The 72,089-nt window shown below is 42.4% G+C and overlaps 2 protein-coding genes across 5 annotated transcripts; both read right to left on the bottom strand.

Moving 5' to 3' along the window:
* Positions 1-19,965: 19,965 nt before the first annotated feature.
* Positions 19,966-24,297, bottom strand: LOC140719599 (interferon alpha-inducible protein 27-like protein 2A). Its single transcript, XM_073034303.1, has 4 exons — positions 24,008-24,297; positions 22,169-22,209; positions 20,243-20,404; positions 19,966-20,156 (listed from the first exon to the last, which is right to left on the bottom strand). Exons 2-4 carry the CDS (start codon positions 22,206-22,208, stop codon positions 20,077-20,079), a joined length of 282 nt encoding a protein of 93 aa, XP_072890404.1. The 5' UTR covers position 22,209; positions 24,008-24,297; the 3' UTR covers positions 19,966-20,076.
* A 6,494-nt stretch (positions 24,298-30,791) lies between these two features.
* LOC140719556 (interferon alpha-inducible protein 27-like protein 2A) lies at positions 30,792-57,394 on the bottom strand. Of its 4 annotated transcripts, none has more exons than XM_073034254.1 (4): positions 57,243-57,361; positions 34,380-34,420; positions 32,452-32,613; positions 30,792-30,984 (listed from the first exon to the last, which is right to left on the bottom strand). In XM_073034254.1, the coding sequence occupies exons 2-4, from the start codon at positions 34,417-34,419 to the stop codon at positions 30,905-30,907; spliced, it is 282 nt and encodes a 93-aa protein (XP_072890355.1). In that variant the 5' UTR covers position 34,420; positions 57,243-57,361; the 3' UTR covers positions 30,792-30,904. The 4 variants fall into 4 exon arrangements, with proteins under 4 accessions (XP_072890355.1, XP_072890354.1, XP_072890353.1 ...); XM_073034253.1 differs by lacking the exon at positions 57,243-57,361 and adding an exon at positions 53,651-53,743; XM_073034252.1 differs by lacking the exon at positions 57,243-57,361 and adding an exon at positions 36,186-36,438.
* Positions 57,395-72,089: the final 14,695 nt, after the last annotated feature.

The following is a 72,089-nucleotide window of genomic DNA, read 5'->3' as shown; positions in this document are numbered from 1 at the left end:
GGACACCAGCCCAGATGAAGGCAGAATATCAATGGCTGAAGTTTCTGGGGGCAATTTGGAAGGCGTAGGATAGATACAGACCAAAGATAAATAAGTATTCTAAAGGGAGGATGAGGCAACCATGACTGACAAGGGAAGTCAAAGAGGGTGTAAAAGCAAAAGCAAGGACATATAATATAGCAAAAGTTGTAACTTAGAGGATTGGAAAGATTTCAAAAACTAACAGAAGCCAACTAAATAACCATAAAGAGAGAAAAGATGAAATCTAGTGATTCTTGAAGGATCATTACTAATGCCTCCACAATCTCTTCAGCTATCTCGCTCCAAACCCTCAGGTGTACAGCATCTGATTCAGGTGACTATCTACCTTCAGATCTTTCAGTTTCCCAAAAACCTTCTCCCTAGTGATGGTAACTTCACACACTTCATGATCCCTGATACCTAGAACCTCCACCATACTGCTAGTGTCTTCCACAGTGAAGGCTGATGCAAAATACTGAGTCAGATCGTCCTCCATTTCCTTGTTCCCATTACCTCCTCTCCAGCATTGTTTTCCAGCAGTCATACATTTGCCTCTTTTTTACATTTCGATATTTGCATTAACAAATATCTAAATAATATTTGCAAATTCGATACTTGCATTAACACAAGCAGGGATGACAGCAGAGCAGCAACGGCTGGGGATTCTGGCAGCAATTCAGAAGGCGCAGGATAGATACATCCCAAAGGAAAAGAAGTATTCTAAAGGCACGATGACAAAACTGTGGCTGACAAGGGATGTCAAAGCCGACACAAAAGCACAAGAAAGGGCATATATAATAAAGCAAAAATTAGTGTGAGGTTAGGGAACTGGGAAACTTAAAAACCAGCAGAAGGCAGCTAAAAAGCCGTGGGGAGCGGGGTGTGAAGATGAAGTATGAAGGTAAGCTAGCCTATAATACCGAAGAGGATACAAGAAGTTTTTTTTTCATATACATGAAGTGTAAGAAGGTAGTGAGAGGATATTGGATGGCTGAAAAATAATGCTGGAGAGGTAGTAATGGGGGACAAAGACATGGCAGACAAACTTAACAAATATATTGTGTCACTGTGGATGACACCAGCAGTATGCCAGTTATTCGAGAGTGTTAGAGGGCAGGAGCGAGTGAAGTTGCTATTACTCTGGAGAAGGTGCTTGGGGAGCTGCAAGGTCTGAAGGTCACCTGGTCCAGCTGGACTTCACCCCAGGATTCTAGAGGAAGTCACTGAAGAGATTAGGGAGGTAAAAGCAGCGATCTTTCAAAAGCTACTAGGTTCTGTAATGGTTCCCGTGGACTGGAAAATTGCAAGTATCACTCTACTCTTCAAGAAGGGAGAGAGGCAGAAGAAATTATTGACAAGTTATCCAGACTTCAGTAGTTAGAAAGACGTTAGTGTCCATTATTAAGGTTGAGGTTTCATGGTATTTGGAGGCTCACATTGAAGCAGGGCGAATTCAACATGGTTTCCTTAAGGGAAAATCTTTCCTGACAATTCTGTGGGAATTGCTTGAGGAAATAGTGGGCTGGATAGACAAAGGAGAGTCAGCGAATGTTGTTTACTTGGATTTTCAGAAAGTCTTTGACAAAGTGCCACACTTGAGGCTGCTTAACAAGAACCCATGGTATTACAGGAAAGTTACTAGTATGGACAGAAGATTGGCTGACTGGCAGGAGGCAAAGAGTGGAAGAAAATGGGGGATTTTTTGGTCGGTTGCCAGGGGCTAGTAGTGTTCTGAAGAGGTCAGTGTTAGGACTGCTTCTTTTCACATGAAATGTCAATGATTTGGAAGATGGAATTGATGGCTGTGGAAGCCAAGCCATTGAGTATATTTAAAGCACAGGTTGATAGGTTCTTGATTAGTAAGGGTGGCAAAAGTAACAGGGCAGAAGAATGGGGTGGAGAAGGATAATAATTAGCCATGATAGAAAGTCAGAGCAGACTCGAAGGGCCAAATGGCTTCATTCTGTCCCTATGACTTATGGACTTATGTTACCACTGTTCATTTCTTTATCCATGGGTTATTCATTTACAGCAGAACCTTTACTCACCATACTCCCCAGGCAAAGTTTGCAGCAGAATATCCTACCGACAGTCAGGTTGAGCCCAACACCAACGATAAAATATCAGAATAAAATGACACATGAACTTTGTACTTTATTAATGTAATGGTGTATATGCACTCAATTTTAAATAAAACTGGAACATTATTTCTATCGTTCCAATGATACCTGCTGAAGGAGTATTCTGCATAGAATAACTGCATCAACATTTTCTTCAATAATTGCTTCTCTTTCTGCTGGGAAACTGTACCCCCGACACGAAAGAGCGTAACACTCACCAAAACCCGAAGGACGCTGCCGATGTCCAACGTTCAGCGCAATTCCGAGCACACAGAGCGGGCTCTGCTGTCGGAGCCTCTGAAGAACCGGCAAAGGCTCCAGAAAACAACAATTGATACGACGTCATTAGTTGAGTAATTTCGTTTCCCGGCGAACTGCGGCTGTGCTGGCAGATTGCTTAACCCGGAGTCTGCGAAAGAAACTAAAAAAAAAACAACCCGCAGGAGGAACAAACCCGCTCAGGGGTTCAAAGCATCCGCCCTAAAAGGTCGGTCGTTTCTCTCCCGATACAGGCACAAGATAGGTGGAGTCGCTCCAGCGGATCTTTCTGTTTGCTCCGTTTTCGCTGAGAATAGTTTGGGATTACTTTCACACTAGAATTAAACCCACGTCCTGCCTGCTGAACTGCGAGACAAATTAATGGAGCTGGTTTAGATGTTGGAAGTGTAGTGTAACTGAAGCAGAGCGAAAGCTTTGACCGGAGGGGACACAGAGGTAGATACAGTGAAGGTTTGAGGGGAATTGGATGGAGAGACCAAGACTGGAAGGATACTGTACAAGTAAGGATCTGAGATGACCTTATGGTGACTCAGCCCGTGGGAATAGTGAAGCCACATGAGAGGGTAAACTTATGGTGGAGATTATCAATTCAGAGGGAGGTGATGGGCAGGTAAGGAGATAAGGTGAGAGAGGGGAATGGGGAATGGTGAAGGGTGGCATTAGCGGAAGCTCGATAAATCGATGTTCATGCCATCAGGTTGGAGGCTACCCAGACGGAATTTAAGGTGTCAGTGGAGCAATTTCCTTCTCTCACCTTATCTTCTCACCTGTCTATCACCTCCTTTTCTGGACATAATGGGAAGAATTGGCTGCAACAGCAGCAGACCTGAGGAAAATCTGCAGTTAATCCCCGTAAGGCTGCTATCGCAGACAACATCCCAGGCCCTGTACTTGAGAAGCATGCACCCCAGCTCACTGACATCTCTGCCGATATGTTTGACATTTCACTCATTGGGGCTACTGTCCCTACATGCTTCAAATTAGCCGCTGTTATCGCTGAACCAAAGAACTCTGCAGTCTCAGAACTGAATGATTATCACCCGGCAGCACTGATGCCAGTCATCCTGAAATGCTTTGAACGTCTGATAATGGCACACATTAAAAACTCGGTTCCTGTCTCATTGGACTCTTACCAATATATTTACCGACAGAACCACTCTACAACAGATGTCGTGGTGTCTGAACTGCCCCGGCCCTGATCAAGCCAGAAAACAAGGACGTTTGTCATAATGCTGTTTCTGGAATTTATTTCGGCATTCAACAAGATTGTGCCACAGACCCTTTTGAACGAATTCCTACTCCTCGGTCTAATTACACCACCGTGCAACTTGGTGTTGGACTTCCTAACGTACAGACCTCCATCAGGATGCACAACTGCTCCTCCTTCCCCACCGTCTTAAATGCAGGTGCCCTCCGGCACTGTGTGCTGAGCCCACTGCTGTGCGCTCTGTTCGCCCGTGACTGTACACCAAAACACTCGAGCAATCGCATTGTCAAATTCGCCGATGACATAACCCCGAGAGGGTTCATCACCAACAATGGCGAGGCAGCCTGCAGAGGGATGGTAGAAGAGCTCAGGGCCTGGTGCTAGGCAGATAACCTCTTTCTTAATGTCGACAAGATGCAGAAGATAGTTATGGACTTTAGGAGAACTCGTACCACTCATAACCTTCTTTACGTCAACGGCGCATCGGTGGAAACAGTGACAGCTTCAAAATCCTGGGAGAGCACATCTTGCACAACCTCTCATGGTCCCAAAACACATCCCCCACAGTCAATAAGGTTGACTATAGCTCAGTGTTTAACGCCATCAATCCCACAGTCCTGATCAGTAAGCTACAAAACCTGGGCCTGTGTACCTCCCTCTGCAACTGGATTCTCGACTTCCTAACCGGAAGGACATAATCTGTGCGGATTGGTAATAATACCTCCTTCTCGCTGACAATCAAACTGACACACAACAGAGGTGTGTCTTTGTGCACTGTTCTATTCCCTCTATGCCCGTGATTGTGTGGCTAGGTATAACTCAAATGCCATCTGTAAATTTGCTGATGACACAACCATTGTTAGTAGAACCTCAGATAGAGATAAGAATGCATATGGGAGCGAGATATACCAGTTAATTGAATGGTACAGCAACAACCTTGTATTCAACGTCAGTAAGACGGAAGAGCTGATTGTGGACTTCTGAGAGGGTAAGGCGAGGGAACATGAAGCAATCCTCCACAAGAAGTGGAGAGAGTGAGCAATTTCAAGTTCCTGGGTGTCAAGATCTCCGAGGATGTAACAATATATCGATGCAACTATAAAGAAGGCAATAACGCAGCTGTATTTGATTAGGAGTTTGAAGAGATTTGATTTGTCACATAGAGCACTCGAAAACTTCTATACATAGATGTACTGTGGAGAGCATTCTGACAGGCTGCATCACTGTCTGGTGTGGGTGGGGGGGGGGGGTGCTACTGCACAGGACCGAAAGAAGCTACAGAAATTTGTAAAATTAGTCAGCTCCATCTTAAGTACTCGCCTCTGTAGTATTCAAGACATCTTCGAGGAGCCTTGTCTCAGGAAGGCAGTGTCCATTATTAAGGACCCTTACCACCCAGACATGCCCTCTTCTCATTATTACCATCAGGAAGGAGGTACAGAAGCCTGAAGGCACACACTCAGCGATTCAGGAACAGCTTCTTCCCCTCTGCCATCCGATTCCTAAATGGACATTGAACCCATGAACACTACCTCACTTTTTTTCAATATTATTTGTTTTGCTCTACTTTTAATCAAACTATTTAATATACATATATATAGTATACTTATTGGATTTTATTTATTTCTTCTGTATCATCATGTATTATATGGCTGCTGCTAAATTAACAAATTTCATGACACATCCCGGTGATATTGAACCTGATTCTCATTTTGATATGATCCATACATTGGACAAAAAGATTTTGCTTCCTGAATACCTTTGTGTGTATTTTATGGACTATGGGCTCCTGATCATGAAAATCACCATGAAATTTCCCTATCGTGCATCTTTTTAAAAAAAATTTCCCAAGTCTGTTATTTCAGTTCCAAATTCTAGTCAGAATAACTGACGCCAAGATTAATAAAGGCATTCTTATTGGTCAACAAATCAATCAGGTTGTCAATGACAGGCAATTTGAAGAACTTCTAGTGGGACCGGAGGAAATCACAAGGGAAGCATTCAAGGACGTTGTTGAAAATTTTCTTGGTAACTACAGAGCACCAGACTACTTGCCGCTGGTTAGCAACATGCTTCAAGCATACGAAACCATGAAGCGCAACATGCCAATAAAGGTTCATTTTCTGCATTCCCATTTAGACTTCTTCCCTGCAGGTCTCGGCGTTGTCCGTGAACAGCATGGTGAAAGATTTCACCAGGACATAGTGGTCATGGAGAAACAGTACCAGCACAACTGTAATGGAGCAATTCTGGCTGATTATTGTTGGACATTTAAACAAGAAACCGAGTGCAAATGGAAGTCATCAATAAATCGTTCTTGGCCAAGTTGAGCTAATACAAAGTGACACCACCGTTAAGCAATTAAATACGTTATATTCAATAAAAGTTAGTTTCTTGTTTCTCCAAGTTTCTACATGATACAAGTAGTGTGGATTTATATTTGTGACTAACTTCAAGATGGCATTCAGCCTATCAATGTGGGAGGTGCCACAGTCATTGAGCCACAGGGTGGATTTTACAAGACTGGTGACACCAGCTAATATCAATGCTCTTTGGAGATTGTCTGCCTGGCGTGAAGTTGTCAAGTAACTGGGACTTGTGGTATGCACCAGCTGCTGACACGACCATCCATCGCCTGATCCCATGGCTTCATGTCACCCTGATGAGGGAGCTCAGCAGGTTCTACTCCTTGCCCGTGGGTGACCTGCAGGATGGCATGGGGAAGGAGCGCCTTACGCCTTGTTTGGTAGTGACAAATCTCCACCTCACCACCCACATTCTTCATTACACAGGTGTAAAGAAAACAAAATGATTGTTACTTCAAATCCAATCTGTTATGGTTTCTATACCTTACCACAGGTGCCATATGTCCTTGGTGTCACAAAGGTGTCTGTGGGTTTTCTCTTGCTTTGCCTTCCTGAATGCACAGGAGACCACAGCTCTTGCTGACATTAGAGCCATCCTATACCCCGATTTGAAAGCAGCAAGATCTTTAAAGTGCAGGAATCTCTGCAGTCAGTCATGGTTTCTGGTTTACCCTGGCAGTGGAGAATTTAATCACGGTGACATCCTCAATATATTTCCCAAAGTAGCCAGACTTTGATCCATCACATTTATCACTGTTGAAGTATTGATCGTAGGTAGCCATCTCTCTGAATATGCTCCAGTGCATGCTTTCAAAGCAGTGCTGAGGTACCACCTTTTGGCCAGGTCCTGACCTCCTTGTAAATGGGTTTGACATGAGTCAGGGACGCAGATATAAGCAAAGTGGATACCGCACTTCTGTGTCCTTGCACACCACTTCCCTGAGTGGCTGTAGTAGACTGCGGTGCAGAGCGAAGGCTGGCTCCACACATTAGGCTGTGACTGCGCAGGGTCTTCATTATCCGGCTCGCTAGCAAGATAGACTTGCTGATTTTAGTATTTGTTATGGTCAGCAGTGTTTTTCAGTCATAAAAAAGAAGAACAGGGCAAGGAAGCTTGCTGTTGATTGGAGCTGGAGTGACCCTGCGACATTGTGCACCATCTTATGGCCACCGTCAATTAATGTACAGTTTCTTGTACATTGTTTTTGATGAGTGGTTTTATACTTTTATTTATTGTATTTTTAATGCTTACTCTTTTATGCTGCATTGGATTTGAAGTAACAATCATTTTGTTTTCTTTACACCTGTGTAATGAAGAATGTGGGTGGTGAGGTGGAGATTTGTCACTACCAAACAAGGCGTAAGGCGCTCCTTCCCTCTGCCAGCCTGCAGGTCACCTTTGGACAAGGTGTAGCACCTGCTTGGCCCCCAGATCAGGGTGATATGAAGCCATGGGATCAGGCAATGAATGGTCGTGTCAGCAGCTGGTGCATACCACAAGTCCCAGTTATGTGACGACTTGTCGCCAGGCAGGCAATCTCCAAAGAGCATTGATAATGACTGGGGTCACCAGTCTTGTAAAGGCACTGCCCAGAAGAAAGCAACGGCAAAGCACTTCTGTTGAAAAATTTGCCAAGAACAACCATGGTCATGGAAAGACTGTGGTCGCCTGCATCATACAACACGGCACTTAACGAACGATTGAAGAATGACAATAAACTTCTAGAATCTTAACACTGACATAGAGGCATAGAGCACTACACCACAGTAACAGGCCCTTTGGCCCATCGAGTCTGGGTAAAACTGTTATTCTGTCTAATCACTTTGACCTGCACATGGACCACAGCCCTCCATATCTCTCCCATTTATGTACTTATCCAAATTTCTACATCCACCCTTCTACTAGCAAATTGATTCTCACCACTCTCTGAGTGAAGAAGTTTCCCCTCAGATTCCACATAAATATTTCAGGTTCTTGAATGTCCTGCTGGTAAAGTTGATGTTGGAACCCCTGGAATGGTTTCCCAAGCCGACTGTCAAAATACATTTGGCAGAATTGCCGGAACTCACCAAAAAAGGCCAAGACTCGTTCATCTTGCAGTAAGCACCTTCCCACCCATCAAATCGTCCATGCACAATTGGAACTTCAATCCCATCGGATGTTACCCTTGGTGTGGCTGACATGGCTGGGGACCATTTGCTAAGAAAGTGAGGATATAGTTACAGCTGTCTTTGTCCAGGTACATCTCACACAGCTGTGCAGTGCAGGACTCGACTGCATACTGCATACGGGACATACTGAAACTCCGTGCAGCCTGTGACTCTGGGGAAAGACCACACAACCTTGACTCCACCTTTTTCCAATAACCCTAAAATCTTCCACATGTTGGCGTGTGGCCAAGTGGTTAAGGCGGCGGCCTAGTGATCTGAACGTCACGGTTCGAGCCTCAGCTGAGGCAGCGTGTTGTTTCCTTGAGCAAGGAACTTAACCACATACTGCTCTGCAACGACACTGGTGCCAAGCTGTATCGGACCCAGTGCCCTTCCCTTGGACAACGTCGGTGGCGTGGAGAGGGGAGACTTGCTGCATGGGCAACTAACTGCCGGTCTTCCATAAAACCTTGCCCAGGCCTGCGCCCTGGAAACCTTCCAAGGACTAAATCTATGTTCTCACGAGACTAACGGATGCCTAAAAAAAGTCCACCATGGTTTAAAGAAAGACACTTACTACATCTCAGTACACAGGACACTAAAGTTTCAATAGGTACATTTAATGTCAGAGAAATGTATATACCTCCTGAAATGTTTTCTTTGCAACCAGTAATGAAAACAGAGGAGTGCCCCCAAAGAATGAGTGACAACTAAAACATTAGAACCCAAAGGTCACCCGCATCTCCTCTCCCTCCTGTGCGTACGCAGCAGCAAGCAACGATCCCCCTCGCCCCACCAGCAAAAAAAGAAATCATCGGCATCCAAAACCGAGCACTCAACCACGCAGCGAAGCAACAGACTTCCAATACCCCAAAGACTATTCGTTCTCCCGGTATTCAACACACTACAGGCTCTCTCTCTCCCTAATAAGGGAGAAAGAGGTGTCTCTGTTTCACAGCGAGAGGGGAGATATAACAAACAACTCAGTGGATTAATAATAACCAATTACCGATAATGCAAGTTTAATGAATTTTCAATTACAGGGTTTTTTTTGCATGTTCAGAATTTAGGAAAGATTGTCATTTATTTTAAGTTTTCCCAAGGCTATTCTTCTCTTCAGGGCCACAAGATTGCACCAACCACAGCACCTGCGGTCCCCAAGGCTGCATTAGCAACAGCAGACAGTCCTGCAGCTCCTATAGGGGAAAAAAAGACAATTATTAATAAATGAAGGATTTAAGTAAGTTTGAGAAGTTCTCACTGGTTTATCAGTCAACATTACCAATGGATTGAAGGACAGCCACGATGCTTCCAGCTGCAACACCTCCTCCATTAGCCACAGCTGCCGCGCTCATCATTTTTGCTGCGATAGTACCAGCCACAATTCCAGCACTTGTGAAGCCCATTGCCCCCAGAATCAGAGGGGTGGCAGCAACTGCAGCCACTAAAAGAAGAAACAACTCCATTTGAACAGAGTGCATCCAAACAGGAACTTTACACTGAACAGGAACATACAGGCACCTGTACAACATTGTTTCTATGAAAGGTACAGACAGGCAATTTAACACTGGGTCAGACAGCAGTTCATTATGCACCTGGGTGTTAACTGAATGTTGTTAGATCCACAATGTGGTTGGCAAAAAACTGAGGGGCACACTACAAAGTGCATCCAATACCTCAGCTCACTATCTGAAGGACTCCCTCCATGGACTGTACTCCCTTCAATTGGACATGATCAGGTAAGTACTGAGAGACTGTAGTGTGGAGATACTGAGGAGAAATTGACACACTCCCCGAGCAACAGTTGGGGAAACAAAATTCATGTCACAGAGTCATACACAACCTCTTTGTCCCAATGAGTCCATGTTGACCATCAGGCACCCACTTAACACTAATCCCATTTTATCTTTATCACATAACCCTCGGCTCCGCCTGGATTTTACCACTCAGCCACACACGAGGGGCAATCCACAGCAGCCAATTAATCGACCAACTTCTGTGACTTCGGTGATTTTGGAAGCTACGGTAGCATCCAGAGAAAATCCACTCCATCAGAGGGACAACATGCAAACTCCAGTTAGGAGTTCAGGACTTGAACTCAATGTTGCTGCAGCCGTGAGGCAGCAACTCCACTCATTGCCACACTGTGGTGCCCAAACTTTTAGAACTGCTCTTGCGAACTATTTTGAGGGTGGCATAGTTGGTAGTGCTTACCGCAATTGCTTTACATTGCCACCCGTAAGATGGGGGCTGGATTCCTGCTGCTGTATGTCAGGCGTTTGTGCGTTCACCCTATGACCGTGTAGGTCTATTTTGTGCACTCCAGTTTCCTCCCACTTTCCAAAATTGTACAGTTGCACTTACTAAGTTGTGGGCATAGCATGTTGGCTTTGGAAGCGTGGCAGATCTTCCAGGCTGCCCAGCACGATTCTGACTGATTTTATTTAACACAGAATGGCACATTTCTCAGTATGTTTTGATGTTTATGGGACAAATAATGCTAATGTTAATCTTGATTAATTTGCCAACTCTTCTAAAAGAATTTTTCATGCAGGTTAGGTTGAGTTGTGTTACTTCTTCCATGTATCTTTTTTTTTACCATGACTAACATAACATCCATCAACACAGCACTTTTCATATTGCCCAACTACAAATCCTTGTGTTGTCCTAAATTCCTCATGCTCTCTCCTAGCCACAGTCCCAAAATGAGACTGAGAAATTGTAACTTCCTGTAGCCAGTAGCCTCTTGTCACTTGGAGATCCAGGAGCCCCAGAAATTGTGCCTGATCTTGTTTTTGTACTCTACACTACAATACTTAAATTATGCTTTGTTTATCTGTGTGCAATTCATTTGCAGATTTAATTCTAAGATATTATGTGTAAAGGTGTATTACTGCGCTTTAAACCCTGGTCTGAAGAAATATTGTCTCATTTGGCGGTGCAGGTAAACGACAATAAACTTGACTTGCTTGCCGTGGCAAGGAGCATCTGCCAACATTGGTTGATGAGTTTCAACTCCTAGCAACCAGTGAAGGAACAGCAGTGGTCCAGTAATTATGAAAGACTCTGCCCATCTACTCAAGCTCCAACTAGGAATAAGAGGGTCTATGTGCTGTTCTGTGTCGCTGCTCAGTGCTATTTAGCTGATCCAACCCAACAATGACCACTCCCACAGTATTAGCACACTGACACACTGATTTCACTCACCGGCTCCAGTCGCCGCACCCAACACTGGCAGGAAGCCCATTCTGTAAATAGAAATATAATGTATTTTACAACAAGTATTTTGTTTTGAAGTTGCATTTACAGATAGTTTCAACAAAAAATGATACACATACATTGAGGTTTTGTGGCATTGTCATGTTGTGACACACAATATGCATCTACCACAAACAGCGATGAGCTCACAAAAATAAGTTTTATAATGCCATTAGATAAGGAGTGCGTATGTTCAACATGACACTGAGACACAGACCCTGCAATGGCACACAAACACATACCTACCACCCCATGAGCCTCAGTATCCTGCACATCATTCTCCACAACTTCCGATAGCTTCACAGTATCCTATAACCGAGCACATCTTTGCAATCCCCCACCCCCCAGTTTTTGTTTTCTTCAGGAATCGCTCTCTTTGTCCATTCGTCGCTCCCCACTAACTCTCTCCTTACACCTATCCCTGCAAGCCGTGTAAGTGCTGTACATGTCCATTCACCTCCTTCCTCACCTCCGCCACAAACAGCCCATCTAGGTGAGGCAACACTTCACCTGTGAATCTTCTGGATTGGGGGACATCTTTGACGGGCACAGCATTTCCTGGTGGCCAACCACTTTTGAATCCAATCCCCACTTCCTTTCCAGCATGTCGGTCCACGGTCTCTTCTACTGCCACAATGAGGCCACTCTCGGGTTGGGGGAGCAACACCCCGTGTTCTGGCTGGGTTATCTCCAAGCTTTTGGCTTGAACATTGATTTCCGGTAATTTCTCCCATCCCCCTTCTTCCCTTCTTGTTTCCCTCAACACTTCTCTTCACCCTTTCCTCTTTCCCTTCACCCCATGGGCCATTCTCCTCTCCTATCAGATTCCTTCTTCTTGAGCCCTTTACCTTTTCCACCTATCACCTCCCAGATTCTCACTTCATAACACTCCCACCATCTAGCTTGTACTCGCCTCTGTGTGGGAAATCCTACAAAAGATAGCGAATTCTGCCCAATACATCACAGGTAAAAACCCTCGTGCCCATTGAACACATCTACATGAAAGGTTGCTGTAGAAAAGCAGCATCCCTCATCAAAGATCCTTCCCCCCCCCCCCCCCACCAGGCCATGCTCTCTTCTCAGGTAGAAGGTCCAGGAGCCTCAGGACTGGCACCACCAGGTTCAAGAACAGTTACCACCCCTCAACCATCAGGCTCTTGAGCAAATGGGGACGGCTTCACTCATTTAAGGAAATGATGGTTGTGGAGGCCTAAATGTTGGGTGTATTTGAAAACGATATTGATAGGTTATTGATTAGCAAGGGTGGCAAAAGTAACAGGGCAGAAGAATGGGGTGGAGAAGGATAATAATAGATAATTATTATAATTATAATAATAATAATAATCTTTCCATGATAGAAAGTCAGAGCAGACTCGAAGGGCCAAATGGCTTCATTCTGTCCCTATGACTTATGGACCTATGTTACCACTGTTCATTTCTTTATCCATGGGTTATTCATTTACAGCAGAACCTTTACTCACCATACTCCCCAGGCAAAGTTTGCAGCAGAATATCCTACCGACAGTCAGGTTGAGCCCAACACCAACGATAAAATATCAGAATAAAATGACACATGACCTTTGTACTTTATTAATGTAATGGTGTATATGCACTCAATTTTAAATAAAACTGGAACATTATTTCTATCGTTCCAATGATACCTGCTGAAGGAGTATTCTGCATAGAATAACTGCATCAACATTTTCTTCAATAATTGCTTCTCTTTCTGCTGGGAAACTGTACCCCCGACACGAAAGAGCGTAACACTCACCAAAACCCGAAGGACGCTGCCGATGTCCAACGTTCAGCGCAATTCCGAGCACACAGAGCGGGCTCTGCTGTCGGAGCCTCTGAAGAACCGGCAAAGGCTCCAGAAAACAACAATTGATACGACGTCATTAGTTGAGTAGTTTCGTTTCCCGGCGAACTGCGGCTGTGCTGGCAGATTGCTAACCCGGAGTCTGCGACAGAAACTAAAAAAAACAACCCGCAGGAGGAACAAACCCGCTCAGGGGTTCAAAGCATCCGCCCTAAAAGGTCGGTCGTTTCTCTCCCGATACAGGCACAAGATAGGTGGAGTCGCTCCAGCGGATCTTTCTGTTTGCTTCGTTTTCGCTGAGAATAGTTTGGGATTACTTTCACACTAGAATTAAACCCACGTCCTGCCTGCTGAACTGCGAGACAAATTAATGGAGCTGGTTTAGATGTTGGAAGTGTAGTGTAACTGAAGCAGAGCGAAAGCTTTGACCGGGAGGGGACACAGAGGTAGATACAGTGAAGGTTTGAGGGGAATTGGATGGAGAGACCAAGACTGGAAGGATACTGTACAAGTAAGGATCTGAGATGACCTTATGGTGACTCAGCCCGTGGGAATAGTGAAGCCACATGAGTGGGTAAACTTATGGTGGAGATTATCAATTCAGAGGGAGGTGATGGGCAGGTAAGGAGATAAGGTGAGAGAGGGGAATGGGGAATGGTGAAGGGTGGCATTAGCGGAAGCTCGATAAATCGATGTTCATGCCATCAGGTTGGAGGCTACCCAGACGGAATTTAAGGTGTCAGTGGAGCAATTTCCTTCTCTCACCTTATCTTCTCACCTGTCTATCATCTCCTTTTCTGGACATAATGGGAAGAATTGGCTGCAACAGCAGCAGACCTGAGGAAAATCTGCAGTTAATCCCCGTAAGGCTGCTATCGCAGACAACATCCCAGGCCCTGTACTTGAGAAGCATGCACCCCAGCTCACTGACATCTCTGCCGATATGTTTGACATTTCACTCATTGGGGCTACTGTCCCTACATGCTTCAAATTAGCCGCTGTTATCGCTGAACCAAAGAACTCTGCAGTCTCAGAACTGAATGATTATCACCCGGCAGCACTGATGCCAGTCATCCTGAAATGCTTTGAACGTCTGATAATGGCACACATTAAAAACTCGGTTCCTGTCTCATTGGACTCTTACCAATATATTTACCGACAGAACCACTCTACAACAGATGTCGTGGTGTCTGAACTGCCCCGGCCCTGATCAAGCCAGAAAACAAGGACGTTTGTCGTAATGCTGTTTCTGGAATTTATTTCGGCATTCAACAAGATTGTGCCACAGACCCTTTTGAACGAATTCCTACTCCTCGGTCTAATTACACCACCGTGCAACTTGGTGTTGGACTTCCTAACGTACAGACCTCCATCAGGATGCACAACTGCTCCTCCTTCCCCACCGTCTTAAATGCAGGTGCCCTCCGGCACTGTGTGCTGAGCCCACTGCTGTGCGCTCTGTTCGCCCGTGACTGTACACCAAAACACTCGAGCAATCGCATTGTCAAATTCGCCGATGACATAACCCCGAGAGGGTTCATCACCAACAATGGCGAGGCAGCCTGCAGAGGGATGGTAGAAGAGCTCAGGGCCTGGTGCTAGGCAGATAACCTCTTTCTTAATGTCGACAAGATGCAGAAGATAGTTATGGACTTTAGGAGAACTCGTACCACTCATAACCTTCTTTACGTCAACGGCGCATCGGTGGAAACAGTGACAGCTTCAAAATCCTGGGAGAGCACATCTTGCACAACCTCTCATGGTCCCAAAACACATCCCCCACAGTCAATAAGGTTGACTATAGCTCAGTGTTTAACGCCATCAATCCCACAGTCCTGATCAGTAAGCTACAAAACCTGGGCCTGTGTACCTCCCTCTGCAACTGGATTCTCGACTTCCTAACCGGAAGGACATAATCTGTGCGGATTGGTAATAATACCTCCTTCTCGCTGACAATCAAACTGACACACAACAGAGGTGTGTCTTTGTGCACTGTTCTATTCCCTCTATGCCCGTGATTGTGTGGCTAGGTATAACTCAAATGCCATCTGTAAATTTGCTGATGACACAACCATTGTTAGTAGAACCTCAGATAGAGATAAGAATGCATATGGGAGCGAGATATACCAGTTAATTGAATGGTACAGCAACAACCTTGTATTCAACGTCAGTAAGACGGAAGAGCTGATTGTGGACTTCTGAGAGGGTAAGGCGAGGGAACATGAAGCAATCCTCCACAAGAAGTGGAGAGAGTGAGCAATTTCAAGTTCCTGGGTGTCAAGATCTCCGAGGATGTAACAATATATCGATGCAACTATAAAGAAGGCAATAACGCAGCTGTATTTGATTAGGAGTTTGAAGAGATTTGATTTGTCACATAGAGCACTCGAAAACTTCTATACATAGATGTACTGTGGAGAGCATTCTGACAGGCTGCATCACTGTCTGGTGTGGGTGGGGGGGGGGGGGGGTGCTACTGCACAGGACCGAAAGAAGCTACAGAAACTTGTAAAATTAGTCAGCTCCATCTTAAGTACTCGCCTCTGTAGTATTCAAGACATCTTCGAGGAGCCTTGTCTCAGGAAGGCAGTGTCCATTATTAAGGACCCTTACCACCCAGACATGCCCTCTTCTCATTATTACCATCAGGAAGGAGGTACAGAAGCCTGAAGGCACACACTCAGCGATTCAGGAACAGCTTCTTCCCCTCTGCCATCCGATTCCTAAATGGACATTGAACCCATGAACACTACCTCACTTTTTTTCAATATTATTTGTTTTGCTCTACTTTTAATCAAACTATTTAATATACATATATATAGTATACTTATTGGATTTTATTTATTTCTTCTGTATCATCATGTATTATATGGCTGCTGCTAAATTAACAAATTTCATGACACATCCCGGTGATATTGAACCTGATTCTCATTTTGATATGATCCATACATTGGACAAAAAGATTTTGCTTCCTGAATACCTTTGTGTGTATTTTATGGACTATGGGCTCCTGATCATGAAAATCACCATGAAATTTCCCTATCGTGCATCTTTTTAAAAAAAATTTCCCAAGTCTGTTATTTCAGTTCCAAATTCTAGTCAGAATAACTGACGCCAAGATTAATAAAGGCATTCTTATTGGTCAACAAATCAATCAGGTTGTCAATGACAGGCAATTTGAAGAACTTCTAGTGGGACCGGAGGAAATCACAAGGGAAGCATTCAAGGACGTTGTTGAAAATTTTCTTGGTAACTACAGAGCACCAGACTACTTGCCGCTGGTTAGCAACATGCTTCAAGCATACGAAACCATGAAGCGCAACATGCCAATAAAGGTTCATTTTCTGCATTCCCATTTAGACTTCTTCCCTGCAGGTCTCGGCGTTGTCCGTGAACAGCATGGTGAAAGATTTCACCAGGACATAGTGGTCATGGAGAAACAGTACCAGCACAACTGTAATGGAGCAATTCTGGCTGATTATTGTTGGACATTTAAACAAGAAACCGAGTGCAAATGGAAGTCATCAATAAATCGTTCTTGGCCAAGTTGAGCTAATACAAAGTGACACCACCGTTAAGCAATTAAATACGTTATATTCAATAAAAGTTAGTTTCTTGTTTCTCCAAGTTTCTACATGATACAAGTAGTGTGGATTTATATTTGTGACTAACTTCAAGATGGCATTCAGCCTATCAATGTGGGAGGTGCCACAGTCATTGAGCCACAGGGTGGATTTTACAAGACTGGTGACACCAGCTAATATCAATGCTCTTTGGAGATTGTCTGCCTGGCGTGAAGTTGTCAAGTAACTGGGACTTGTGGTATGCACCAGCTGCTGACACGACCATCCATCGCCTGATCCCATGGCTTCATGTCACCCTGATGAGGGAGCTCAGCAGGTTCTACTCCTTGCCCGTGGGTGACCTGCAGGATGGCATGGGGAAGGAGCGCCTTACGCCTTGTTTGGTAGTGACAAATCTCCACCTCACCACCCACATTCTTCATTACACAGGTGTAAAGAAAACAAAATGATTGTTACTTCAAATCCAATCTGTTATGGTTTCTATACCTTACCACAGGTGCCATATGTCCTTGGTGTCACAAAGGTGTCTGTGGGTTTTCTCTTGCTTTGCCTTCCTGAATGCACAGGAGACCACAGCTCTTGCTGACATTAGAGCCATCCTATACCCCGATTTGAAAGCAGCAAGATCTTTAAAGTGCAGGAATCTCTGCAGTCAGTCATGGTTTCTGGTTTACCCTGGCAGTGGAGAATTTAATCACGGTGACATCCTCAATATATTTCCCAAAGTAGCCAGACTTTGATCCATCACATTTATCACTGTTGAAGTATTGATCGTAGGTAGCCATCTCTCTGAATATGCTCCAGTGCATGCTTTCAAAGCAGTGCTGAGGTACCACCTTTTGGCCAGGTCCTGACCTCCTTGTAAATGGGTTTGACATGAGTCAGGGACGCAGATATAAGCAAAGTGGATACCGCACTTCTGTGTCCTTGCACACCACTTCCCTGAGTGGCTGTAGTAGACTGCGGTGCAGAGCGAATGCTGGCTCCACACATTAGGCTGTGACTGCGCAGGGTCTTCATTATCCGGCTCGCTAGCAAGATAGACTTGCTGATTTTAGTATTTGTTATGGTCAGCAGTGTTTTTCAGTCATAAAAAAGAAGAACAGGGCAAGGAAGCTTGCTGTTGATTGGAGCTGGAGTGACCCTGCGACATTGTGCACCATCTTATGGCCACCGTCAATTAATGTACAGTCTCTTGTACATTGTTTTTGATGAGTGGTTTTATACTTTTATTTATTGTATTTTTAATGCTTACTCTTTTATGCTGCATTGGATTTGAAGTAACAATCATTTTGTTTTCTTTACACCTGTGTAATGAAGAATGTGGGTGGTGAGGTGGAGATTTGTCACTACCAAACAAGGCGTAAGGCGCTCCTTCCCTCTGCCAGCCTGCAGGTCACCTTTGGACAAGGTGTAGCACCTGCTTGGCCCCCAGATCAGGGTGATATGAAGCCATGGGATCAGGCAATGAATGGTCGTGTCAGCAGCTGGTGCATACCACAAGTCCCAGTTATGTGACGACTTGTCGCCAGGCAGGCAATCTCCAAAGAGCATTGATAATGACTGGGGTCACCAGTCTTGTAAAGGCACTGCCCAGAAGAAAGCAACGGCAAAGCACTTCTGTTGAAAAATTTGCCAAGAACAACCATGGTCATGGAAAGACTGTGGTCGCCTGCATCATACAACACGGCACTTAACGAACGATTGAAGAATGACAATAAACTTCTAGAATCTTAACACTGACATAGAGGCATAGAGCACTACACCACAGTAACAGGCCCTTTGGCCCATCGAGTCTGGGTAAAACTGTTATTCTGTCTAATCACTTTGACCTGCACATGGACCACAGCCCTCCATATCTCTCCCATTTATGTACTTATCCAAATTTCTACATCCACCCTTCTACTAGCAAATTGATTCTCACCACTCTCTGAGTGAAGAAGTTTCCCCTCAGATTCCACATAAATATTTCAGGTTCTTGAATGTCCTGCTGGTAAAGTTGATGTTGGAACCCCTGGAATGGTTTCCCAAGCCGACTGTCAAAATACATTTGGCAGAATTGCCGGAACTCACCAAAAAAGGCCAAGACTCGTTCATCTTGCAGTAAGCACCTTCCCACCCATCAAATCGTCCATGCACAATTGGAACTTCAATCCCATTGGATGTTACCCTTGGTGTGGCTGACATGGCTGGGGACCATTTGCTAAGAAAGTGAGGATATAGTTACAGCTGTCTTTGTCCAGGTACATCTCACACAGCTGTGCAGTGCAGGGACTCGACTGCATACTGCATACGGGACATACTGAAACTCCGTGCAGCCTGTGACTCTGGGGAAAGACCACACAACCTTGACTCCACCTTTTTCCAATAACCCTAAAATCTTCCACATGTTGGCGTGTGGCCAAGTGGTTAAGGCGGCGGCCTAGTGATCTGAAGGTCACGGTTCGAGCCTCAGCTGAGGCAGCGTGTTGTTTCCTTGAGCAAGGAACTTAACCACATACTGCTCTGCAACGACACTGGTGCCAAGCTGTATCGGACCCAGTGCCCTTCCCTTGGACAACGTCGGTGGCGTGGAGAGGGGAGACTTGCTGCATGGGCAACTAACTGCCGGTCTTCCATAAAACCTTGCCCAGGCCTGCGCCCTGGAAACCTTCCAAGGACTAAATCTATGTTCTCACGAGACTAACGGATGCCTAAAAAAAGTCCACCATGGTTTAAAGAAAGACACTTACTACATCTCAGTACACAGGACACTAAAGTTTCAATAGGTACATTTAATGTCAGAGAAATGTATATACCTCCTGAAACGTTTTCTTTGCAACCAGTAATGAAAATAGAGGAGTGCCCCCAAAGAATGAGTGACAATTAAAACATTAGAACCCAAAGGTCACCCGCATCTCCCCTCCCTCCTGTGTGTACGCAGCAGCAAGCAACGATCCCCCTCGCCCCACCAGCAAAAAAAGAAATCATCGGCACCCAAAACCGAGCACTCAACCACGCAGCGAAGCAACAGACTTCCAATACCCCAAAGACTATTCGTTCTCCCGGTATTCAACACACTACAGGCTCTCTCTCTCCCTAATAAGGGAGAAAGAGGTGTCTCTGTTTCACAGCGAGAGGGGAGATATAACAAACAACTCAGTGGATTAATAATAACCAATTACCGATAATGCAAGTTTAATGAATTTTCAATTACAGGGTTTTTTTTGCATGTTCAGAATTTAGGAAAGATTGTCATTTATTTTAAGTTTTCTCAAGGCTATTCTTCTCTTCAGGGCCACAAGATTGCACCAACCACAGCACCTGCGGTCCCCAAGGCTGCATTAGCAACAGCAGACAGTCCTGCAGCTCCTATAGGGGAAAAAAAGACAATTATTAATAAATGAAGGATTTAAGTAAGTTTGAGAAGTTCTCACTGGTTTATCAGTCAACATTACCAATGGATTGAAGGACAGCCACGGTGCTTCCAGCTGCAACACCTCCTCCATTAGCCACAGCTGCCGCGCTCATCATTTTTGCTGCGATAGTTCCAGCCACAATTCCAGCACTTGTGAAGCCCATTGCCCCCAGAATCAGAGGGGTGGCAGCAACTGCAGCCACTAAAAGAAGTAACAACTCCATTTAAACAGAGTGCATCCAAACAGGAACTTTACACTGAACAGGAACATACAGGCACCTGTACAACATTGTTTCTATGAAAGGTACAGACAGGCAATTTAACACTGGGTCAGACAGCAGTTCATTATGCACCTGGGTGTTAACTGAATGTTGTTAGATCCACAATGTGGTTGGCATAAAACTGAGGGGCACACTACAAAGTACATCCAATACCTCAGCTCACTATCTGAAGGACTCCCTCCATGGACTGTACTCCCTTCAATTGGACATGATCAGGTAAGTACTGAGAGACTGTAGTGTGGAGATACTGAGGAGAAATTGACACACTCCCCGAGCAACAGTTGGGGAAACAAAATTCGTGTCACAGAGTCATACACAACCTCTTTGTCCCAATGAGTCCATGTTGACCATCAGGCACCCACTTAACACTAATCCCATTTTATCTTTATCACATAACCCTCGGCTCCGCCTGGATTTTACCACTCAGCCACACACGAGGGGCAATCCACAGCAGCCAATTAATCGACCAACTTCTGTGACTTCGGTGATTTTGGAAGCTACGGTAGCATCCAGAGAAAATCCACTCCATCAGAGGGACAACATGCAAACTCCAGTTAGGAGTTCAGGACTTGAACTCCATGTTGCAGCAGTCGTGAGGCAGCAACTCCACTCATTGCCACACTGTGGTGCCCAAACTTTTAGAACTGCTCTTGCGAACTATTTTGAGGGTGGCATAGTTGGTAGTGCTTACCGCAATTGCTTTACATTGCCACCTGTAAGATGGGGGCTGGATTCCTGCTGCTGTATGTCAGGCGTTTGTGCGTTCACCCTATGACCGTGTAGGTCTATTTTGTGCACTCCAGTTTCCTCCCACTTTCCAAAATTGTACAGTTACACTTACTAAGTTGTGGGCATAGCATGTTGGCTTTGGAAGCGTGGCAGATCTTCCAGGCTGCCCAGCACGATTCTGACTGATTTTATTTAACACAAAATGGCACATTTCTCAGTATGTTTTGATGTTTATGGGACAAATAATGCTAATGTTAATCTTGATTAATTTGCCAACTCTTCTAAAAGAATTTTTCATGCAGGTTAGGTTGAGTTGTGTTACTTCTTCCATGTATCTTTTTTTTTTACCATGACTAACATAACATCCATCAACACAGCACTTTTCATATTGCCCAACTACAAATCCTTGTGTTGTCCTAAATTCCTCATGCTCTCTCCTAGCCACAGTCCCAAAATGAGACTGAGAAATTGTAACTTCCTGTAGCCAGTAGCCTCTTGTCACTTGGAGATCCAGGAGCCCCAGAAATTGTGCCTGATCTTGTTTTTGTACTCTACACTACAATACTTAAATTATGCTTTGTTTATCTGTGTGCAATTCATTTGCAGATTTAATTCTAAGATATTATGTGTAAAGGTGTACTACTGCGCTTTAAACCCTGGTCTGAAGAAATATTGTCTCATTTGGCGGTGCAGGTAAACGACAATAAACTTGACTTGCTTGCCGTGGCAAGGAGCATCTGCCAACATTGGTTGATGAGTTTCAACTCCTAGCAACCAGTGAAGGAACAGCAGTGGTCCAGTAATTATGAAAGACTCTGCCCATCTACTCAAGCTCCAACTAGGAATAAGAGGGTCTATGTGCTGTTCTGTGTCGCTGCTCAGTGCTATTTAGCTGATCCAACCCAACAACGACCACTCCCACAGTATTAGCACACTGACACACTGATTTCACTCACCGGCTCCAGTCGCCGCACCCAACACTGGCAGGAAGCCCATTCTGTAAATAGAAATATAACGTATTTTACAACAAGTATTTTGTTTTGAAGTTGCATTTACAGATAGTTTCAACAAAAAATGATACACATACATTGAGGTTTTGTGGCATTGTCATGTTGTGACACACAATATGCACCTACCACAAACAGCGATGAGCTCACAAAAATAAGTTTTATAATGCCATTAGATAAGGAGTGCGTACGTTCAACATGACACTGAGACACAGACCCTGCAATGGCACACAAACACATACCTACCACCCCATGAGCCTCAGTATCCTGCACATCATTCTCCACAACTTCCGATAGCTTCACAGTATCCTATAACCGAGCACATCTTTGCAATCCCCCACCCCCCCAGTTTTTGTTTTCTTCAGGAATCGCTCTCTTTGTCCATTCGTCGCTCCCCACTAACTCTCTCCTTACACCTATCCCTGCAAGCAGTGTAAGTGCTGTACATGTCCATTCACCTCCTTCCTCACCTCCGCCACAAACAGCCCATCTAGGTGAGGCAACACTTCACCTGTGAATCTTCTGGATTGGGGGACATCTTTGACGGGCACAGCATTTCCTGGTGGCCAACCACTTTTGAATCCAATCCCCACTTCCTTTCCAGCATGTCGGTCCACGGTCTCTTCTACTGCCACAATGAGGCCACTCTCGGGTTGGGGGAGCAACACCCCATGTTCTGGCTGGGTTATCTCCAAGCTTTTGGCTTGAACATTGATTTCCGGTAATTTCTCCCATCCCCCTTCTTCCCTTCTTGTTTCCCTCTTAACACTTCTCTTCACCCTGGTGCCTTTCCTCTTTCCCTTCACCCTATGGGCCATTCTCCTCTCTTATCAGATTCCTTCTTCTTGAGCCCTTTACCTTTTCCACCTATCACCTCCCAGATTCTCACTTCATAACACTCCCACCATCTAGCTTGTACTCGCCTCTGTGTGGGAAATCCTACAAAAGATAGTGAATTCTGCCCAATACATCACAGGTAAAAACCCTCGTGCCCATTGAACACATCTACATGAAAGGTTGCTGTAGAAAAGCAGCATCCCTCATCAAAGATCCTTCCCCCCCCCCCCACCCCCCCCCCCCCCCACCAGGCCATGCTCTCTTCTCAGGTAGAAGGTCCAGGAGCCTCAGAACTGGCACCACCAGGTTCAAGAACAGTTACCACCCCTCAACCATCAGGCTCTTGAACAAATGGGGACGGCTTCACTCATTTAAGGAAATGATGGTTGTGGAGGCCTAAATGTTGGGTATATTTGAAAACGATATTGATAGGTTATTGATTAGCAAGGGTGGCAAAAGTAACAGGGCAGAAGAATGGGGTGGAGAAGGATAATAATAGATAATTATTATAATTATAATAATAATCTTTCCATGATAGAAAGTCAGAGCAGACTCGAAGGGCCAAATGGCTTCATTCTGTCCCTATGACTTATGGACCTATGTTACCACTGTTCATTTCTTTATCCATGGGTTATTCATTTACAGCAGAACCTTTACTCACCATACTCCCCAGGCAAAGTTTGCAGCAGAATATCCTACCGACAGTCAGGTTGAGCCCAACACCAACGATAAAATATCAGAATAAAATGACACATGACCTTTGTACTTTATTAATGTAATGGTGTATATGCACTCAATTTTAAATAAAACTGGAACATTATTTCTATCGTTCCAATGATACCTGCTGAAGGAGTATTCTGCATAGAATAACTGCATCAACATTTTCTTCAATAATTGCTTCTCTTTCTGCTGGGAAACTGTACCCCCGACACGAAAGAGCGTAACACTCACCAAAACCCGAAGGACGCTGCCGATGTCCAACGTTCAGCGCAATTCCGAGCACACAGAGCGGGCTCTGCTGTCGGAGCCTCTGAAGAACCGGCAAAGGCTCCAGAAAACAACAATTGATACGACGTCATTAGTTGAGTAGTTTCGTTTCCCGGCGAACTGCGGCTGTGCTGGCAGATTGCTAACCCGGAGTCTGCGACAGAAACTAAAAAAAACAACCCGCAGGAGGAACAAACCCGCTCAGGGGTTCAAAGCATCCGCCCTAAAAGGTCGGTCGTTTCTCTCCCGATACAGGCACAAGATAGGTGGAGTCGCTCCAGCGGATCTTTCTGTTTGCTCCGTTTTCGCTGAGAATAGTTTGGGATTACTTTCACACTAGAATTAAACCCACGTCCTGCCTGCTGAACTGCGAGACAAATTAATGGAGCTGGTTTAGATGTTGGAAGTGTAGTGTAACTGAAGCAGAGCGAAAGCTTTGACCGGGAGGGGACACAGAGGTAGATACAGTGAAGGTTTGAGGGGAATTGGATGGAGAGACCAAGACTGGAAGGATACTGTACAAGTAAGGATCTGAGATGACCTTATGGTGACTCAGCCCGTGGGAATAGTGAAGCCACATGAGTGGGTAAACTTATGGTGGAGATTATCAATTCAGAGGGAGGTGATGGGCAGGTAAGGAGATAAGGTGAGAGAGGGGAATGGGGAATGGTGAAGGGTGGCATTAGCGGAGGCTCGATAAATCGATGTTCATGCCATCAGGTTGGAGGCTACCCAGACGGAATTTAAGGTGTCAGTGGAGCAATTTCCTTCTCTCACCTTATCTTCTCACCTGTCTATCATCTCCTTTTCTGGACATAATGGGAAGAATTGGCTGCAACAGCAGCAGACCTGAGGAAAATCTGCAGTTAATCCCCGTAAGGCTGCTATCGCAGACAATATCCCAGGCCCTGTACTTGAGAAGCATGCACCCCAGCTCACTGACATCTCTGCCGATATGTTTGACATTTCACTCATTGGGGCTACTGTCCCTACATGCTTCAAATTAGCCGCTGTTATCGCTGAACCAAAGAACTCTGCAGTCTCAGAACTGAATGATTATCACCCGGCAGCACTGATGCCAGTCATCCTGAAATGCTTTGAACGTCTGATAATGGCACACATTAAAAACTCGGTTCCTGTCTCATTGGACTCTTACCAATATATTTACCGACAGAACCACTCTACAACAGATGTCGTGGTGTCTGAACTGCCCCGGCCCTGATCAAGCCAGAAAACAAGGACGTTTGTCGTAATGCTGTTTCTGGAATTTATTTCGGCATTCAACAAGATTGTGCCACAGACCCTTTTGAACGAATTCCTACTCCTCGGTCTAATTACACCACCGTGCAACTTGGTGTTGGACTTCCTAACGTACAGACCTCCATCAGGATGCACAACTGCTCCTCCTTCCCCACCGTCTTAAATGCAGGTGCCCTCCGGCACTGTGTGCTGAGCCCACTGCTGTGCGCTCTGTTCACCCGTGACTGTACACCAAAACACTCGAGCAATCGCATTGTCAAATTCGCAGATGACATAACCCCGAGAGGGTTCATCACCAACAATGGCGAGGCAGCCTGCAGAGGGATGGTAGAAGAGCTCAGGGCCTGGTGCTAGGCAGATAACCTCTTTCTTAATGTCGACAAGATGCAGAAGATAGTTATGGACTTTAGGAGAACTCGTACCACTCATAACCTTCTTTACGTCAACGGCGCAACGGTGGAAACAGTGACAGCTTCAAAATCCTGGGAGAGCACATCTTGCACAACCTCTCATGGTCCCAAAACACATCCCCCACAGTCAATAAGGTTGACTATAGCTCAGTGTTTAACGCCATCACTCCCACAGTCCTGATCAGTAAGCTACAAAACCTGGGCCTCTGTACCTCCCTCTGCAACTGGATTCTCGACTTCCTAACCGGAAGGTCATAATCTGTGCGGATTGGTAATAATACCTCCTTCTCGCTGACAATCAAACTGACACACCACAGAGGTGTGTCTTCGTGCACTGTTCTATTCCCTCTATGCCTATGATTGTGTGGCTAGGTATAACTCAAATGCCATCTGTAAATTTGCTGATGACACAACCATTGTTAGTAGAATCTCAGATAGAGATAAGAATGCATATGGGAGCGAGATATATCAGTTAATTGAATGGTGGCACAGCAACAACATTGTATTCAACGTCAGTAAGACAGAAGAGCTGATTGTGGACTTCTGAGAGGGTAAGGCGAGAGAACATGAAGCAATCCTCCACAAGAAGTGGAGAGAGTGAGCAATTTCAAGTTCCTGGGTGTCAAGATCTCCGAGGATGTAACAATATATCGATGCAACTATAAAGAAGGCAATAACGCAGCTGTATTTGATTAGGAGTTTGAAGAGATTTGATTTGTCACATAGAGCACTCGAAAACTTCTATACATAGATGTACTGTGGAGAGCATTCTGACAGGCTGCATCACTGTCTGGTGTGGGTGGGTGGGGGGGGGGGGTGCTACTGCACAGGACCGAAAGAAGCTACAGAAACTTGTAAAATTAGTCAGCTCCATCTTAAGTACTCGCCTCTGTAGTATTCAAGACATCTTCGAGGAGCCTTGTCTCAGGAAGGCAGTGTCCATTATTAAGGACCCTTACCACCCAGACATGCCCTCTTCTCATTATTACCATCAGGAAGGAGGTACAGAAGCCTGAAGGCACACACTCAGTGATTCAGGAACAGCTTCTTCCCCTCTGCCATCCGATTCCTAATGGACATTGAACCCATGAACACTACCTCACTTTTTTTTAACATTATTTGTTTTGCTCTACTTTTAATCAAACTATTTAATATACATATATATAGTATACTTATTGGATTTTATTTATTTCTTCTGTATCATCATGTATTATATGGCTGCTGCTAAATTAACAAATTTCATGACGCATCCCGGTGATATTGAACCTGATTCTCATTTTGATATGATCCATACATTGGACAAAAAGATTTTGCTTCCTGAATACCTTTGTGTGTATTTTATGGACTATGGGCTCCTGATCATGAAAATCACCATGAAATTTCCCTATCGTGCATCTTTTTAAAAAAAATTTCCCAAGTCTGTTATTTCAGTTCCAAATTCTAGTCAGAATAACTGACGCCAAGATTAATAAAGGCATTCTTATTGGTCAACAAATCAATCAGGTTGTCAATGACAGGCAATTTGAAGAACTTCTAGTGGGACCGGAGGAAATCACAAGGGAAGCATTCAAGGACGTTGTTGAAAATTTTCTTGGTAACTACAGAGCACCAGACTACTTGCCGCTGGTTAGCAACATGCTTCAAGCATACGAAACCATGAAGCGCAACATGCCAATAAAGGTTCATTTTCTGCATTCCCATTTAGACTTCTTCCCTGCAGGTCTCGGCGTTGTCCGTGAACAGCATGGTGAAAGATTTCACCAGGACATAGTGGTCATGGAGAAACAGTACCAGCACAACTGTAATGGAGCAATTCTGGCTGATTATTGTTGGACATTTAAACAAGAAACCGAGTGCAAATGGAAGTCATCAATAAATCGTTCTTGGCCAAGTTGAGCTAATACAAAGTGACACCACCGTTAAGCAATTAAATACGTTATATTCAATAAAAGTTAGTTTCTTGTTTCTCCAAGTTTCTACATGATACAAGTAGTGTGGATTTATATTTGTGACTAACTTCAAGATGGCATTCAGCCTATCAATGTGGGAGGTGCCACAGTCATTGAGCCACAGGGTGGATTTTACAAGACTGGTGACACCAGCTAATATCAATGCTCTTTGGAGATTGTCTGCCTGGCGTGAAGTTGTCAAGTAACTGGGACTTGTGGTATGCACCAGCTGCTGACACGACCATCCATCGCCTGATCCCATGGCTTCATGTCACCCTGATGAGGGAGCTCAGCAGGTGCTACTCCTTGCCCATGGGTGACCTGCAGGATGGCATGGGGAAGGAGCGCCTTACGCCTTGTTTGGTAGTGACAAATCTCCACCTCACCACCCACATTCTTCATTACACAGGTGTAAAGAAAACAAAATGATTGTTACTTCAAATCCAATCTGTTATGGTTTCTATACCTTACCACAGGTGCCATATGTCCTTGGTGTCACAAAGGTGTCTGTGGGTTTTCTCTTGCTTTGCCTTCCTGAATGCACAGGAGACCACAGCTCTTGCTGACATTAGAGCCATCCTATACCCCGATTTGAAAGCAGCAAGATCTTTAAAGTGCAGGAATCTCTGCAGTCAGTCATGGTTTCTGGTTTACCCTGGCAGTGGAGAATTTAATCACGGTGACATCCTCAATATATTTCCCAATGTAGCCAGACTTTGATCCATCACATTTATCACTGTTGAAGTATTGATCGTAGGTAGCCATCTCTCTGAATATGCTCCAGCGCATGCTTTCAAAGCAGTGCTGAGGTACCACCTTTTGGCCAGGTCCTGACCTCCTTGACATGAGTCAGGGACGCAGATATAAGCGAAGTGGATACCGCACTTCTGTGTCCTTGCACACCACTTCCCTGAGTGGCTGTAGTAGACTGCGGTGCAGAGCGAAGGCTGGCTCCACACATTAGGCTGTGACTGCGCAGGGTCTTCATTATCCTGCTCGCTAGCAAGATAGACTTGCTGATTTTAGTATTTGTTATGGTCAGCAGTGTTTTTCAGTCATAAAAAAGAAGAACAGGGCAAGGAAGCTTGCTGTTGATTGGAGCTGGAGTGACCCTGCGACATTGTGCACCATCTTATGGCCACCGTCAATTAATGTACAGTTTCTTGTACATTGTTTTTGATGAGTGGTTTTATACTTTTATTTATTGTATTTTTAATGCTTACTCTTTTATGCTGCATTGGATTTGAAGTAACAATCATTTTGTTTTCTTTACACCTGTGTAATGAAGAATGTGGGTGGTGAGGTGGAGATTTGTCACTACCGAACAAGGCATAAGGCACTCCTTCCCTCTGCCAGCCTGCAGGTCACCCATGGACAAGGTGTAGCACCTGCTTGGCCCCCAGATCAGGGTGATATGAAGCCATGGGATCAGGCAATGAATGGTCGTGTCAGCAGCTGGTGCATACCACAAGTCCCAGTTATGTGACGACTTGTCGCCAGGCAGGCAATCTCCAAAGAGCATTGATAATGACTGGGGTCACCAGTCTTGTAAAGGCACTGCCCAGAAGAAAGCAACGGCAAAGCACTTCTGTTGAAAAATTTGCCAAGAACAACCATGGTCATGGAAAGACTGTGGTCGCCTGCATCATACAACACGGCACTTAACGAACGATTGAAGAATGACAATAAACTTCTTGAATCTTAACACTGACATAGAGGCATAGAGCACTACACCACAGTAACAGGCCCTTTGGCCCATCGAGTCTGGGTAAAACTGTTATTCTGTCTAATCACTTTGACCTGCACATGGACCACAGCCCTCCATATCTCTCCCATTTATGTACTTATCCAAATTTCTACATCCACCCTTCTACTAGCAAATTGATTCTCACCACTCTCTGAGTGAAGAAGTTTCCCCTCAGATTCCACATAAATATTTCAGGTTCTTGAATGTCCTGCTGGTAAAGTTGATGTTGGAACCCCTGGAATGGTTTCCCAAGCCGACTGTCAAAATACATTTGGCAGAATTGCCGGAACTCACCAAAAAAGGCCAAGACTCGTTCATCTTGCAGTAAGCACCTTCCCACCCATCAAATCGTCCATGCACAATTGGAACTTCAGTCCCATCGGATGTTACCCTTGGTGTGGCTGACATGGCTGGGGACCATTTGCTAAGAAAGTGAGGATATAGTTACAGCTGTCTTTGTCCAGGTACATCTCACACAGCTGTGCAGTGCAGGACTCGACTGCATACTGCATACGGGACATACTGAAACTCCGTGCAGCCTGTGACTCTGGGGAAAGACCACACAACCTTGACTCCACCTTTTTCCAATAACCCTAAAATCTTCCACATGCTGGCGTGTGGCCAAGTGGTTAAGGCGGCGGCCTAGTGATCTGAAGGTCACGGTTCGAGCCTCAGCTGAGGCAGCGTGTTGTTTCCTTGAGCAAGGAACTTAACCACATACTGCTCTGCAACGACACTGGTGCCAAGCTGTATCGGCCCCAGTGCCCTTCCCTTGGACAACGTCGGTGGCGTGGAGAGGGGAGACTTGCTGCATGGGCAACTAACTGCCGGTCTTCCATAAAACCTTGCCCAGGCCTGCGCCCTGGAAACCTTCCAAGGACTAAATCTATGTTCTCACGAGACTAACGGATGCCTAAAAAAAGTCCACCATGGTTTAAAGAAAGACACTTACTACATCTCAGTACACAGGACACTAAAGTTTCAATAGGTACATTTAATGTCAGAGAAATGTATATACCTCCTGAAACGTTTTCTTTGCAACCAGTAATGAAAATAGAGGAGTGCCCCCAAAGAATGAGTGACAATTAAAACATTAGAACCCAAAGGTCACCCGCATCTCCCCTCCCTCCTGTGCGTACGCAGCAGCAAGCAACGATCCCCCTCGCCCCACCAGCAAAAAAAGAAAGCATCGGCACCCAAAACCGAGCACTCAACCACGCAGCGAAGCAACAGACTTCCAATACCCCAAAGACTATTCGTTCACCCGGTATTCAACACACCACAGGCTCTCTCTCTCTCCCTAATAAGGGAGAAAGAGGTGTCTCTGTTTCACAGCGAGAGGGGAGATATAACAAACAACTCAGTGGATTAATAATAACCAATTACCGATAATGCAAGTTTAATGAATTTTCAATTACAGGTTTTTTTGTTTGCATGTTCAGAATTTAGGAAAGATTGTCATTTATTTTAAGTTTTCTCAAGGCCATTCTTCTCTTCAGGGCCACAAGATTGCACCAACCACAGCACCTGCAGTCCCCAAGGCTGCTTTAGCAGCAGCAGACAGTCCTTCAGCTCCTATAGGGAAAAAACACAATTATTAATAAATTGTAAACAATCTGAGACATTCGTCAGTTATTAAAAATCCACACTTTGTTCTGAGTACCTTAGCTACAATTCATGGAACAAATTTTCCCCATAGTAGAGCTATCAAAAATAAAGGATAGGTTTAGGAAGAGAGGGTGAAGTTTTTCAAATGGGCTTACAAAGAAAGTTTGAGACTGTTTGATATATGTAACCTACTACTAGAAGAGGTGTTGGAGTCAGAATCACTCACTATGTTAAGAGACATTCAGATGGACAGGTAAAGAAAATTTCATCCAGATGATAAAAGGTTATGAATTACAACTCAATGAACCAGTGATGGAAAACAAGGATGTAATGGATGTCTCACTGCTCATTTCCCCTCAGGATAATGCTCAATAATGTGGCAAGTGGGATTAGCGGAGATGAAGAACAAACATTCTTCTCCCAATTCAAAATCAAAACCCAACCTTAACCCTTCCCATAGAGACCTTGAGACTTAGAGTTATAGTCATGTTCCTAAAGTGTTCCCCCATTAACATGTCCATCATCTGCCTTGTTTCATTTCCCATGAAAAGGACAAAGACTGATCTGTCTTTAGCAGGACTCTGTACATACACTAAGAGGCCACTTTATTAGATACCTCCTGTACCTAATAAAGTGGCGACAGAGTGTACGTTCAAGGTCTTCGGCTGCTGCAGCCCATCCGCATGAAGGTTTGATGTGTTGTGCATTCAGAGATGCTCCCTGCACACCACTGTTGTAATGCATGGCTATTTGAGCTACTGTCGCTTTCCTGTCAGCTTGAACCAGTCTGGCCATTCTCCTCTGAAATATCTCATTAACTAGGTATTTTCACCCACAGAACCTGCTGCTCGCTGGACCTCTTTTGCAGCAGCAGTGGTTCTGTAGTTACAGACGATTCAGCCCATCTTCTCACGCTCCAACCAATTAAAGGTCATCTGCGTTTAATTACGTCTGTCGCTGCTCTGTGTGAGTCACCTGATCCAACCCAATGCAGAGCACAGGAGAGCAAGAGGAGACTTATAGATGGATACAAAATTATGAGGGTATAGATAGAGTGAATGCTTGCATGACTTTTTCCTGCCGGCTCTGTGAGAGTAGAACGAGACATGATAGGGTGAAAGGTGAAATAATTAAAAGGGTAATCTGAGGAGGAACTTCTTCACTCCGAGGATGATGTAAGTGTGGAACGAGCTGTCAGTAAAGTGGCAGATGCTGGTAAAATTCTAACATTTAACACAAGTTTGGATAGTTACATAGATGGGAAGGGTACGGAGGGCTATGGTCTTGGTGCGGTTTGATTGGATTAGCAGAAAACCAGTTTAGCATGGACTAGATGGGTTGAAGAGCCTGTTTCTGTGCCTTAGAGGCAAAATGTCAGTATGAAGGATTTAAGTAAGTTTGAGAAGTTCTCACTGGTTTATCAGTCAACATTACCAATGGATTGAAGGACAGCCACGGTGCTTCCAGCTGCAACACCTCCTCCATTAGCCACAGCTGCCGCGCTCATCATTTTTGCTGCAATAGTACCAGCCACAATTCCAGCACTTGTGAAGCCCATTGCCCCCAGAATCAGAGGGGGGGCAGCAACTGCAACCACTAAATGAAGAAACAGCTCCATTTAAACAGAGTGCATCCAAACAGGAACTTTACACTGAACAGGAACATCCAGGCGCCTGTACAACATTGTTTCTATGAAAGGAACAGACAGGCAATTTAACACTGGGTCAGACAGCATTTCATTATGCACCTGGGTGTTAACTGAATGTTGTTAGATCCACAATGTGGTTGGCATAAAGCTGAGGGGCACACTACAAAGTGCATCCAATACCTCAGCTCACTATCTGAAGGACTCCCTCCATGGACTGTACTCCCTTCAATTGGACATGATCAGGTAAGTACTGAGAGACTGTAGTGTGGAGATACTGAGGAGAAATTGACACACTCCCCGAGCAACAGTTGGGGAAACAAAATTCGTGTCACAGAGTCATACACAACCTCTTTGTCCCAATGAGTCCATGTTGACCATCAGGCACCCACTTAACACTAATCCCATTTTATCTTTATCACATAACCCTCGGCTCCGCCTGGATTTTACCACTCAGCCACACACGAGGGGCAATCCACAGCAGCCAATTAATCGACCAACTTCTGTGACTTCGGTGATTTTGGAAGCTACGGTAGCATCCAGAGAAAATCCACTCCATCAGAGGGACAACATGCAAACTCCAGTTAGGAGTTCAGGATTTGAACTCCATGTTGCAGCAGCCGTGAGGCAGCAACTCCACTCATTGCCACACTGTGGTGCCCAAACTTTTAGAACTACTCTTGCGAACTATTTTGAGGGTGGCATAGTTGGTTAGTGGTTACCGCAATTGCTTTACATTGCCACCCGTAAGATGGGGGCTGGATTCCTGCTGCTGTATGTCAGGCATTTGTGCGTTCACCCTATGACCGTGTAGGTCTATTTTGTGCACTCCAGTTTCCTCCCACTTTCCAAAATTGTACAGTTGCACTTACTAAGTTGTGGGCATAGCATGTTGGCTTTGGAAGCGTGGCAAATCTTCCAGGCTGCCCAGCATGATTCTGACTGATTTTATTTAACACAGAATGGCACATTTCTCAGTATGTTTCGATGTTTATGGGACAAATAACGCTAATGTTAATCTTGATTAATTTGCCAACTCTTCTAAAAGAATTTTTCATGCAGGTTAGGTTGAGTTGTGTTACTTCTTCCATGTATCTTTTTTTTTTTACCATGACTAACATAACATCCATCAACACAGCACTTTTCATATTGCCCAACTACAAATCCTTGTGTTGTCCAAAATTCCTCATGCTCTCTCCTAGCCACAGTCCCAAAATGAGACTGAGAAATTGTAACTTCCTGTAGCCAGTAGCCTCTTGTCACTTGGAGATTCAGGAGCCCCAGAAATTGTGCCTGATCTTGTTTTTGTACTCTACACTACAATACTTAAATTATACTTTGTTTATCTGTGTGCAATTCATTTGCAGATTTAATTCTAAGATATTATGTGTAAAGGTGTACTACTGCGCTTTAAACCCTGGTCTGAAGAAATATTGTCTCATTTGGCGGTGCAGGTAAACGACAATAAACTTGACTTGCTTGCCGTGGCAAGGAGCATCTGCCAACATTGGTTGATGAGTTTCAACTCCTAGCAACCAGTGAAGGAACAGCAGTGGTCCAGTAATTATGAAAGACTCTGCCCATCTACTCAAGCTCCAACTAGAAATAAGAGGGTCTATGTGCTGTTCTGTGTCGCTGCTCAGTGCTATTTAGCTGATCCAACCCAACAACGACCACTCCCACAGTATTAGCACACTGACACACTGATTTCACTCACCGGCTCCAGTCGCCGCACCCAACACTATCAGGAAGCCCATTCTGTAAATAGAAATATAACGTATTTTACAACAAGTATTTTGTTTTGAAGTTGCATTTACAGATAGTTTCAACAAAAAATGATACACATACATTGAGGTTTTGTGGCATTGTCATGTTGTGACACACAATATGCACCTACCACAAACAGCGATGAGCTCACAAAAATAAGTTTTATAATGCCATTAGATAAGGAGTGCGTATGTTCAACATGACACTGAGACACAGACCCTGCAATGGCACACAAACACATACCTACCACCCCATGAGCCTCAGTATCCTGCACATCATTCTCCACAACTTCCGATAGCTTCACAGTATCCTATAACCGAGCACATCTTTGCAATCCCCCACCCCCCAGTTTTTGTTTTCTTCAGGAATCGCTCTCTTTGTCCATTCGTCGCTCCCCACTAACTCTCTCCTTACACCTATCCCTGCAAGCAGTGTAAGTGCTGTACATGTCCATTCACCTCCTTCCTCACCTCCGCCACAAACAGCCCATCTAGGTGAGGCAACACTTCACCTGTGAATCTTCTGGATTGGGGGACATCTTTGACGGGCACAGCATTTCCTGGTGGTCAACCACTTTTGAATCCAATCCCCACTTCCTTTCCAGCATGTCGGTCCACGGTCTCTTCTACTGCCACAATGAGGCCACTCTCGGGTTGGGGGAGCAACACCCCATGTTCTGGCTGGGTTATCTCCAAGCTTTTGGCTTGAACATTGATTTCCGGTAATTTCTCCCATCCCCCTTCTTCCCTTCTTGTTTCCCTCTTAACACTTCTCTTCACCCTGGTGCCTTTCCTCTTTCCCTTCACCCTATGGGCCATTCTCCTCTCCTATCAGATTCCTTCTTCTTGAGCCCTTTACCTTTTCCACCTATCACCTCCCAGATTCTCACTTCATAACACTCCCACCATCTAGCTTGTACTCGCCTCTGTGTGGGAAATCCTACAAAAGATAGTGAATTCTGCCCAATACATCACAGGTAAAAACCCTCGTGCCCATTGAACACATCTACATGAAAGGTTGCTGTAGAAAAGCAGCATCCCTCATCAAAGATCCTTCCCCACCCCCCCCCCCCCCCCCCCCACCAGGCCATGCTCTCTTCTCAGGTAGAAGGTGCAGGAGCCTCAGGACTGGCACCACCAGGTTCAAGAACAGTTACCACCCCTCAACCATCAGGCTCTTGATCAAATGGGGACGGCTTCACTCATTTAAGGAAATGATGGTTGTGGAGGCCTAAATGTTGGGTGTATTTGAAAACGATATTGATAGGTTATTGATTAGCAAGGGTGGCAAAAGTAACAGGGCAGAAGAATGGGGTGGAGAAGGATAATAATTAGCCATGATAGAAAGTCAGAGCAGACTCGAAGGGCCAAATGGCTTCATTCTGTCCCTATGACTTATGGACTTATGTTACCACTGTTCATTTCTTTATCCATGGGTTATTCATTTACAGCAGAACCTTTACTCACCATACTCCCCAGGCAAAGTTTGCAGCAGAATATCCTACCGACAGTCAGGTTGAGCCCAACACCAACGATAAAATATCAGAATAAAATGACACATGACCTTTGTACTTTATTAATGTAATGGTGTATATGCACTCAATTTTAAATAAAACTGGAACATTATTTCTATCGTTCCAATGATACCTGCTGAAGGAGTATTCTGCATAGAATAACTGCATCAACATTTTCTTCAATAATTGCTTCTCTTTCTGCTGGGAAACTGTACCCCCGACACGGAAGAGCGTAACACTCACCAAAACCCGAAGGACGCTGCCGATGTCCAACGTTCAGCGCAATTCCGAGCACACAGAGCGGGCTCTGCTGTCGGAGCCTCTGAAGAACCGGCAAAGGCTCCAGAAAACAACAATTGATACGACGTCATTAGTTGAGTAATTTCGTTTCCCGGCGAACTGCGGCTGTGCTGGCAGATTGCTTAACCCGGAGTCTGCGACAGAAACTAAAAAAAAAACAACCCGCAGGAGGAACAAACCCGCTCAGGGGTTCAAAGCATCCGCCCTAAAAGGTCGGTCGTTTCTCTCCCGATACAGGCACAAGATAGGTGGAGTCGCTCCAGCGGATCTTTCTGTTTGCTCCGTTTTCGCTGAGAATAGTTTGGGATTACTTTCACACTGGAATTAAACCCACGTCCTGCCTGCTGAACTGCGAGACAAATTAATGGAGCTGGTTTAGATGTTGGAAGTGTAGTGTAACTGAAGCAGAGCGAAAGCTTTGTCCGGGAGGGGACACAGAGGTAGATACAGTGAAGGTTTGAGGGGAATTGGATGGAGAGACCAAGACTGGAAGGATACTGTACAAGTAAGGATCTGAGATGACCTTATGGTGACTCAGCCCGTGGGAATAGTGAAGCCACATGAGAGGGTAAACTTATGGTGGAGATTATCAATTCAGAGGGAGGTGATGGGCAGGTAAGGAGATAAGGTGAGAGAGGGGAATGGGGAATGGTGAAGGGTGGCATTAGCGGAAGCTCGATAAATCGATGTCTTTTTGAATTTGGCTAACGCACATGATAAAATATTAATAGGTGGAGATTTTAATTTTTGTCTTGATCCAGTTTTAGATAGATCAATAAAGGCTACTACAAAATCAAAAGTAGTAAAACTAACTCTATCATTGATGAAAGATCTAAATTTGATTGATATATGGAGAAGAATCAATCCAAAAGAAAGAGATTATTCATTTTATTCAAATAGACATAAAACATATTCAAGGATAGATTTTTTCTTATTATCAACGAATATTCAAGATAGAGTGAAAAATGTGGAATATAAAGCAAGAATATTGTCTGATCACTCTCCTTTAATAATGACAATGATTATGATAGATAAAGAGGAATCAATTTATAGATGGAGATTTAACTCAATTTTACTAAAACGACAGGATTTTTGTGATTTTATGAAAAAACAGATTCAGTTCTTTTTAGATACAAATTTACATTCAGTTGATGATAAATTCATACTGTGGGAAACAATGAAGGCATATTTGGGAGGTCAGATAATAAGTTATACTTCTAAAATTAAGAAGGAATATATGATAGAAATAGATCAATTGGAAAAAGAGATTATAAAATTAGAAAAAGAATCTCAAAGAAATATGACAGAAGAAAAACGAAGACAACTTATCAATAAGAAATTAAAATATAATACACTCCAGACATACCGAACAGAAAAAGCAATTATGAGAACTAAACAGAGATATTATGAACTAGGTGAAAGATCACATAAGGTCCTTGCATGGCAGTTAAAAACAGATCAGGTTTCCAAAACAATAAATGTAATCCGAACAAAAGTGAATAAGGTTACTTATAAGCCTCTAGAAATTAATGAGGCTTTTAAGAACTTTTATTCTGAGTTGTATAAATCAGAATCAAAAAACGATGATGCTAAGATAGAAAGATTTTTAGCACAAATAACTCTTCCAAAATTAGATATGGAAGAACAGAAGGGATTAGGTATGCCTTTTACAGTGAAGGAAGTTGAAGAAGCTCTAGGATCACTTCAAAGTAATAAATCCCCAGGAGAAGATGGTTTTCCGCCTGAATTTTATAAAAAGTTTAAAGATTTATTAATTTCTCCTTTTATGGAGTTAATACATCAAGCGGAAAGAACGCATAGACTTCCAGAATCTTTTTCAACAGCTGTTTTAATAGTATTGCCAAAAAAAGATAGAGACCTTTTAAAACCAGCATCATATAGACCTATTTCTTTATTAAATACTGATTATAAAATAATAGCAAAAATCTTATCTAATAGATTATCTAAATGCTTACCAAAATTAGTGCATATGAATCAAACAGGATTTATCAAAAATAGACAATCGGCAGATAATGTAACCCGGTTAATTAGTATAATCCATTTAGCGCAAAAGAGGGAGGAAATGAGTGTGGCAGTTGCTTTAGATGCAGAAAAAGCATTTGATAGATTGGAATGGGATTTTTTATTCAAGGTATTGGAAAAATATGGATTAGGAACACCATTTATAAGATGGATTAAAACCTTAAATACTAATCCCAAAGCTAAAGTAGTGACAAATGGTCAAATTTCGACACCATTTCAGTTAACAAGATCAACTAGGCAAGGTTGTCCATTATCACCTGCTTTGTTTGTGTTGGCAATAGAGCCATTAGCTGAATTAATTAGAATGGACCCAGATATTAAGGGTTTTAGAGTTAATCAGGAAGAATATAAGATTAATTTATTTGCTGATGATGTTCTACTTTATTTAACAGATCCATTACATTCATTAGGTAAATTATCTTATAGACTAGAAGAATATGGGAAAATATCAGGTTATAAAGTAAATTGGGATAAAAGCGAAATTTTACCTCTTACTAATGGAGACTATAGTCAATGTCGATTAATAACTCAATTTAGATGGCCGGCAAATGGTATAAAATATTTAGGTATAAGAATTGACAATGACACAAAAAACTTATATAAATTAAACTATTTACCACTTTTGAAAAAAATTCAGGAGGATCTTGATAAATGGATGGCATTACCAATAACATTAATAGGTAGAGTAAATACTATAAAAATGAATATATTCCCTAGACTACAATATCTATTTCAATCATTACCAATACAATTACCCCAGAAGTTTTTTCAAGAGATAAACAAATATGTGAGGAAGTTTCTCTGGAAAGGTAAGATGTCAAGAATATCGTTGGAAAAATTGACATGGAAATTTGATCTAGGAGGGTTACAACTTCCAAATTTCAAGAATTATTATAAAGCAAATCAACTTAGATTTATTGCATCTTTTTTTGAGAAAGATAAACCGGCATGGATTAGAATAGAACTGGACAAAATAGGAGAAAACGTACCAGAAGATTTTATATATAAATGGGAATCTAAATGGATACGGGAAAAGAAAGAATCTCCTATATTAAAACATTTGATTGATTTATGGAATAAGATAAATGTTGATGATGAGACAAAAAAATCTTTATTAGCAAAGAGATCTTTAATTCAAAATAGACTTATTCCTTTTACAATGGACAATCAACTTTTATATAATTGGTTTCAACAAGGGATTAAATACATAGGAGATTGTTTTGAAGGAGGTATATTAATGTCATTTGATCAATTAAAGAATAAATATAAAGTATCAAATAACACTTTATTTTGTTACTTTCAATTAAGGGCTTATATAAGAGAAAAACTAGGTCAAGCAATGTTATTGCCGAAATCTAAAGAAATAGAAATTTTAATTCAAAAAGGAAATATTAAAAAAATTATATCTTGTATGTATAATTTGATTCAAAAACAGGCAACTAAACAAGGAGTCCATAAGTCAAGACAAAAATGGGAAAGTGATTTGAATATTAAAATTGAAGAAACAAATTGGTCAAGACTGTGTCTTGATAGTATGACAAATACAATAAATGTTCGGTTAAGATTAGTGCAATATAACTTTTTACATCAATTATATATTACACCACAAAAAATAAATAAATTAAATCCAAGTTTATCTGATCAGTGTTTCTGATGTAAACAAGAAACTGGTACATTTTTACATTCTACATGGTCTTGTTCTAAAATTCAACCTTTTTGGACAAATTTAAGACTTTTATTGGAACAAATTACGGGAATAAAACTTCCTCATAATCCAATATTACTTTTACTAGGTGATATTGAAGGGACAAAACCGAAACTCAAACTTAATAAATATCAGAAAGAATTTATAAAAATTGCGCTGGCTGTAGCCAAAAAGACTATTGCAATTACTTGGAAATCAGATACATATTTAAGTATAGATTGTTGGAAAAAAGAAATCTATGGCTGTATTCCATTAGAAAAAATTACTTATAACTTAAGAGATAAATATGAAACATTTTTGAAAATCTGGGGCCCTTATTTACAAAAGACAGGACTAAATATATAGGTGCTCTGAAGAGAAAATTAATGGTTACTTGGGGAAAGAAATAAATATATATACTAAAGTTATTAAGAACTCCATGGAGCATGTGGAGACCTTCCAACAACCAGGCATTCTTTCTTTCTTTCTTTTCTTTCTTTCTTAATTTTTTTTATATAGGGAAGTTAGGGGGGAGGGATTAAGGGGAGGGGGGAAGGGTCACATACTTTTTTTTTCTACACTTGTAATCATTTAAAAATGCAATTAAATAAAATTAAAAAAAAAAATCGATGTTCATGCCATCAGGTTGGAGGCTACCCAGACGGAATTTAAGGTGTCAGTGGAGCAATTTCCTTCTCTCACCTTATCTTCTCACCTGTCTATCATCTCCTTTTCTGGACATAATGGGAAGAATTGGCTGCAACAGCAGCAGACCTGAGGAAAATCTGCAGTTAATCCCCGTAAGGCTGCTATCGCAGACAACATCCCAGGCCCTGTACTTGAGAAGCATGCACCCCAGCTCACTGACATCTCTGCCGATATGTTTGACATTTCACTCATTGGGGCTACTGTCCCTACATGCTTCAAATTAGCCACTGTTATCGCTGAACCAAAGAACTCTGCAGTCTCAGAACTGAATGATTATCACCCGGCAGCACTGATGCCAGTCATCCTGAAATGCTTTGAACGTCTGATAATGGCACACATTAAAAACTCGGTTCCTGTCTCATTGGACTCTTACCAATATATTTACCGACAGAACCACTCTACAACAGATGTCGTGGTGTCTGAACTGCCCCGGCCCTGATCAAGCCAGAAAACAAGGACGTTTGTCATAATGCTGTTTCTGGAATTTATTTCGGCATTCAACAAGATTGTGCCACAGACCCTTTTGAACGAATTCCTACTCCTCGGTCTAATTACACCACCGTGCAACTTGGTGTTGGACTTCCTAACGTACAGACCTCCATCAGGATGCACAACTGCTCCTCCTTCCCCACCGTCTTAAATGCAGGTGCCCTCCGGCACTGTGTGCTGAGCCCACTGCTGTGCGCTCTGTTCGCCCGTGACTGTACACCAAAACACTCGAGCAATCGCATTGTCAAATTCGCCGATGACATAACCCCGAGAGGGTTCATCACCAACAATGGCGAGGCAGCCTGCAGAGGGATGGTAGAAGAGCTCAGGGCCTGGTGCTAGGCAGATAACCTCTTTCTTAATGTCGACAAGATGCAGAAGATAGTTATGGACTTTAGGAGAACTCGTACCACTCATAACCTTCTTTACGTCAACGGCGCATCGGTGGAAACAGTGACAGCTTCAAAATCCTGGGAGAGCACATCTTGCACAACCTCTCATGGTCCCAAAACACATCCCCCACAGTCAATAAGGTTGACTATAGCTCAGTGTTTAACGCCATCAATCCCACAGTCCTGATCAGTAAGCTACAAAACCTGGGCCTGTGTACCTCCCTCTGCAATTGGATTCTCGACTTCCTAACCGGAAGGTCATAATCTGTGCGGATTGGTAATAATACCTCCTTCTCGCTGACAATCAAACTGACACACCACAGAGGTGTGTCTTTGTGCACTGTTCTATTCCCTCTATGCCCGTGATTGTGTGGCTAGGTATAACTCAAATGCCATCTGTAAATTTGCTGATGACACAACCATTGTTAGTAGAACCTCAGATAGAGATAAGAATGCATATGGGAGCGAGATATACCAGTTAATTGAATGGTACAGCAACAACCTTGTATTCAACGTCAGTAAGACGGAAGAGCTGATTGTGGACTTCTGAGAGGGTAAGGCGAGGGAACATGAAGCAATCCTCCACAAGAAGTGGAGAGAGTGAGCAATTTCAAGTTCCTGGGTGTCAAGATCTCCGAGGATGTAACAATATATCGATGCAACTATAAAGAAGGCAATAACGCAGCTGTATTTGATTAGGAGTTTGAAGAGATTTGATTTGTCACATAGAGCACTCGAAAACTTCTATACATAGATGTACTGTGGAGAGCATTCTGACAGGCTGCATCACTGTCTGGTGTGGGTGGGGGGGGGGGGTGCTACTGCACAGGACCGAAAGAAGCTACAGAAACTTGTAAAATTAGTCAGCTCCATCTTAAGTACTCGCCTCTGTAGTATTCAAGACATCTTCGAGGAGCCTTGTCTCAGGAAGGCAGTGTCCATTATTAAGGATCCTTACCACCCAGACATGCCCTCTTCTCATTATTACCATCAGGAAGGAGGTACAGAAGCCTGAAGGCACACACTCAGCGATTCAGGAACAGCTTCTTCCCCTCTGCCATCCGATTCCTAAATGGACATTGAACCCATGAACACTACCTCACTTTTTTTCAATATTATTTGTTTTGCTCTACTTTTAATCAAACTATTTAATATACATATATATAGTATACTTATTGGATTTTATTTATTTCTTCTGTATCATCATGTATTATATGGCTGCTGCTAAATTAACAAATTTCATGACACATCCCGGTGATATTGAACCTGATTCTCATTTTGATATGATCCATACATTGGACAAAAAGATTTTGCTTCCTGAATACCTTTGTGTGTATTTTATGGACTATGGGCTCCTGATCATGAAAATCACCATGAAATTTCCCTATCGTGCATCTTTTTAAAAAAAATTTCCCAAGTCTGTTATTTCAGTTCCAAATTCTAGTCAGAATAACTGACGCCAAGATTAATAAAGGCATTCTTATTGGTCAACAAATCAATCAGGTTGTCAATGACAGGCAATTTGAAGAACTTCTAGTGGGACCGGAGGAAATCACAAGGGAAGCATTCAAGGACGTTGTTGAAAATTTTCTTGGTAACTACAGAGCACCAGACTACTTGCCGCTGGTTGGCAACATGCTTCAAGCATACGAAACCATGAAGCGCAACATGCCAATAAAGGTTCATTTTCTGCATTCCCATTTAGACTTCTTCCCTGCAGGTCTCGGCGTTGTCCGTGAACAGCATGGTGAAAGATTTCACCAGGACATAGTGGTCATGGAGAAACAGTACCAGCACAACTCTAATGGAGCAATTCTGGCTGATTATTGTTGGACATTTAAACAAGAAACCGAGTGCAAATGGAAGTCATCAATAAATCGTTCTTGGCCAAGTTGAGCTAATACAAAGTGACACCACCGTTAAGCAATTAAATACGTTATATTCAATAAAAGTTAGTTTCTTGTTTCTCCAAGTTTCTACATGATACAAGTAGTGTGGAATTATATTTGTGACTAACTTCAAGATGGCATTCAGCCTATCAATGTGGGAGGTGCCACAGTCATTGAGCCACAGGGTGGATTTTACAAGACTGGTGACACCAGCTAATATCAATGCTCTTTGGAGATTGTCTGCCTGGCGTGAAGTTGTCAAGTAACTGGGACTTGTGGTATGCACCAGCTGCTGACACGACCATCCATCGCCTGATCCCATGGCTTCATGTCACCCTGATGAGGGAGCTCAGCAGGTGCTACTCCTTGCCCATGGGTGACCTGCAGGATGGCATGGGGAAGGAGCGCCTTACGCCTTGTTTGGTAGTGACAAATCTCCACCTCACCACCCACATTCTTCATTACACAGGTGTAAAGAAAACAAAATGATTGTTACTTCAAATCCAATCTGTTATGGTTTCTATACCTTACCACAGGTGCCATTTGTCCTTGGTGTCACAAAGGTGTCTGTGGGTTTTCTCTTGCTTTGCCTTCCTGAATGCACAGGAGACCACAGCTCTTGCTGACATTAGAGCCATCCTATACCCCGATTTGAAAGCAGCAAGATCTTTAAAGTGCAGGAATCTCTGCAGTCAGTCATGGTTTCTGGTTTACCCTGGCAGTGGAGAATTTAATCACGGTGACATCCTCAATATATTTCCCAATGTAGCCAGACTTTGATCCATCACATTTATCACTGTTGAAGTATTGATCGTAGGTAGCCATCTCTCTGAATATGCTCCAGCGCATGCTTTCAAAGCAGTGCTGAGGTACCACCTTTTGGCCAGGTCCTGACCTCCTTGACATGAGTCAGGGACGCAGATATAAGCGAAGTGGATACCGCACTTCTGTGTCCTTGCACACCACTTCCCTGAGTGGCTGTAGTAGACTGCGGTGCAGAGCGAAGGCTGGCTCCACACATTAGGCTGTGACTGCGCAGGGTCTTCATTATCCTGCTCGCTAGCAAGATAGACTTGCTGATTTTAGTATTTGTTATGGTCAGCAGTGTTTTTCAGTCATAAAAAAGAAGAACAGGGCAAGGAAGCTTGCTGTTGATTGGAGCTGGAGTGACCCTGCGACATTGTGCACCATCTTATGGCCACCGTCAATTAATGTACAGTTTCTTGTACATTGTTTTTGATGAGTTGTTTTATACTTTTATTTATTGTATTTTTAATGCTTACTCTTTTATGCTGCATTGGATTTGAAGTAACAATCATTTTGTTTTCTTTACACCTGTGTAATGAAGAATGTGGGTGGTGAGGTGGAGATTTGTCACTACCAAACAAGGCGTAATGCGCTCCTTCCCTCTGCCAGCCTGCAGGTCACCCTTGGACAAGGTGTAGCACCTGCTTGGCCCCCAGATCAGGGTGACATGAAGCCATGGGATCAGGCAATGAATGGTCGTGTCAGCAGCTGGTGCATACCACAAGTCCCAGTTATGTGACGACTTGTCGCCAGGCAGGCAATCTCCAAAGAGCATTGATAATGACTGGGGTCACCAGTCTTGTAAAGGCACTGCCCAGAAGAAAGCAACGGCAAAGCACTTCTGTTGAAAAATTTGCCAAGAACAACCATGGTCATGGAAAGACTGTGGTCGCCTGCATCATACAACACGGCACTTAACGAACGATTGAAGAATGACAATAAACTTCTTGAATCTTAACACTGACATAGAGGCATAGAGCACTACACCACAGTAACAGGCCCTTTGGCCCATCGAGTCTGGGTAAAACTGTTATTCTGTCTAATCACTTTGACCTGCACATGGACCACAGCCCTCCATATCTCTCCCATTTATGTACTTATCCAAATTTCTACATCCACCCTTCTACTAGCAAATTGATTCTCACCACTCTCTGAGTGAAGAAGTTTCCCCTCAGATTCCACATAAATATTTCAGGTTCTTGAATGTCCTGCTGGTAAAGTTGATGTTGGAACCCCTGGAATGGTTTCCCAAGCCGACTGTCAAAATACATTTGGCAGAATTGCCGGAACTCACCAAAAAAGGCCAAGACTCGTTCATCTTGCAGTAAGCACCTTCCCACCCATCAAATCGTCCATGCACAATTGGAACTTCAATCCCATCGGATGTTACCCTTGGTGTGGCTGACATGGCTGGGGACCATTTGCTAAGAAAGTGAGGATATAGTTACAGCTGTCTTTGTCCAGGTACATCTCACACAGCTGTGCAGTGCAGGACTCGACTGCATACTGCATACGGGACATACTGAAACTCCGTGCAGCCTGTGACTCTGGGGAAAGACCACACAACCTTGACTCCACCTTTTTCCAATAACCCTAAAATCTTCCACATGCTGGCGTGTGGCCAAGTGGTTAAGGCGGCGGCCTAGTGATCTGAAGGTCACGGTTCGAGCCTCAGCTGAGGCAGCGTGTTGTTTCCTTGAGCAAGGAACTTAACCACATACTGCTCTGCAACGACACTGGTGCCAAGCTGTATCGGCCCCAGTGCCCTTCCCTTGGACAACGTCGGTGGCGTGGAGAGGGGAGACTTGCTGCATGGGCAACTAACTGCCGGTCTTCCATAAAACCTTGCCCAGGCCTGCGCCCTGGAAACCTTCCAAGGACTAAATCTATGTTCTCACGAGACTAACGGATGCCTAAAAAAAGTCCACCATGGTTTAAAGAAAGACACTTACTACATCTCAGTACACAGGACACTAAAGTTTCAATAGGTACATTTAATGTCAGAGAAATATATATACCTCCTGAAACGTTTTCTTTGCAACCAGTAATGAAAACAGAGGAGTGCCCCCAAAGAATGAGTGACAATTAAAACATTATAACCCAAAGGTCACCCGCATCTCCCCTCCCTCCTGTGCGTACGCAGCAGCAAGCAACGATCCCCCTCGCCCCACCAGCAAAAAAAGAAAGCATCGGCACCCAAAACCGAGCACTCAGCCACGCGGCGAAGCAACAGACTTCCAATACCCCAAAGACTATTCGTTCACCCAGTATTCAACACACCACAGGCTCTCTCTCTCTCCCTAATAAGGGAGAAAGAGGTGTCGCTGTTTCACAGCGAGAGGGGAGATATAACAAACAACTCAGTGGATTAATAATAACCAATTACCGATAATGCAAGTTTAATGAATTTTCAATTACAGGTTTTTTTTTTGCATGTTCAGAATTTAGGAAAGATTGTCATTTATTTTAAGTTTTCTCAAGGCTATTCTTCTCTTCAGGGCCACAAGATTGCACCAACCACAGCACCTGCGGTCCCCAAGGCTGCTTTAGCAACAGCAGACAGTCCTTCAGCTCCTATAGGGAAAAAACACAATTATTAATAAATTGTAAACAATCTGAGACATTCGTCAGTTATTAAAAATCCACACTTTGTTCTGAGTACCTTAGCTACAATTCATGGAACAAATTTTCCCCATAGTAGAGCTATCAAAAATAAAGGATAGGTTTAGGAAGAGAGGGTGAAGTTTTTCAAATGGGCTTACAAAGAAAGTTTGAGACTGTTTGATATATGTAACCTACTACTAGAAGAGGTGTTGGAGTCAGAATCACTCACTATGTTAAGAGACATTCAGACGGACAGGTAAAGAAAATTTCATCCAGATGATAAAAGGTTATGAATTACAACTCAATGAACCAGTGATGGAAAACAAGGATGTAATGGATGTCTCACTGCTCATTTCCCCTCAGGATAATGCTCAATAATGTGGCAAATGGGATTAGTGGAGATGGGGAACAAACATTCTTCTCCCAATTCAAAATCAAAACCCAACCTTAACCCTTCCCATAGAGACCTTGAGACTTAGAGTTATAGTCATGTTCCTAAAGCGTTTCCCCACTAACATGTCCATCATCTGCCTTGTTTCATTTCCCATGAAAAGGACAAAGACTGATCTGTCTTTAGCAGGACTCTGTACATACACTAAGAGGCCACTTTATTAGATACCTCCTGTACCTAATAAAGTGGCGACAGAGTGTACGTTCATGGTCTTCGGCTGCTGCAGCCCACCCGCATGAATTTGTGACGTGTTGTGCATTCAGAGATGCTCCCTGCACACCAATGTTGTAATGCATGGCTATTTGAGCTACTGTCGCTTTCCTGTCAGCTTGAACCAGTCTGGCCATTCTCCTCTGAAATATCTCATTAACTAGGTATTTTCACCCACATAACCTGCTGCTCGCTGGACCTCTTTTGCAGCAGCAGTGGTTCTGTAGTTACAGACGATTCAGCCCATCTTCTCACGCTCCAACCAATTAAAGGTCATCTGCGTTTAATTACGTCTGTCGCTGCTCTGTGTGAGTCACCTGATCCAACCCAATGCAGAGCACAGGAGAGCAAGAGGAGACTTATAGATGGATACAAAATTATGAGGGTATAGATAGAGTGAATGCTTGCATGACTTTTCCCTGCTGATTCTGTGAGAGTAGAACCAGACGTGATAGGGTGAAAGGTGAAATATTTAAAAGGGTAATCTGAGGAGGAACTTCTTCACTCCGAGGATGATGTAAGTGTGGAACGAGCTGTCAGTAAAGTGGTAGATGCTGGTAAAATTCTAACATTTAACACAAGTTTGGATAGTTACATAGATGGGAAGGGTATGGAGGGCTATGGTCTTGGTGCGGTTTGATTGGATTAGTAGAAAACCAGTTTAGCATGGACTAGATGGGTTGAAGAGCCTGTTTCTGTGCCTTAGAGGCAAAATGTCAGTATGAAGGATTTAAGTAAGTTTGAGAAGTTCTCACTGGTTTATCAGTCAACATTACCAATGGATTGAAGGACAGCCACGGTGCTTCCAGCTGCAACACCTCCTCCATTAGCCACAGCTGCCGCGCTCATCATTTTTGCTGCAGTAGTACCAGCCACAATTCCAGCACTTGTGAAGCCCACTGCCCCCAGAATCAGAGGGGTGGCAGCAACTGCAGCCACTAAAAGAAGAAACAGCTCCATTTGAACAGAGTGCATCCAAACAGGAACTTTACACTGAACAGGAACATACAGGCACCTGTACAACATTGTTTCTATGAAAGGTACAGACAGGCAATTTAACACTGGGCCAGACAGCAGTTCATTATGCACCTGGGTATTAACTGAATGTTGTTAGATCCACAATGTGGTTGGCATAAAGCTGAGGGGCACACTACAAAGTGCATCCAATACCTCAGCTCACTATCTGAAGGACTCCCTCCATGGACTGTATTCCCTTCAATCGGACATGATCAGATAAGTACTGTGAGACTGTATTGTGGAGATACTGAGGAGAAATTTACACACTCCCCAAGCAACAGTTGGGGAAACAAAATCAGTGAAACAGAGTCATACACAACCTCTTTGTCCCAATGAGTCCATGTTGACCATCAGGCACCCACTTAACACTAATCCCATTTTATCTTTATCACATAACCCTCGGCTCCGCCTGGATTTTACCACTCAGCCACACACGAGGGGCAATCCACAGCAGCCAATTAATCGACCAACTTCTGTGACTTCGGTGATTTTGGAAGCTACGGTAGCATCCAGAGAAAATCCACTCCATCAGAGGGACAACATGCAAACTCCAGTTAGGAGTTCAGGACTTGAACTCCATGTTGCAGCAGCCGTGAGGCAGCAACTCCACTCATTGCCACACTGTGGTGCCCAAACTTTTAGAACTGCTCTTGCGAACTATTTTGAGGGTGGCATAGTTGGTAGTGCTTACCGCAATTGCTTTACATTGCCACCTGTAAGATGGGGGCTGGATTCCTGCTGCTGTATGTCAGGCGTTTGTGCGTTCACCCTATGACCGTGTAGGTCTATTTTGTGCACTCCAGTTTCCTCCCGCTTTCCAAAATTGTACAGTTGCACTTACTAAGTTGTGGGCATAGCATGTTGGCTTTGGAAGCGTGGCAAATCTTCCAGGCTGCCCAGCACGATTCTGACTGATTTTATTTAACACAGAATGGCACAATTCTCAGTATGTTTCAATGTTTATGTGACAAATGAAGCTAATGTTAATCTTGATTAATTTGCCAACTCTTCTAAAAGAATTTTTCATGCAGGTTAGGTTGAGTTGTGTTACTTCTTCCATATATCTTTCTTTTACCATGACTAACATAACATCCATCAACACAGAACTTTTCATAATGCCCAACTACAAATCCTTGTGTTGTCCAAAATTCCTCATGCTCTCTCCTAGCCACAGTCCCAAAATGAGACTGAGAAATTGTAACTTCCTGTAGCCAGTAGCCTCTTGTCACTTGGAGATCCAGGAGCCCCAGAAATTGTGCCTGATCTTGGTTTTGTACTCTACGCTACAATACTTAAATTATGCTTTGTTTATCTGTGTGCAATTCATTTGCAGATTTAATTCTAAGATATTGTCTGTAAAGGTGTACTACTGCGCTTTAAACCCTGGTCTGGAGAAATATTGTCTCATTTGGTGGTGCAGGTAAATGACAATAAACTTGACTTGATTGCCGTGAGAAGGAGCATCTGCCAACATTGGTTGAGGAGTTTCAACTCCTAGCAACCAGTGAAGGAATAGCAGTGGTCCAGTAATTATGAAAGACTCTGCCCATCTACTCAAGCTCCAACTAGGAATAAGAGGGTCTATGTGCTGTTCTGTGTCGCTGCTCAGTGCTGTTTAGCTGATCCAACCCAACAACGACCACTCCCGCAGTATTAGCACACTGACACACTGATTTCACTCACCGGCTCCAGTCACCGCACCCAACACTGGCAGGAAGCCCATTCTGTAAATAGAAATATAACGTATTTTACAACAAGTTTTGAAGTTGCACTTACAGATAGTTTCAACAAAAAATGATACACATACATTGAGGTTTTGTGGCATTGTCATGTTGTGACACACAATATGCATCTACCACAAACAGCGATGAGCTCACAAAAATAAGTTTTATAATGCCATTAGATAAGGAGTGCATACGTTCAACATGACACTGAGACACAGACCCTGCAATGGCACACAAACACATACCTACCACCCCATGAGCCTCAGTATCCTGCACATCATTCTCCACAACTTCCGATAGCTTCACAGGATCCTACCACCGAGCACATTTTTGCAATCCCCCACCCCCCAGTTTTTGTTTTCTTCAGGAATCGCTCTCTTTGTCCATTCGTCGCTCCCCACTAACTCTCTCCTTACACCTATCCCTGCAAGCAGTGTAAGTGCTGTACATGTCCATTCACCTCCTTCCTCACCTCTGCCACAAACAGCCCATCTAGGTGAGGCAACACTTCACCTGTGAATCTTCTGGATTGGGGGACATCTTTGACGGGCACCTTCACTCCATCTGCAACAAGCAGCATTTCCTGGTGACCAACCCCTTTTAATTACAGTCCCCACTTCCTTTCCAACATGTCGGTCCATGGCCTCCTCTACCACCACAATGAGGCCATTCTCGGGTTTGGGGAGCAACACCTCATGTCCTGTCTGGGTAACCTCCAACCTTCTGGCATGAACATCCACTTCCAGTAATTCCCCCCCCCCCCCCAACTCCTTCTATCATTCGCACTCTGGTTTCCATCTTAACTCTTCTCCTCACCCTGGTGCCCTTCCTCCTTCCCTTCTCCCCATGGGCCATTCTCCTCTCCTATCAGATTCCTTCTTTTGAGCCCTTTACCTTTTCCACCTATCACCTCCCAGATTCTCACTTCATAACACTCCTGCCATCCAACTTGTAGTCTTTCCAGTCCCCCCCAGCTTCTTATTCAGGCTTCATCCCCCTTCCTTTCCGGTCCTGATGACATGTCTCGGCCTGAAATGTTGACTATTTATTCCTTTCCATAGATGCTGCTGGCTCTGCTCGGTTCCTCCAGCATTTTATGTTATCCTGTACTGACATTCTCTTTGAGAGAAGGCAATGAGATAATTCAAAGTTAAGAGAACTCACGTTCAATTTCAAATTGGAAAGGTGACGTGTCCAGCAGTGGATCAGTAGTGAATCTCTAATACTGCACCGGGTTCTCGGACAGGAGCTGGAGTGGGTTACAAATCTATAACTCACTGTCTCGGCCTTGACTAACACCTCCCAGTCATAACCTCAGGACCCCAAAACTCTCCCTCATTGGGTACGTATGAAAATTACACTTTGCAACATGCATTTACACTTTAACTGTTGCACGTTCATTGTAACATAGTACAGTAATAGCTGACCTGCTGAGTTCCTCCTGGCCATGCTCTTTTCTCACTGCTGCCATCAGGTAGAAGGTACAAAAGCCTCAGGACTTGTGCCAGCAGATTCAAGAATAGTTACTACTGCTCAGCCATCAGGCTCTTTAATAGAAGGGGATAACTACACTACCTTGTTCCATCATTGAAATGTTCCCACAACCAATGATCTCACTTTCAAAGACTCTTTATCTCATGTTCTTGTTATATATTGCAATTATTTTATATTTGCATTTGTGCAATTTGTTGTCTTCTGCACTCTGCTTAATCATTCATTGATCCTGTTATAGTTTTGCTGAGTTCTGCACACAGGAAAATTAATCTCAGGGTTGTAGATGACGACATGTATGTACTTGGAACTTTAAAGTGATCCTACCAATAAACATATCTTTACCTGCCCTCCCCACCACTCTCTTCCCTTTTCAAATCTTTTTATTATTATTATTATTCAAAAATAACACAGGTACATCGAAGTAACAACACTTACAATGCCTCAAAAAAATTATCTTAAAGACTGAAAATTTTTGTGGATAAAAAAAAACCCTACTAAGCAAGAAAAGTGAGAATAATAAAGAACCCATTGGGGGTACAACCCCGGAGCCATGCGTCATACAGAAAGTTTCTGAAAATAAACAACACACCACCAACAAGAAAGAAAGATATATCAAGAAAAACATTTAACCTTAGATCGTGGAGGAAATCTATCAGTTCACTGAAATGATAATAACAAGCAAATGAGCCCCATCTCTTCTCAAAAATCAAATAAAGGTTCAAAGGTTCAACTTCTAATTTTCTCCAAGCTAAGACTCAGCATCACTTGAGAGAACCATTGTGACAAAGTAGGAGCTGATGTATCCTTCCATTTCAACAAGATGGCCCTCCCAGCTATCAATGTAACAAACACAATACCGGTAACATGTTGGTCAGACACAGAAATACCATGAATATTTTGAGGAATTATTCCAAAAAGCACAGTCAATTTATTAGGTTGTACATTGATTCTGGGTGCTTCAGAAATTGTCGAAAAGATTGACTTCCAAAACTGTTTTAATATAGAACACGACCAGAACATATGTGTCAGTGTAGCTATCTCATTTTTACATCTATCACAATACTTGTAGACATTGGGAAATAGTTTAGAAAGTCTCTCCTTCGTCAAATGGTAATGATGTACAATTTTAAATTGAATCAATGAATGACTAGCACAGATCAAAGAAGAGTTAACCAGCTTTGGAATCCGTGTCCAATCCTCCCATATAAAAGTCAAATTGAGTTCCTTCTCCCAATCCTGTTTAATCTTAAGTAAAGGACGCTTATCCCATTGTAATAATAAATTATAAATTTTTCCAATAGAACCTTTTATCAAAGGGTTCATATTCATAATAGTATCGAACAAGTCAGCCTCCAATATGTAAGGAAATTTACTTAAATATTTTTGTAAAAAATGTCCGATTTGAAGATATTGTAAAAAGCGTGAATATGAGAGAGAATAATTATCGACTAATTGTTCAAAAGACATCAATCTGCCTTCTTTAAATAAATCCAAAAAAAGAATTACTACCTTTATTTTTTCAAAGTAAAAAAATTGGATTACTCCGGGAAGGTTTAGAAAAGTAATTACAATAAATTATACTCCAAAGCTTAAATTTTTTAAGATTAAAACAAATTGCAGAACTGGAGCCAAATTTGAAAAGAGTGCTTAATACAGGATATAGGGTTAAATTAACAACTTTAACTAATTGTATAGGTAGAGCAACTCCTAATAACGAAGTTAAATAAAACTGTTTCACAGCTGTCAGTTCCAGGTCTACCCAAATTGGCCAATTATTCTTATTACCCCAATATAACCAAAAGGACATACATCGCAGATTAACAGCCTAATAATACATTCTTAGATTAGGCAAAGCGAGACCTCCATCCTTTTTCAACTTTTGCAAATGACATTTACCAATTCTTGGTCTTTTATTATCCCAAATAAAAGATAGAATAGTAGAAGCAATCCGATCAAAAAACTTCTTAGTCAAAAAAACAGGAATATTCTGAAATAAATATAAAAATGTTGGTAAAATCATCATTTTAACTACATGAATATGACCAACAAGTGAAAATGTAAGTGGACTCCATCTACTAAATGAGTACTTCATAGAGTCCACTAAAGGAGGAAAATTGACATTATAAAGATCCTTATATTTTTTAGTAATTTTGACACCTAAATTCTAAAAGAATCTGTAACTTTAAAAGGAATATTATCATATATAGAGATAGATTCATTTAAAGGAAGTAATTCACTTTTACGAAAATTTATTTTACATCCTGAAAACTCTCCAAATTTGTCAAATAATTTTAGCAAAGCAGGAATAGATTCTTCAGGCTTAGATACATATACCAATAAATCATCAGCTTAAAGAGAGATCTTGTGCATGGTCTCATTCACAAAAGTCCCATGAATATTTTTGGCTTCACGAAGAGCAATAGCCAGGGGTTCTAAAATTAAGTAAAATAACAAAGGACTTAATGGACAACCTTGTTTTGTCCCGTGATAGCTGAAAAAAGGAGACCTACAGTTATTAGTGACAACAGTAGCAATAAGGGCCTTATATATCATTTTAATCCAATTATAAAAATTAATACCAAAACCAAATTTTTCTAAAACATTAAATAAATATTTCCATTCGACTCGATCAAATGCTTTTTCAGCATCCAAAGATACAATGCATTGTGGAGTTTTAGAAGAGGGCGAATATATAATGTAAAATAGTTTCCGAACATTTGAAAAACAGTAACGACCCTTTATAAAGCCTGTTTGATCTTTAAAAATGATTTTACACAAAACACTCTCCAAATGATTGGCCGTTATTTTTGAGAGAATCTTAGCATCAACATTCAATAATGAAATAGGTCTGTATGAGGCACAATCAGTAGGATCTTTATCCTTTTTGAGAATGAAAGAAATAGAATCCTTATAAAAAGCAGAGGCTAAATCACTTTTTACAAAAGAATCTTTAAACATCTCCAACATATATGGAGAACGCAATTTTCCAAATGTTTTATAAAATTCTACAGGATAACCATCAAGTCCTGGGGCCTTACCAGATTGCATTGAAAATATAGCTTTATGAATTTCGGATTCAGTAATTTGGGCATCAAGAGTTTTTTGATCCCCAGTAGAAATTTTAGGAAAAGCAATCTTTCGTAAAAAAAAGCATTCATTTCAGAAGAATCTACTGGACATTGAGATTTATAAAGTTCAGTATAAAAATCTTGAAAAATCTTATTAATTTCTTCATATTCCTGAGCCAGGATACCATCCTTTCTACGAATTTTCAAACTTTGCCTTTTGGCTCCAGCCGATTTTAATTGAGATGCAAGTAGTTTATTATTTTTATCTCCAAACATATAAAATTTGCTCTTTAACGTAAGTAGATAACCTTCAATTGGATGAGTTAATAATAGGGTATATTGTGATTGAAGTTCCACCCTTTTTTAAAATAAGTCAATATTAGGGGAAGTCGCATAGATATTATCTAAATCTTTAATTTGTTTTGAAATTTTACCTAATTCTGCTTTAGTCTGTATTTTAAGTTTAGCTGAATAAGAAATAATCTGACCACATAAAAATGCTTTGAATGTATCCCATATAATTAATTTGGACATACCTCCTATATCATTAAAAATAAAAAATTCTTTTATCCGGCTTTCAATAAAACTGATAAAATCAGAGTTTTGCAATAAAGTCTGAGACATGTGCCATGGTGAACGGGCAAAAATGATATCATCAAATTCAAAGGACGAACTCAAAGGCACATGATCAGATATAGCAATAGCGTCATATTCACAGTTTTTAACATTAGGCAAAAGGCGGGGATCAATTATAATATAATCAATCCTCGAATATTTTTATAGACATGCGAAAACAAAAGATATTCTCTGATATAAGGGTGCAAATGCCTCCATAATTCGATCAACCCAAAATCGGTCAAAAAGGAGTTAATAACTGACACAGAGCAATTTGGAAGTCACTGATTAGTTGAGCTCTTATCAATCATAGGATTTAAACAACAGTTCAAATCCCCACCCATTATCAACGTATGTTCATTTAAATCCGGCAATAAATCACATACTTTTTTTAAAAAAATGATCATCTAAATTAGGACCATACAAATTGACCAAAACAACCTTTCTATTACAAATCACTCCTTTAACAATTAAAAATCTACCATTAGAATCTGATTCAATATCCTCAAGTAAATATATTAGATTTAATAAAGATAGATACGCATTTAGTTTTACTCTTAGAACTAGCATGGAGCTGTAAGTCATTCCACCATCCAAAAAACCTATTTTGATCTCCCGCCCTGATATGTGTCTCCTGAGCAAAAATTATATCAGGTTGGAATAGATTAATAATTTTAAAAGTCTTTTTTCATTTAATAGGTTGATTCCAACCATGTACATTCCAACTTATTACATTAATCTGTTTAACTGCCGTACTATAATTTTATTCTAATTTTCTTTATATATGCACTGAACACATACCAATACCGGATTATCAAAGATGGCGGTGATGAAGAATACAACCATTTAGAAAACACGCAAGCTCCGGAACCATCCCACGGGAAAAAAATCCTAACTGTAAACCCACCCACCCTCACAAAAGCCTGAAAAAAAGGCAAGTAAACTAAGATAGAATACAGAGCCATGGGCCGCTCTGTCGGTCTCGTCTCTCCCTCCCCCCAGCCAGTACACTAAAAAATAAAATGACCTTACAAGAAAGACAGTAACATTCCAACAAAGGAGAGTGTTTACACTCCATCATATATTAAACAAAAAGAGAACCAAAATAACATAATCTCTTAGAGAGAAAAACCAGCACCATTTTAAGTTTAGCTTTAAATCTCTAAGAAAACTTTAAATTTGGTTATAGGACGCTATAATAAAACAGATTAAAATAGGTTAGTAGTATATTTAACCGAACAAGGAAATGATGGCTGTGACGGCCAAACTGTTGGGTGTATTTGAAAATGATATTGATAGGTTCTTGATTAGTCAGGGTGTCAAAAGTTACAGGGAGCAGGCAGAGAGAAGAATGGAGCTGAGAGGGATAATAATTAGCCATGACACAACAGAGGAGAAGACTCGATGGGCCGAATGGCTGAATTCTGCACTACCAGTATGTCTTATGGATTTTACCTTCTTACTCCTGGAGAATTTCTGTATCCATGGTGATTAATTTATGACATACCCTTTACTTCACATTTTCCCCGGGTAAACTTTGCAGCAGAGAATCCTACCAGCTGTCAGTTTTAGCCCAAGACCAATGACAAAGCGTGGCAGTAAAACTGCATTTTATGAATAAAACGCTGCTTCCGCTCTCAATTTGAAATAAAACTATAACCGAAACTCATTCGCAATTTCCCAATGATAGCTGCTGAACGAGTATTCTGCATTGAATAACTACAACACTTTCTTCAATAAATGTTTCCTTCTGGAATGAACCCAGTGCAAAATCGGACTCCGGCACAAAATAGCGTAACACTCACCCGTCGTCTACTGCGGACCGCAATGTTCTGTTAAAGAACGCTCTGGGGTCGGAGGCTTTTAATTGCTGACTAATCCCTTGAAGCAGCACTTGAAGGACGTCATTAATTTACGTTTCGTGTTACAGCGAAATGGTTGGGAAAGTAGACTGGCTAACTGCCCATGCCCGTTATCTCCAAAAGTGGGTGTGTTTGCTTCTGTTCTGTTTGTTGACTCTTTCATCTTAAACACACATGCTTTTAGGACTTAAGACGTGGTCCAATGCTTTTTATATAAATTTCAGTGACTTTTAAATATCTTCCCTCTGAGCCTGTGCGTTGATTTCTGTCTTTGCTCCGGCTAATGGCGGCACTTGGGATGAACTGCTGAGTCAAACGTTGGGGAAGACGCGGTGGCTGATTGTTTTATGTTCGATCAGTGGTGGTTCCCCTTATCTTTTGGTTGGCCAGTTTGTTTAATTTTACGCATTTTATTAATTTATATTCTTCCCATTTATTCAGCCTAGTAGTTTGAAAGGGTAAGTTTGTAGCCTATGGCTGCAATGGGGGGAGGAGAGGGGGTTGAGATTGAAGGAGGAGGGTGGGAGACTGTGGAATGCTCCAGAAGTAAGGGTAGCCAAAACAGAGATGCATCAACCTGATGTAATAGTGGACAACAAATTGAGGAAAATGGGTGACTTGGAGGAATTTGTAGTTCTGTATAAAATTAGAGATCAGAAGTTAGGGGAAGGAGGATTCAGAGCCCTTAATCCTTTGAAAGTGGCAGCAGCATTAGAGAACCAAATAGGTAAAGGATTCCAGGCCAAAATGTTGTATAATGGATTGCTGAAAATTAGTTGCAAAGATGTTGACCAATATAGCAGTGCCAAAACGGTGGGAAAATTGGTTGTGAAAGTGGAGTGTATTACTCTGAAAGAAAGGAATGGAGTTGAGGGGTTAGCGTATGGTATTTGGTCTGGCATGACTGAAAAGGAAATTTTGGACAATATTAAAGGTGGTCGAGTGATTGAAGCCAATCGAGAGAAGGAGGTGATTGGGATTCTCCTGTCCTATTGGTTTTTGCAGGTGACGTTCTTCCAACTAGAGTCAATCTTGGGAGCATGTCTTATCAAGTTAGAGAATATATTAGACTCTCCTTTGCGCTGTTATAATTGCCAGCGATTTGGACACGTTGCTGGTTTATGTCGAGGTAAAAGAAGATGTGTGAAATGTGGAGAGGATCACGATATTAAAGCGTGTAAGGCAGCGGCAACGAAATGCAGTAACTGAGGAGGGGAACTATGTAGCGGCGTTCAGAGGATGTGAGTATTTTGTCAAGGTGAAACAGATTCAGGTTGTTAGTAACCAACAAAAAGTATCATATGCTGAGGCAGTAAAGAAAGTTGATAGAGAGCAAAGGATAAGTAAAGATTGGAACGATGGGGAGTCAGCACTTACCGTGTTCTCCAGTTATGGTTCCTTCAGACATGTTGTGGATGACTAAAGAGTTTTTTTGGCATTTGTTGTTGAAGTACTGGTTGGGGTTAAAACTACAACCAAGAGGTTGGATATGATAAAAGTAGTCGTTGGAACTGCAGAGAGATTCCTTGTTTTGAAACAGTTTTTACTGGGAATACTACATGAGTATGTGACATCCAAGGCTTTCTCATGGCCCCTTCTGGCTCTCCTAATTTCTTTCTCCTTCTTGCTAGCCTTATAATCTTCTAGATCTCTATCATTACCTAATTTTTTGAACCTTTTGTAAGCTCTTCTTTTCATCTTGACTAGATTTACAACAGCCTTTGTACACCACGATTCCAGTATCCTACTAACCTTTCCCTGTCTTATTGGAACGTATCTACACAGAACCCCCGCAAGTATCCCTGAACATTTGCCACATTTCTTCCATACATTCCCCTGAGAACATCTGTTTCCAGTGCACACATACAACAAGCTGGAGGAACTCTGCAGGTTGGGCAGCATCCGTGGAAACGAGCAGTCAACGTTTTGGGCCGAGACCCTTCGTCAGGACTGAAGATGGAGGGGGCAGGGGCCCTATAAAGAAGGTGGGGGGAGGGCGGGAAGGAGAAGGCTGGTAGTTGCCAGGTGAAAATCTGTTTCCAATGTATGCTTCCAAGTTCCTGCCTGATAGCCTTATATTTCCTCTAACTCCAATTAAATGATTCGCTAACTTGTCTGTTCCTATCCCTCTCCAATGCTATGGTAAAGGAGAGAGAAAAGTGATCACTATCTCCAAAATGCTCTCCTACTGAGAGACCTGACATCTGACCAGGTTCACTTCCCAATAGCAGATCAAGTACAGCCTCTCCTCTTGTAGGCTTATCTACACTCATATTGTGTCAAGAAATCTTCCTGAACACACCTACCAAACTCCACCCCATCTAAACCCCTCACTCTAGGGAGATGCCAATCAGTATTTGGGAAATTAAAATTTCCCACCACGACAACCCTGTTATTAGTACCCCTTCCCAGAATCTGTCTCCCTATCTTGATCCTTGAAGCACCTGTTACCATTGGATGGTCTATAAAACACACCCAGTAGAGTTATTGACCCCTTCCTATTCCTAACTTCCACCCACAGAGACTCTGTAGACAACACCTCCGTGACTTCCTCCTTTTCTGCAGCCGTGACACTATCTCTGATCAACAGTGCCATGCCCCCACCTCTTTTGCCTTCCTCCCTGTCCTTCCTCAAATATCTAAAGCCTGGCACTTGAAGTAGCCATTCCTACCTCTGCACCATCCAAATCTCTGTAATGGCCACAACATCATAGCAACAAGTGCTGATCCACGCTCTAAGCTCATCCACTTCATTGGTAATAGTCCTTGCATTAAAATAAACACATCTCAAACCATCGGTCTGAGTGCGCCCCTTCTCTATCACCTGCCTATCCTCCCTTTCGCACAATTCAGTCTGGTGATTTTATGTATTTGTATAAAGAAAAAGATTGGAAGTCAATGAACTAGCTTTTCAATTGAAGCAAGAGGCTGTGAGTGGAAGACTGAAGGCATCGTGGAGAGAAGATCGTTTTTCTTTTCTTTACGAGCTCGGGGAAAAGAGGCTAGACTACGCAGACGCGTGGTGTCACGCGCCAAGGTTTGAAAGAAAGACCGCCATATACAGCGGCCATTGTTGGAGTAGACTGAGTCGGAGTGGGACGGCCTTGGCTCAATCAGGATTCGGTGAGAAACAGGCAGAGGCGGGGGTAGGTTCTGTTTTCTTCTTAATTTTTGTTCAGACTAGAGAATATGCCAGGCAGGATGTTGGAATGCTCCTCTTGCAGGATGTGGAGGGTCAGGGAGACCTCCAGTGTCCCTGACAACGATACCTGCAAGGTGCATCCAGCGGCTGCTCCTAATTACCACGTTAGGGAACTGGAGCAGGAGTTGGATGACCTCCGGATCATTCGGGAGAATGAGCAGTTTATAGATAGTAGCTTCCGAGAGGTAGTTACACATAAGAAACAGGGCACAGGTAATTGGGTTACAGTCAGGAGAGGGAAGGGGAAAGGGCAAATAGTGCAGGGTTCCCCTGTGGCCATTCCCCTCCAAAACAGGTATACTGATTTGGATACTGTTGGGGGAGAGGGTAATGGCTTACCTGGGACAAGCTGCGGCAGCCGGATCTCTGGCACTGCATCTGGTTCTGCAGTGCAGAAGGGAGGGAGGAAGAAGAGGAGAGTGGTAGTGATAGGGGACTTCATAGTCAGGGGTACAGATAGGAGATTCTGTGGTCGTGACAGAGACTCCCGGATGGTTTGTTGCCTCCTGGGTGCCAGGGTCAGGGATGTCGCTGATCGCGTGCACAGCATGCTGAGGTGGGAGGGTGATCAGCCAGGTGTCCTGGTACACATCGGTACCAATGACATAGGTAGAAAGAGTTAGGAGGTCCTGAAGAGTGAGTACAGAGAGCTTGGTAGGATGTTGAAAAACAGGACCTCGAGGGTAGTAATCTCCGGATTGCTGCCTGTGCCACATGCCAGTGAGGGTAAGAGTAGGATGCTCTGGCAGATGAACACGTGGCTGAGAAACTGGTGTAGGGGGCAGGGTTTCAGATTTCTAGATCATTGGGACCTCTTCTGGGTCAGGTGGGACCAGTACAAGAAGGACGGGTTACACCTGAACTACAAGGGGACCAATATACTTGCAAGGAGGTTTGCAAGTGTTATTGGGGAGGGTTTAAACTAGATTTGCAAGGGGATGGGAGCCAGAGTGCCAGAGTAGGTAGTGGAACGGGGGTAAAAATAAATGATGTTAGTAGTTCATGTAAAGTCACAAATAGTAAGGTTGTGTGTGTTGTTTGTATGTTCCTGTCAGGGTTAAAGGCAAATTGAATAAGAATAAGGAACCTTGGTTCTCAAGGGATGTTGGAACTCTGATAAAGAAGAAGAGAGAGATGTATAACATGTGTAGGCAACAGGGAGGAAATAAGATGCTTGAGGAGTATAAAAAGAGTAAAAAAATACTTAAGAAAGAAATCAGGAGGGCTAAAAGAAGACATGAGTTTGCTTTGGAAGTCAGGGTGAAGGATAATCCTAAGAGCTTCTACAGGTATGTTAAGAGCAAAAGGATAGTAAGGGATAAAATTGGTCCTCTTGAAGATCAAAGTGGTCGGCTATGTATAGAACCAAAAGAAATGGGAGAGATATTAAATGGGTTTTTTGCATCTGTATTTACTAAGGAAACTGGAATGGAGTCTATGGAAACAAGGCAAACAAGTAGGGTGGTCATGGAACTTATACAGATTAAAGAGGAGGAGGTGCTTGCTGTCGTGAGGCAAATCAGAGTAGATAAATCCCCAGGACTTGACAGGGTATACTCTTGGACCTTGAAGGAATCTAGTGTTGTAATTGCAGGGGCCCTGGCAGAAATATTTAAAATGTCGATATGCACAGGTCAGATGCCGGAGGATTGGAGGATAGCTCGTGTAGTTCCATTGTTTAAAACAGGCTCAGAAAGTAAGCCGGGAAATTGTAGGCCAGTAAATTTAACATCGGTAGTAGGTAAATTATTGGAAGGAATACTAAGAGATAGGATCTGTAAGTATTTGGATAGACAGGGACTTCCTAGAAAAAGTCTGCATGGCTTTGTGCGTGGTCGGTCATGTTTAACCAATCTATTAGATCTTTTCGGGGAAGTTACCAGGAAAGTGGATGAAGGGAAGGCAGTGGATGTTGTATACATGGACTTCAGTAAGGCCTTTGACAAGGTCCCGCATGGAAGGTTAGTTGGGAAGATTCAGTAGCTAGGTATACATGGAGAGGTTGTAAATTGGATTAGACATTGGCTCAATGGAAGAAGCCAGAGAGTGGTAGTGGAGGATTGCTACTCTGAGTGGAGGCCTGTGACTAGTGGTGTGCCACAGGGATCGGTGCTGGGTCCATTGTTATTTGTCATCTATATCAATGATCTGGATGATAATGTGGCAAATTGGATCAGCAAATTTGCTAATTATACAAAGATTGGAGGTGTAGTGGACAGTGAGGAAGGTTTTCAAAGCTTGCAGAGAGATTTGGACCAGTTGGAGGAATGGGCTGAAAAATGGCAGATGGAGTTTAATGCGGCCAAGTGTGAGGTATTGCACTTCGGAAGGTCAAACCAAGGTAGAACATACAAGGTAAATGGTAGGACACTGAGGAGTGCAGTAGAACAGAGGGATCTGGGAGTACAGATGTGTAATTCCCTAAAAGTGGCATCACAAGTAGATAAGGTTGTAAAGAGAGCTTTTGGTACATTGGCCTTTATAAATCAAATTATTGAGTATAAGTGTTGGAATGTAATGGTGAGGTTGTATAAGACATTGGTGAGACCGAATTTGGAGTACTGTGTGCAGTTTTGGTCTCTGAATTACAGGAAGGATATTAATAAGGTTGAAAGAGTGCAGAGAAGGTTTACAAGGATGTTGCCGGGACTTGAGAAACGGAGTTACAGAGAAAGGTTGAATAGGTTAGGACTTTATTCCCTGGAGCGTAGGAGAATGAGGAGTGATTTGATAGAGGTGTATAAAATTATGATGGGTATAGATAAAGTGAATGCAAGCAGGCTTTTTCCACTGAGGCTAGGGGAGAAAAAAAACCCAGAAGTTAAGGGTTAAGGGTGAAGGGGGAAAAGTTGAAAGGGAACATTAAGGGGGGCTTCTTCACACAGAGAGTGGAGGGAGTGTGGAATGAGCTGCCAGATGAAGTGGTGAATGCGGGCTCACTTTTGACATTTAAGAAAAACTTGGACAGGTATATGGATGAGAGGGGTTTGGAGGGATATGGCCCAGGTGTAGGTCAGTGGGACTAGGCAGAAAAATGGTTGGGCACAGCCAAGAAGGGCCAAAAGGCCTGTTTCTGTGCTGTAATGTTCTCTGGTTCTAACTCAAAGATGAGGTACAGTCGTTGAAAGGACAGTTGAATTGTCAGTGCAGGAACTGGTAGAAGAACTACCTCAAAGCTGCAGTGAATTGGTTCTGATACTGCCCTTCTGGCTATGACTGCATGGGCTTCCTTCAGGTGCTCTGGTTTACTCACATATCCCATAAGATATAGGTGCAGATCAAGTCATTTGGTCTGTCTGCCATTTAATCATGGCTGACTTTCATCTGAAAGCCATTCTTCCCAAAACTCTTAACACCCACACCAGTCAAGAACCTATCAGTCTCTCCCTTAAATACGCCCAATGGCTTAGGTCCACCAACCTCTGTGGCAACAAATTCCAGAGATTCCTCACCCTCTTGCTGAAAAAATACCTTCTCATCTCAGATTTAAAAGGATATTCCTTTATTCTGAGGTAATGTGCATGGATTGTAAACTCTTCTACGAATGGGAACAACCTCTCCGCATCCTCTCTAGTCCCTTCAGTCTCCGATAGGTTTCAATGAGTTCCTCCATGCACCCCCCCCCCCCCCTCCCCATCATCCTTCAGAATTCAGTGAAATCTGGCCCCAGGGATGTCAAATCCAAAAGCTGTGTGGGTTGTTTACCATAATTGGCTACTGTAAATAGACCCTGGGCAGTAAAATCTAAGGGGAGAGGAGCTGAGAGAATAAATGAGATTAGTGTAGGATTAATGTAAACTGAAGCCTGATGATCGATCTGCATTGCCCATTTCTCAGTTGTTCCATTTTGTGATCTCATGAAGAATCTGAAGGAAAAAGCAGTGAAAGCATCTGATAGAGATGATTTTAAAAAGGGGCAAAGTGAGTAGAATAAGATGAGGTGTTCAAAAGTGGATGAAATGCACTGAAGCCAGTGGGGTCCACTGATGGTGGTGTGGCACAGTGTCCGGGCTAGATTTGTGCTGCCCCCATCCCCCCCAGTGTTCACTCAGCAGAAGAAAAGCCGTATAGTAGTCAACTGCAGATTTCTGTGGCGTTCATGGTGGGGTCTGGACTTTTGTATTGCACGGTTGTATCTTCTTGATAGCTTTATGTGCTTGCTATCTTGTACGACATTTGGAACTATGTTTTGCACTTTGGCCCCGGAGTAGCCCTGTCTTGTTTGGCTGTATTCATTGATAGTTTAATGATAATTAAACTTCAATTGAATTGGAGGCGCTGCCTTTTGAAGATGCCCTGAATGGTGAAGTGAGTTGTGCCCGTGGTTGCATATACAGGTACTTAATGTCCTGGATGCCCTGCAGGCGAAGATGATGTTGAAACCCCTGGAATGGTGTCCAAAGCAGACCGTCCAAAAGACTTTTGTCAGAATTGCGAGAACTCACAAAAAAGGATTGTTCATCTTGCAGGAAGCCCCCCCCCCCACCTGTCAAATTATCTGTGCACAATTGGAACCTCAATCCCACTGGTTGTTACCCTTGGTGTGGATAAGATGGCCGGAGATGGTTTGCTACGAAGGTATGGAAGGAGTTACAGTTGTCTTTGCCATGGTAAATTTCACACAGCTCTGCAGTACAGGGATCCTCTGCAGTGGCTGCTCCTGAACATCGACTGCTTCTGCAGGTCAATCACACAGGTGAATGATGGACTTCAGTCTGCCAAAACTTGTTGTTTGCCCTGTGTAAGGAGCTGTAGATGAGGGAATGCAAAGGGACAAGCTGAAACTTTTTTTTAATATATTTTATTTAAATTTTTTAAAGAAGGAATACAAGGACTCAATTAATACAATTGTCATTGTGACATTAATACATATTGAAAAAAAAATTAATTCAAATACATTAATAAGTCCGAGAAAAAAAAAGAACCCCTATCCCAACACCATCTCCCCAAATTTGGGAAAGAGGAGGGAGAAAAAAAATAAGAGACCGAGGAAAGAAAGGAAAGGAAAGTAGAAGAAAGAAAAGAGAAAAAAATTAAAAAGAGTAGGCATCCAGCTCTCAGAGTCAGTTTAAAATACAAATTTAAGAAACTAGCTTATAATAAGAGATATAGTAATTTAAAAAATTAAAATAAATAGGTTAAACAATCCGAGCATTTAAGTAATCCAAATATGGTTGGCAAATCTCAATGAACATAGTGCATCCATTCCTAAGGGTAAAATAATCTTCTCAAGGTGTATATAACTTTGCATTTCTTTATTCCAACGATCAATATGTACAAGGCAATCAGATTTCCACATTACCGCTATGCATTTCCTGGCCACTGACAGTGCAATTTTAATAAATTTGGATTTATTCCTGGGGAGGTTAACTTTCAAAACTGCTAAGTTCCCCAGAAGTAACAATTCTGGGTCTAGGGGGAAATCCATCCCCAGAATCTTTTCCAGTACCTCCCCCAGATCTAACCAAAATGATCTCAATTACGTGCATATCAGGTGGAATGCAAAGCGGTACCAACATCTATGCCGCACCTGAAACAGTTACCAGGAATTTCTGGTTTATTTTTATGTATTTTTTCAGGTGTGAGATACAACTGATGTAAAAAATTAAAAGGTATCATTCTGTATCTAGAGTTGATAAGAGTGGTAACATTATCCAAACATAAATGTGACCAGCATTGATGATCAATTAGAATGCCCAAATCCGACTCCCATCTTTCCCTCGATCTGTATATACCAAGCTTTGGGCATTGGTCCCGGAATAAAGAATACATATTAGAAATAAATTTAGTTGTATTCCCCTTTCGAATTAGAATCTCCATGTCTGAGCAGCTTGGTAGGGCCAGTGATGGACCCAAACAGTCTCTCAAAAAAGATCGTAATTGGAGATAGCAGAAGAATGTGTTATTAGATAAATTATACTTATTTTTAAGTCCCTCAAAAGACATAAATTGTTTCTGCTGATTATAACAATCTTCATCCGCCTGATACCGTGTGGATACCAGGTGACTAGAAATTTATTACCCAGAGTCATGGGTATTAATCTGTTCTGAGACAGAGGCGTCTTTGAGGATATTCCTTTTTTTTAGACCCATAAATTGTTTTAATTTTTTTCCCAGACATAAATTCTATGTCTCAATAGAGGATTGTTTGTTTTCTTTTTAATTAATTTGGAGTCCCATTTATATATAAATTCTTCTGCCATCTCTTTTCCTACAATATGTAAGCCAATTGTAACCCAAGAAGCGATAGTATCTCATCAAAAAAAGAAGCAATAAAATGTGCTTGTGCAGCTAAATATTATTTTTCAAAATCTGGTAACTTTAACCCCCCCCCACCCCCTATTTATAGTCCCAGGTCAATTTTTCCATGGAGATGCTAGATATTTTACCCGACCATAAAAATAGACAAATATGTCCATTGAGAATCTTAAAAAAAATTATTGGATAATGGGATAGGTAAAGACTGAAAAAAATACTGAATTTTTGGCATTATCTTCATTTTTATACAGTTTACCCCACCCATCAGTGTGATGGGCAGGTTTATCCACCTACGTAGGTCCTTCTCAACATTCCGCAGCAAGGGGCGATAATTAAGTTTATAAAGGTCATCCAAATTATGACTAAACTTAATCCCCAGATATTTCATGTTAGATTTAACCCATCTAAACTGAGTGCCATATTGATATTGGGCATAGTCTCCTCTACCTAAAGGTAAAATTACACTTTTATTCCAGTTTATTTTATATCCCGAGACTATACCATAATTGTCCAGCAAGGCCCTAAGTCTTATTAAAGATCCAGCCGGGTCAGCCAAATATACTAAAATGTCATCAGCAAATAAGTTCATTTTATATTCTTCCTGGGCCACTTTAAACCCCTTTACGTATGGATCCTGTCTAACAGCCTCAGCCAATTGCTCTATTGGAAGATAGTGGGCAATCTTGTCTACTGGATCTATGTGGAGAGTAAACTGATGAAATCTGCCCATTCGTAATTATTTTGGCCTTAGACTGATGGTAAAGTGCTCTTATCCAATTTATGAATATTTGGCCTAGACCAAATCTTTCCATTGTTTTAAATAAAAAATCCCATTCAAAGTCTATCAAAGGCCTTTTCAACATCTAAAGCCACTGCTACAGTCGAGTCCACCTTCGTCTTAGCTAAGTGTAATATAGTCAATAGTCTGCCAATATTATCAGATAATTGTCTTTTTTTAATAAATCCTGTTTGATCGAATTTAATCAATTTTGGCAGATATCGAGCTAATCTATTAGCCAATGCCTTTGCTATAATTTTATAGTCCGCATTTAAAAGTCAGATAGGCCTATAAGATGCTGGTTTTAGTGGATCCTTCTCCTTCTGAAGAATTAACGTAATAATTGCTTTTGAAAAGGATTCCGGTAGAGTATGGGTCTCCTCAGCCTGGGTCACAACCCTCATAAAAAGGGGCATGGATTGATCCTTAAATTTTCTATAAAATTCAGGGGGGAAACCATCATCACCCGGCGATTTATTAGCCTGTAATAAGCCCAGGGCTTTTTCAATTTCATCCCTAGAAAAAGGGGCATTCAATTCTTCCTGATCTTGTTGACTCAGTTTGGGAAGTTGTAATTTAGATAAAAAATCATCAATTTTCAGTGAGTCACCCACTGATTCTGATTTATATAGTTCCAAATAGAACTGCTTAAAAGTATCATTTATTTCTTTTGGCTTATGTGAAATCTTACCTTCCCCTGTTTGAATCGCATTTATTGTTCTGGAGGTTTCTTCCACCCTCAATTGCCAAGATAGTACTTTATGGGTTCTCTCTCCTAATTCATAATATTGTTGTTTTGATTTTAGTATCATTTTTTTCTATTCTATAGGTTTGTTTTGTGTTATACTCTAATTTTTTATTTATTAATTTTTTATAATTTTCCTGTTGTTGAATTCTGACAATCTTTTTCTAATTGTGTTATTTCTTTCTCCAATTCATTTAATTCTGTTACATATTTATATATGTCCAATTATATATGAACATATCCAATTATCTGTCCTCTTAAATATGCTTTTAATGTGCCCCATAATAAGAAATTATTGGCAGTAGAGGGCGAGTTCATCTCACAGAACAATTCTATTTGAGCTCTAATAAAACTGCAAAACTCTGGTCTTTTCAACAACAAAGGATTAAACCACCATCTATATAATGTTTTTTGTTTATCAGGCATTTCAATTGATAAAGTTAAAGGTGAATGGTCCGAGAGTTGTCTTGCAGCATATTCTGTTTGAATGATCCCACTTTCTAATTTAGCTGATATTAAAAATAAGTCAGTTCTAGAGTAGAAATCATATTGTTTTGAATAGAAAGAGTAGTCCCTTTCCCTTGGATGCTGCCATCTCCAATTCAAGTCCTTCATGAAGGCAAGGGAGGTTTTTGCTGCCTTGACCTTCTCGACTTTTTTAACTGATCTATCTAAAATTGGATCCAGACAAAAATTGAAATCCCCTCCAATTAAGATATTTTCATATCCTTGGACAATTTTCAGAAAAATATTTTGGATAAATTTCTCAACATCATAATTGGGGGCATATAAATACAAAAGTGTCCAGGATTCTGAATATATTTTCCAGTTGACCATAACAAATCTCCCGGCCGGATCTGTGATAGTACTCTCCACCTTCACTGGCAAATTCTTCCCTATCAACACTGCCACTCCTCTGGCTTTAGAATTAAAGGAGGACGCTATTACTTGACCAACCCATCCTCTCTTTAATTTACGTTCTGTCACTGTAAGATGAGTTTCTTGAAGAAAGGTATGATCAATATGATTTTTTTAAGATATGCCAGGGCTTTTTTCCTTTTTATCGGTCCATTTATTCCATTAACATTAAGACTTAAAAATTTAATTGCTCTATTCATATTTATCAGATTTTATTAGTTGATAAATCCTGGCCACAAAAAGAAGTATAAATTAGTCCCACTTCTTTGAGTGACTTTGAGATATTTGGTCTCAATAGAGTATAGAAAATAGAAAGGAAACCAAAGAGGAAAGAAAATAAAAGAAAAGAAGTTTAAAAAAAAGGAAAAAGAAAAGGAGAAATACCCTCCCAACAGGCGCTCCAAGTCCACGGCGCCTTAACCCCTCTTACTGTGGGGTCCGATAAACATCGCACTAGAGATGGACATGCTTTAACATATAACATAATTAATCTTTTCTTTAAAAAAAAAGAAAAAAAATTATCCACTCCCCCAATAACTCCTTAAACATCTGTAAAAATAAATTATATTCCACATCTGTTATTAATGAATATCTAACATAACCTATAATATTGAAAGTAAATATCATTAATATAGCAATATATCCAAATAAAGAGAATTCAAAGAAACTTACTAAATATAACCCTAAATATTATAACTTAATACATATCCAGCATACCAAAAATTAAACATATCAAAAGATGATATCTATATAATCAAAACTATTCATACTACTTATAACAAAATTAGATGAACTATATAGTCCCTAAGTAGTAGAATTCAGAAAGCCCATCCATAATCAATATTTTAACTCATAATAGTCTTCATCCATAATCATATAGATTTGAAGTTCAAGATTATAATGTTCTTAAAATTAATCTACATTAATAAAGAAAATCAAATAATTTTCTTCCTATATTTTGTCCAAGATGCATCTTTCTAGGCTTCTTGTCCAGAAGAATATTTTGAATCACGATGTCTCAGATATTTTTTGAATAAAGTTTATCGCCTCCTGGAGGTTAGTAAAAAATTTACTCCCTCCATCCGACAGAGTAATTCTCAGCTTTGCTGGATATAATAAAGAATATTGAAGACCTTTATTCTTTAATAACCTCCTTGTTAAGTCAAAGTCTTTCCTTTTTCTTAACAAGGCCACACTAATATCTGGAAAAAAGGATATATTTCCCCCTTCAAACTCTAATAGGCCATTTCTCTCTCTGGCCTCTATTGCTGCAGCTCGTAATAATTCTTGTTTATCTTGATGCTTCAAAAAGCGTATAAGTATAGAGCACAGCCTTTGCTCTGGAGGTGGTCGGGGGATTAAAGTCCTATGGTCCTATGGTCCTATGATTAAAGTCTTTTTATAATTAATTCTTTATCAAAATGGGAATGGGACGTGGAATTAAAATATGTGGCCACTGGGAGATCCTGCTTTCTCTGGCGTACCGAGCATAGGTGTTCAGCGAAACGGTCTCCCAGTCTGCGTCGGGTCTCACTATTATATAAAAGGCCGCAGCGGGAGCACCAGACGCAGTATACCACACCAGCCGACTCACAGGTGAAGTGCCGCCTCACCTGGAAGAACTGTCTGGGGCCCTGAATGGTGGTGAGGCAGGAAGTGTAAGGGCAGGTGTAGCACTTGTTCCGTTTACAAGGATAAGTGCCAGGAGGGAGATCGGTGGGAAGAGATGGGGAGGGACGAGTGGACAAGGGAGTCACGTAGGGAGCAATCCCTGCGGAAAGCAGAAGGGGGGAGAGGGAAGGACGTGCTTGGTAGTGGGATCCCGTTGGAGGTGGCGGAAGTTACGGAGAATTATACGTTGGACCTGGAGGCTGGTGGGGTGGTAGGTGAGGACCTATCCCGAGTGGGGTGGCGGGCGGATGTGGTGAGGGCAGATGTACGGGAAATGGGAAAGATGCGTTTGAGAACAGAGTTGATGGTGGAAGAAGGGAAGCCCCTTTGTTTAAAAAAGGAAGACATCTCCTTTGTCCTGGAATGAAAAGCCTCATCCTGAGATCAGATGCGGTGGAGACAGAGGAATTGTGAGAAGGGGATAGCATTTTTGCAAGAGACAGGGTGGGAAGAGGAATAGTCCAGGTAACTGTGAGAGTCTGTAGGCTTATAGTAGATATCAGTAGATAAGCCGTCTCCAGAGATGGAGACAGAAAGATCAAGAAAGGAGAGGGAGGTGTCGGAAATGGACCAGGTAAATTTGAGGGCAGGGTGAAAGTTGGAGGCAAAGTTAATGAAGTCGACGAGCTCAGCATGCGTGCAGGAGGCAGTGCCAATGCAGTTGTCAATATAGCGAATGAAAAGAGGGGGATGGATACCCGTATAGACTTGGAACATGGATTGTTCCACAAAGCCAAAAAAGAGGCAGGCATAACTGGGACCCATACGGGTGCCCATGGCTACACCCTTGGTTTGGAGGAAGTGGGAGGAGCCAAAGGAGAAATTATTGAGAGTAAGAACTAATTCTGCTATACGAGGAGAGTGGTGGTAGAGGGGAATTGGTTAGGTCTGGAATCCAAAAAGAAGCGAAGAGCTTTGAGACCATCCGGGTGGGGGATGGAGGTATATAGGGACTGGACGTCCATGGTGAAAACAAGGCGGTGGGGGCCAGGGAACTTAAAATCATGGAAAAAATTCAAAGCGTGAGAAGTGTCACGAGCATAGGTGGGAAGAGATTGAACAAGGGGGGATAAGACAGTGTCAAGGTATGCAGAAATTCCAAAGTCTGCTTCATTTCCTTAGATTCTTGAATGATAAGATCTAAATGACTCTTGAACTTTTCCATCCTACCGGTTAAAGTCCGGACTGCATCGGCCAACTCATGAATGGTGGCCGCGA

Source organism: Hemitrygon akajei, chromosome 32 (genome assembly GCF_048418815.1).
Source record: "Hemitrygon akajei chromosome 32, sHemAka1.3, whole genome shotgun sequence".
NCBI lineage: Eukaryota > Metazoa > Chordata > Chondrichthyes > Myliobatiformes > Dasyatidae > Hemitrygon > Hemitrygon akajei.
This window is presented reverse-complemented; position numbering and strand designations above follow the sequence as displayed.

Bases quoted from the DNA above. Each gene is read 5' to 3' on its own strand.
- LOC140719599 (XM_073034303.1), bottom strand. From the start codon at position 22,208: ATGGGCTTCCTGCCAGTGTTGGGTGCGGCGACTGGAGCCG. The intron at 20,405-22,168 runs GTGAGTGAAATC...TACTTCTTTTAG, and splicing joins GGGTGCGGCGACTGGAGCCG to TGGCTGCAGTTGCTGCCACC. The intron at 20,157-20,242 runs GTAATGTTGACT...TTTCCCCTATAG, and splicing joins GGCTGTCCTTCAATCCATTG to GAGCTGCAGGACTGTCTGCT.
- LOC140719556 (XM_073034256.1), bottom strand. From the start codon at position 50,259: ATGGGCTTCCTGCCAGTGTTGGGTGCGGTGACTGGAGCCG. The intron at 48,458-50,219 runs GTGAGTGAAATC...TTCTTCTTTTAG, and splicing joins GGGTGCGGTGACTGGAGCCG to TGGCTGCAGTTGCTGCCACC. The intron at 46,829-48,295 runs GTAATGTTGACT...TTTTCCCTATAG, and splicing joins GGCTGTCCTTCAATCCATTG to GAGCTGAAGGACTGTCTGCT.